The 72089-nt window shown below is 40.2% G+C and overlaps 1 protein-coding gene across 10 annotated transcripts; it reads left to right on the top strand.

Moving 5' to 3' along the window:
* The first annotated feature begins 32355 nt into the window (after positions 1-32355).
* On the top strand, positions 32356-60690 carry LOC145506693 (uncharacterized). 10 transcript variants are annotated; one of them, XR_014054186.1, is made up of 21 exons: positions 32356-32447; positions 34991-35116; positions 37344-37414; positions 37875-37899; positions 39580-39650; positions 40116-40140; positions 41952-42022; positions 42475-42499; positions 44120-44190; positions 44635-44659; positions 46313-46398; positions 46853-46877; positions 48522-48607; positions 49064-49088; positions 51480-51547; positions 52026-52050; positions 56165-56212; positions 58173-58255; positions 58709-58787; positions 60004-60096; positions 60427-60690. XR_014054186.1 is itself a non-coding variant. In XM_081491948.1 (20 exons), exons 1-19 carry the CDS (start codon positions 32420-32422, stop codon positions 58763-58765), a joined length of 1041 nt encoding a protein of 346 aa, XP_081348074.1. In that variant the 5' UTR covers positions 32356-32419; the 3' UTR covers positions 58766-58787; positions 60427-60690. The 10 variants fall into 10 exon arrangements, 8 of the variants coding, with proteins under 8 accessions (XP_081348074.1, XP_081348075.1, XP_081348072.1 ...); XR_014054185.1 differs by lacking the exon at positions 49064-49088; XM_081491948.1 differs by lacking the exon at positions 60004-60096.
* The last annotated feature ends 11399 nt before the right edge of the window (positions 60691-72089 follow it).

Below are 72089 nucleotides of genomic sequence, written 5' to 3'. Positions count from 1 at the left end.
AGATTGTTCTAAGATGACTTAAAATACTTGTGATCCTACAGACCTGTGGGTGTTTGAGAAATAATATGCTCAGTGTGGTTATTTTTACATTCCCCTTTTATTTGATTAAGAATTAGTACATCTGGAAATTAGGCTAAAGTGCCCAAAGAAATAACAACATGCAGTAAGGATACATTTCAACCACCTTCAGCCAAATGCACATTAGATCCATACAGAGAACTTTTAATAAATATTGCCATCCCTCCTTCACTCAGAGTGAATCCGGTATAATTTTTCTGGGATGGTACCTGGGCATGAGCATTCTTGCTCCCATGTTGATTCTAATAGTAGCCAGATTTGAGAACCATTGGGCTAGAACATAAACATGGCTGGGGAAGATGAGCTAGAAACTTAGTTTGAAGGCAAGGTCAAGACCAGAGTTAAAGACTTTTCAGTCTGTGCTGACGAATTTGGACATTATCTTCCAAACCAAGTAAAGCAAAAGAAGGTTCTACACAGGATCACAGGATCACGATGTGATCCAATCAGTATTTTCAGGAAAAAAACAGTAGAGAATGGTATGATATTGGAGGAAATATGTATATAGATACTTGCAATAACATAGGCATCTCATTATGATGACTGAGCCTCTTGTCTTAATTCTCCCTTCTCCCGGGGATCTTCTGGACCCAGGAATCGAACCCAGGTTTCCCTCATTTCAAGTAGATTCTTTACCATCTGAGCTACCAAGGAAGCCCCTTAATTCTCCCAGGACCTACCAAAATGTCTGGCTCATTTGCCAAGAGACTACATAATGGAGACACTTAGAAAGTTAAATATGAAGGATGTGTTGATTGGCTGGACTGTGAAGGGAGAGGGCTCAAGATTTCTACTTTGTTTTAATGTAGAGACTCGAGGTGCGTTTTATTCTGTTTTGAATTTAAATTTGTAAGTTCTTGAAAAAGTCCGCAGACAAGTCGGGCAACTAGGAGAGAAACATATCTGAGTGGTTTGAAGGAATCTACTTGCCTTTAGAGTTTCAGGATTGCCTTTGTATCCAAGATAAGGATACAAAGTAGTTTCTTACAAAATCACAAAGAGTCACAGCTTGAAACATGGATTAAATCCTACTATGGCCTGATGACAGCATCTAAAGCTTTTTTAAGAAAAGGAAGTGTGTATGTCATTTATACTTCAATGTTTAAATGCACTACAACCATCAGGAAAAGAAGGTTTGGGGAGGGTCTCAGCATAGCTCAACAAGAACTGAGGCAACAGAGAAATGGGCTGCATTTTATTTCAACAGCCTACTGGCTCATCCCACACTGGCCCTCTTGGTTGTTCCTCAAAGAGGTCCACATTCTCACTTCAGTACCCTGTTACACTCTTTGTTTTTTGTGCTCGTAACATTTTCCATCCAGAGTTTGGCACAACTTTCTCAGTCTATTTATTTCAGAGTCCTGCTCGCATACTGCCCATCAGAATCATACTTTACACATCAAACTACACACCTTCCATCAGTCATTCCACCCCCTTGCTCATCACCCCACGCAGACAACATCCATTACTACCTCAAAGAATGAATTATTTGTAGAGACAAGAGCACTGTAGGCACAGAGTGAATGATTCATGGAAGCAATGAGGGAGGAAAACGTCTTAGGCCAAAAGTCTGTCTGATGAAAAGTTTCTGCTAAGGGCCAGGCTGACGTGTGGTACTGCCAACTCATCTCCCAGCAAAATAAACATAGAAAACAAGCAAGAATAACTGGGAATTATGTGAGGATATTTGTGCTGGGATAGAAGAAAAAAAAAATAAAAATGTTGCAAGTTAAATTTTCAGAGCTTTTACTATACCAACCTCTAGATGGCTCTGATAACGTCATCAGCACATTCTCAATTTTTATTCCGTGGACATTTCATTTGTGAAGGGTGCTACTTTTCGAGTCACCGTGAGAGAGAAGCTTTAAGAGAGAAGATCATATCATATGATTTTATCCAGTTGTTCACTCTAGGATTCTTGGGAAATAGTGTGATGTGAATTCAATAAATACCTGCTGAATTCACTTATTAATAGTCTTTTTTATTTCCCTCAGAACCACCTATGTACAAAGCAGAGCACTGGACCCTGGTCATGAAGGTGAACTAAACAGGATGACTGTCCTCATCAAGTTCACACTGTAACTTTTGTTGTTGTTGTTGTTCAGTCTTTCAGTCATGTCTGACGCTTTGTGACCCCATGGACTGCAGCATTTCAGGCTTCCCTGGCCTTCACCATCTCCCAGAGCTTGCTCAAACTCAAGTCTGTTGAGTCAGTGATGCCAGACAACTATCTCATCCTCTGTCCTCCCTTTCACCTCTGGCTGTCAGTCTTTCCCAGCATCAGAGTCTTTTCTAATGAGTTAACACTTCTCAGCAGGTGGCCAAAGCATTGGAACTTCAGCTTCAGCATCGATGAATATTCTGGATTGATTTCTATCAAGATTAACTGATTTGATCCCCTTGGGACTCCTTGGAATCCCCAAGGGACTCTCAAGGGTCCTCTCCAACACCACAGTTCAAAAGCGTCAATTCTCCAAAGCTCGGCCTTATTTATGGTCCAACTCTCACATCAAAAGATGACTACTGGAAAAACCATAGCTTTGAGTAGACAGACCTTTGTCAGCGAAATAATGTCTCTGATTTTTAATACACTGTCTAGATTTTCCATAGCTTTTCTTCCAAGGAGCAAGGATCTTTTAATTTTATGGCTGAAGTCAATATCTGCAGTGATTTTGGAGCCCAAGAAAATGAAGTTTGTATTTTGCATGATGTACTCTGCATATAAGTTAAAAAAAGCACAGTGACAATATGCAACCTTGGCGTACTCCATTCCCAATTCGAAACCAGTCCATTGTTTCATGTCTTCTAACTGTTTCTACTAGACCTGCAAACAGATTTCTCAGGAGGCAGGTCAGGTGGTCTGGTATTCCCATCTCCTTCAGAATTTTCCACAGTTTGTTGTGAGCCACACCGTCAAAGGTTTTGGCATAGTCAATAAAGCAAAAGTAGATGTTTTTCTGGAACTCTCTTGCTTTCTCAATGATCCAACAGATGTGGGCAATTTGATCTCTGGTTCCTCTGCTTTTTGAAAATCCAGCTTGAACATCTGGAAGTTACTGGTTCACGTACGCTTGGAGAATTTTGAGCATTACTTTGTTAACATGTGAGATGAGTGCAATTGTGCAGTAGTTTGAACATTCTTTGGCATTGTCTTTCTTTGGGATTGGAATGAAAGCTGACCTTTTCCAGTCCTGTGGCCACTGTTGGGTTTTCCAAATTTGCTGGAATATTGATTGCATCACTTTCACAGCATCATCTTTTAGCATTTGGAATAGTTCAACTGGAATCACATCACCTCTACTAGCTTTGTTTGTAGTGATGCTTCCTAAGGCCCACTTGACTTCACACTCCACGATGTCTGGCTCTAGGTGAGTGATGATCACACCCTCATGGTTATCTGGATCATTAAGATCTTTTTTGTATACTCCTTCTGTGTATTCTTGCCCCCTCTTCTTAATATCTTCTGCTTCTGTTAGGTCCACAACATTTGTGTCCTTTATTGTGTTCATCTTTGCATGAAATGTTCCCTTGGCATCTCTAAGTTTCTAGGAGTGATCTCTAATCTTTCCCATTCTATTTTTTTCCTCTAATTCTTTGCACTCTTCACTGATGATGGCTTTCTTATCTCTCCTTGCTGTTCTTTGGAACTCTGCATTCAGATGGGTTTATCTTTCCTTTTCTCCTTTGCCTTTAGCTTCTTTTCTTTTCTCAGCTATGCTAAGGCCTCCTCAGACAACCGTTTTGCCTGTTTGCATTTCTTTTTTATTGGGAATGGTCTTGATCACTGCCTCTTGTACAATATCACAAACCTCCATCCATAGTTCTTCAGGCACTCTGTCTATCAGATCTAATGCCTTGAATCTATTTGTCACTTCCACTGTATAATCGTAAGGTATTTGACTTAGGTCATACCTGAATGGTCTAATGGTTTTCCCTACTTTCGTCAATTTAAGTCTGAATTAAGTCAATAAGGAGTTCATTTTCTGAGCCAGTCAAGTCCTGGTCTTATTTTTGCTGACTATATAGAGCTTCTCCATCTTCGGCTGCAAAGAATGTAATCAATCTGATTTTGGTATTGAAATATGTTTATACAGACACATACATTTTTTACATTCTTTTCATTATGGTTTATCACAGAATATTAAATATAATTATGTGCAATACAGCATGACCTTGTTTATCCATTGAGGATTGAGGATTTTGAATTATACCCAGGGGGTAGTCTTTGTAGTAGATACATCTTACATATATATAAAATCATCTATGGCTTCCCTGGAGCCTCAGCGGTTAGAATCTGCCTGCCAGTGCAGGACATGTGGGTTGAAACCATGGGTTACGAAGATCCCCTGGAGAATGAAATGGCAACACACTCCATTATTCTAGTTTAGGAAATCCCATGAATGGAGGAGCCTGGTGATCTACTGTACATGGAGTTACAGAGAGTCAGACGCAACTTAGTGACCAAACAAATGATATAAAGCTACATAAATAATATACAAATTCATATATTATGTATATATTACATACCACATACACATACATACATGCATATGCATAAATTAGATGTAAGCAGTTTTTCTGAGTCAAGTATTTAGATATAAGTTATATAGTGTGAATCACGGATACTGTGCTGATTCTTAGCTATGATCTCTGGTCTGCCTCCACCCTTCTGCCTTCAGCTTTGTGATACTGAGTCCAGAACTCTGCAAACCACTTTTCTGCTTTACCAGCTGTCTCCCTGGTAAACTCCACTAATAGGAGCTGCTAGAGGAAGGCTGGGAGGCTTCGGACTCCTTCCTTCCTCCTCCTTTGGGGAGGGAGACTTCTTGTCCTTGTGGAAATCATCATAGCCCCCCTTCCTCAGAGCAACTTCCCTCTCAGTGGTAAAGAATCTGTAGAGTGGTAAAGTGGCTCAGTGGTAAAGAAACTGCCTGCAATGAAGGAGACCCAGGTTTGATCTCTGGGTCAGGAAGATCCCCTGAAGAAGGAAATGGCAATCCACTCCAGTATTCTTACCTGGAGAATTCCATGGACAGAGGAGCTTGGAAGGCTCCATGGAGTCACAAAGAGTCCGACAAGACTGAAGGACTAGCACAACCTAGAGCAGCAGCAGCAGCGTTTATTTCTGTCAGCATCTGACTCCAACTTGCAATCTTTCTATTAATAACACAGCAGGACCCAATCTCAATGCAGCTCTCTCCACATGTCAACTCAGAGTTCTGAGTCCTTACCAGGGTGCCTTCCCCAAAATCAGAGATGCCAGCCCAAGCCAAGCACGGTGCCCTTCCCTGAGGGTAGCGTCTCAGCAGCCCAGGGCTCCCTCCCCAGGCTTCTAGGCTTCTAGGTTAAGGAACTCCAGCCTGGACATCTGCTTGTCCAGATGTAGATGTCATAGCTGCCTCCTGCAATTGCTCCTTCCAAAATAAGTTCACTTTTTCCCTTTTCAGTTGCCAATAATACACTGAGTTAATATGTTTAAAAATATTTCTCTGTTAAAATAAATCAAAGTAATTTCTCTCTCCACATTGGACTCTGATCCAGATGTTATACAGAAAACTCAGAAATTTCATTGCCTTATTCAGTTCAGTTCAGTCATTCAGTCGTGTCCGACTCTCTGCGACCCCATGAATTGCAGCACGCCAGGCCTCTCTGTCCATCACCAACTCCCGGAGTCTACCCAAACCCATGTTCATCGAGTCGGTGATGCCATCCAACCATCTCATCCTCTGTCGTCCCCTTCTCCTCCCGCCCCCAATCTTACCCAGCATTAGGGGCTATTCCAATGAGTCAACCCTTCGCATGAGGTGGCCAAAGTATTGGAGCTTCAGCTTCAACATCAGACCTTCCAATGAACACCCAGGATTGATCTCTTTTAGGATGGATTCATTGGATCTCCTTGCAGTCCAAGGGACTCTCAAGAGTCTTCTCCAACTTTGCCTTATTAGTTCAATCAAAAGTTGGGAAATGCAGTTCTTTTAGTGCACAAATAGGAAATAAAGCTTTGTAAAATTTCAATGGTTAAATGAGATGCTCTAGCTATTTTATTAATAAAGATAGCTACAGAATTATCAGTGAAACAGGTTTTCAGATGAGGGTGGTCTTCATTTATCCCCAAGAACTCTTTAAAAACAAACATGTGCAACACCAAGTGCAGACTTCCTGGTGATTTTGCCAAACCTCTAACTTCTGACTGAATCATCAGTTGACATCTCCATTACCAGTTTTTAAATGGGCTTCACTGGAGGTTAAGATGTAAATAGTCCACCCGCAGTGTAGGAGTTAGTTCAGCCACTCAGTCACGTCCGACTCTTTGAAACCTCATGGACTGCAGCATGCCAGGCTTCCCTGTCCATCACCAACAATCAGAGATTGCTCAAACTCATGTCCATAAAGTCAGCGATGACATCCAACCACCTCTTCCTCTGTCATCCCCTTCTCCTCCTGCCTTCAATCTTTCCCAGCATCAGGGTCTTTTCCAATGAGTTGTCTCTTCACATCAGGTGGCCACAGGAATGGAGCTTCAGCTTCAGCATCAGTCCTTACAATGAATATTCAGGACTGATTTTCTTTAGGACTGACTGGGTTGATCTCCTTGCAGCTCAAGGGACTCTCAAGAGTCTTCTCCAACACCACAGTTCAAAAACATCAATTCTTTGCTGCTCTAATGTCAAGTTTTATATGAATGTTTGAGACTAATTACTTTTGTGGTGTTTACCTCCTTGTCTTCTCTGCTGTTAGCCCATTGTATTGTCCCCATTCAGGTCACCTATTTTTCCCCTCTTACTCAAAATGCTCTTTGATTCCCTTCCCAGAACCCAGTCTCTCACTGTACACTACTCTCCATAATCTTTTGATTGTGACCTATGAAAAGTTCACTATATGATAAGCAAAATATACCTTTACTCTGTTTACAGAATGTTTACTATACCTTCTTGCCTTAAAAAAATATCAAGTCCATCCCTAATGATACCACTTCAGTTCAGTTCAGTTCAGTTCAGTCGCTCAGTCATGTCCGACTCTTTGCTACTCCATGAACTGCAGCACGCCAGGCCTCTCTGTCCATCACCAACTCCCGGAGTCTACCCAAACCCATGTCCATCGAGTCGGTGATGCCATCCAGCCATCTCATCCTCTGTCGTCCCCTTCTCCTCCCGCCCCCAATCCTACCCAGCATTAGGGTCTTTTCCAATGAGTCAACCTTTCGCATGAGGTGGCCAAAGTATTGGAGTTTCAGCTTCAACATCAGACCTTCCAATGAACACCCAGAACTGATCTCTTTTAGGATGGATTGACTGGATCTCCTTGCAGTCCAAGGGACTCTCAAGAGTCTTCTCCAACACCACAGTTCAAAAGCATCAGTTCTTCAGTGCTCAGCTTTCTTCACCGTCCAACTCTCACATCCATACATGACCACTGGAAAAACCATAGCCTTGACTAGACGGACTTTTGTTGGCAAAGTAATGTCTCTGCTTTTAAATATGCTATCTAGGTTGGCCATAACCTTCCTTCCAAGGAGTAAGCATCTTTTAAGTTCATGGCTGCAATCACCATCAGCAGTGATCTCTAAATTTGAGGGTCCTCCGTGTCCAACAACCCAGTCTAGATGCTTCCCTGTGACCCCAGTTCTAAATTAGCCAACTGTTTTGTGCTCCTAAGTGCTGTTATATGATAACTATGTATCTCACGTACCTTCAAGTGTTGGGAAGTTTTATATTTTCCTTGCTTCGGAAAGCTACTTCCAGGAAACTCCAGACTTGCAAATGCATGCATTGCAGGTAAAGCTTGTCTGGTTGGCAATGTCTTCCATGGACCTCTAGTTGATTCCTCACATCCAATCATCCACGATGCTTTTCTTGCATTGTTTCTGCCATGGTTATCGCTGCTCCAATTCATTCTTCAGTCTTTGCCGAGTTAGTATCTTTTCTTAAACTGCCTGATTCTGTGTCACTTGGGTGCTTGCAAGCCTTGAGGGGCTCTTCAGTGTAAACTCCAGCCTCTAAACTTCCATTTATCTCTCCAGCCTCATCTTTCACAAAGCCTACCTACTCGATTGATGTGGAACACTAGTTCTAAGACTACTTCTACTTCTGAAATTAAAAGAATATTTTTGGTTTACGTTTCTTAAATTCAAAGCATATTTTCCTGACTTTGAGCAATAAAAAATGCTGCTGAATGCCACTTTAAGGAATGCCCTCCTTTGATTATTTTACTAGTTATGTTTTACTTAACAGTAAGGATTGACCTTTAGTAGAACTTTCCTGTTTCCTTAATTCTGGATTAGGCAATTTTTCCATATTCCTGTATATTGTTGGGATGACTTTGTAGGATTTATCATTCTATTTTAATTAACTTTCCACAAAACTATAATACTTTTATAAGTAAGAATCTTATTGAAATGTATACTTCCAGTGTCCAGGGACCAATAAAAAGATTGATATATACTCATAACAACACAAAAAATGAAGAATGATCCAACCGATTATATAAATTGGGCTATTTCAAGCACATATCCGACAATCAGGGTGAAAAACTTTCATAGGATTTTCCTAATAACTATGAAGACTACACAATTTTTATTTATAAAAATTCTTATTCAATCGATGGCATTTATCAAGTAACTGAGGAATACTCAAAGGCAGAGTTGTTAAATGCATGAAGAACTGTTTAACCACATTTGTTTATTTAAAACACATTGAAATGTTACCTTTTATTTATTGTATTGGAAATGTTAAAATAGTTAGGTTAAATTTTGTGGACCAAAAATACGGCTAGTCAATATGTTCACACATTTCTGTTGGGAGAATAAATTGGTACAACATTTATGTTAAAAATTTTGCAATATCTATAAAAACTACAAATGTACATATTCTTTTTGCTAAGTTATTCAACTTCTAGAGATCTATTCTATAGATCAAGTTTTTCAGATATAAAATGACTAATTTACTGATATATATGACTACAGTTTACTACCAATTAGCTTACTAACATATGACAATACTGTTTCTTAAGCAAAAGGTATAGAATAAAATATATCATGGTATACCATAGAGTACAAAGCAGTTATAAAATATGATTAAGAAACTCCTTACGAATTCATAGAAAATTAGCCACATGATAGTTGATGCATTAAAAGGGAGGTGCAGAACAAGTATAAAATACGGCATTCTTTGTTTAGCTTGGACACTAAATAACTGGATTATGGTAAAGGTACCAACTGTTCGTAGTATTTTATATCTATGTAGTATGAATATTTTAACAATATTAAGTCTTCCAATCTACTGGCTGTCTTTCCACTTATTTGTATACTGTTTGATTTCTTTTAACAAAGTTTTGTAGTTTTTACTGTACAAGTTTTTCAACTCCTTGGTCAAGTTTATTCCTAAATATTTCATCTTTTCAGAAGCTTCAGTAAATTAGATCGTTTTCCTAATTTCCCTATGGATTGGTCCTGGCTGTTGTACGGGAACACACTGATGTTTGAGTGCTGTTTTGTATCCTGCAAAAATTTGATTACTAGTTCTGTTTTGTTTGTTTATTTGTTTTTTTTCCCCTGGAGTCATTAAAGTTTTCCTGGTTTTTTTTTGTTGTAACAAATAAGATTATATTACCTATGAACAGACTCATTTGAATTCTTCTTTACAAATATATATGCCATTTATTTCTTTTTTCTTGTTGAGTGTTTCTGGCTAGAACATCTAGTTCTATGTGGAAAAGAAGTGGTGCTAGTGGGTGTCCTTGCCTTGTTCCTCAACTTGGAGGAAAAGCTTTCAGTCTTTCCTCATAGAGTATGATGGCAGCTGCAAGTTTCTCACATGTGATTTTTATTATGTTCAGATTATTTCCTCCAGTTTGTTGAGTGTTTCTTTTTATAAAAGGTGAAAGAAAGGCAATGCCAAAGAATGCTCAAACTCCCGCACAATTGCACTCATCTCACACGCTAGTAAAGTAATGTTCAAAATTCTCCAATCCAGGCTTCAGCAATACGTGAAGTGTGAACTTCCAGATGTTCAAGCTGGTTTTAGAAAAGGCAGAGGAGCCAGAGATCAACTTGCCAACATGCGCAGGATCATCGAAAAAGCAAGTGAGTTCCAGAAAAACATCTATTTCTGCTTTATTGACTATGCCAAAGCCTTTGACTGTGTGGATCACAATAAACTGTGGAAAATTCTGAAAGAGATGGGAATACCAGACCATCTGACCTGCCTCTTGAGAAAGCTGTATGCAGGTCAGGAAGCAACAGTTAGAACTGGACATGGAACAACAGACTGGTTCCAAATAGGAAAAGGAGTACGTCAAGGCTGTATATTGTCACCCTGCTTATTTAACTTCTATGCAGAGTACATCATGAGAAATGCTGGGCTGGATGAAGCACAAGGTGGATTCAAGATTGCTGGGAGAAATATCAATAACCTCAGATATACAGATGACACAACCCTTATGGCAGAAAGTGAAGAGGAACTAAAGAGCCTCTTGATGAAAGTGAAAGAGGAGAGTGAAAAAGTTGGCTTAAAACTCAACATTCAGAAACTTAAGATCATGGCATCTGGTCCCATCAGTTCATAGGAAATAGATGGGGAAACAGTGGAAACGGTGTCAGACTTTATTTTTGGGGGCTCCAAAATCACTGCAGATGGGGAGTGCAGCCATGAAACTAAAAGATGCTTACTCCTTGGAAGGAAAGTTATGGCCAACCTAGACAGCATATTTAAAAGCAGAGACATTACTTTCCCAACAAAGGTCCATCTAGTCAAGGCTACGGTTTTTCCAGTAGTCAGGTATGGATGTGAGAGTTGGACAGTGAAGAAGCTGAGCACTGAAGAATTGATGCTTTTGAACTGTGGTGTTGGAGAAGACTCTTGAGAGTCCCTTGGGCTGCAAGGAGATCTAACCAGTCCATCCTAAAGGAGATCAGTTCTGGGTGTTCATTGGAAGGACTGATGTTGAAGCTGAAACTCCAATACTTTGGCCACCTGATGCGAAGAGGTGACTCATTGGAAAAGACCTTAATGCTGGGAAGGATTGGGGGCAGGAGGAGAAGGGGACGACAGAGGATGAGATGGCTGGATGGCATCACTGACTCAATGGACATGGGTTTGGGTAAACTCCGGGAGTTGGTGATAGACAGGGAGGCCTGGCTTGCTGCGATTCATGGGGTCACAAAGAGTTGGACATGACTGAGCGACTGAACTGAACTGAATTTTGTCAAAAACTTGTGCTGCATCAATTGATATGTTAATGTAGTTTTTGATCTTTCTTTTGTTATTGTCGTTTATTACATTGATTGATTTTCTTATATAGAACCATCCTTACATTAGGTATAAATCCAACCTGGTTATGATATATAATCCTTTTACTATGCTCTTAATTGTTTGCTAGTATTTGTTTATTGTTATTATTCTTATTATTTTTTGGTCAGATTCATCAAGGATATTGCTCATTTGTTTTCTTTGTCTGGTTCTTATGTAAGGGTAATGCTGACCTCATGGAATGAGTTTGGGAGTGTTTCTTCCTCTTCATTTTAAAATGTTTGATAAAATTCCCTAACGAAACTGCCTAGCATTTTCATTGTTGAAAGGCTTTCGATTAATGCTTCAATCTCTCTAGTCATACATCAGTCTAGATTTTTAATTTATTCATCATCCTTGGTAAGTTGTGTGTTTCTTTGAATTTATCTATTTATCCAACATAATCTAGTTTTTTGACATATAATGTTTCATAGAAGTTCATTTCTGTGATATCATTTTTATTTCTGTGCGATTATTTGCAATGTCTCCTCTGTCATTCCTCGCTGGTGGGGACAGAAATCATGGTCCTAGAGCACCACGTTGTGTCCATACTCAGTTCAGTTCAGTTGAGTCGCTCAGTCCTATCCGACTCTTTGTGACCCCATGGACTGCAGCATGCCAGGCGTCCCTGTCCGTAACCAACACCTGAAGCTTGCTCTAACTCATGTCCATCGAGTCAGTGATGCCATCCAACCGTCTCATCTTTTGTAGTCCCCTTCTCCCCCTACTTTCCTCAATCTTTCCCAGCATGAGGGTTTTTCCAGTGTGTCAGCCTTTCACATCAGGTGGCCAAATTATTGGAGCTTCAGCTCCAGCATCAGTCCTTCCAATGAATATTCAGTACTGATTTCCTTTAGGATTCCTGGTTTGATCTCCTTGCAGTCCAAGGGACTCTGGAGGGTCTGCTCCAAACCACAATTGAAAATCATCAAATCTTTGGCACTCAGCTCTCTTTATGGTCCAACTCTCACATCCATACATGACTACTGGAAAAACCATAGTTTAGACTGTATGAACTTTTGTTGGTAAAGTAATGTCTCTTTTTAATATGCTGTCTACGTTGGTCATAGTTTTTCTTCCAAGGAGCAAGTGTCTTTTAATTTCATTGCTGCAGTCGCCATCTGCAGTGATTTTGGATCCCAGAAAATAGAGTCTGTCATTGTTTCCATTGTTTCCCCATCTATTTTCAATGAGGTGATGGGACTGGATGCCATGATCTTCGTTTTTTGAATGTCGAGTTTTAAGCTAGCTTTTTCACTCTCCTCCTTCACTTTCATCAAGAGCCTCTTTAGTTCCTCTTCACTTTCTGCCATAAGGGTGGTGTCATCTGCATATCTAAGGTTATTGATATTTCTCCCAGTGATCTTGATTCCAGCTTGTGCTTCATCCAGCCTGGCATTTCACATGATGTACTCTGCACAGAAGTAGATGTTTTTCTGGAATTCTCTTGCTTTTTCTGTGATCTAATTTGGATGTTGGCAATTTTTATCTGTGGTTCCTCTGCCTTTTCTAAATCCAGCTTGAGCATCAGGATGTTCTCAGTTCACATATGGTGAAGCCTAGCTTGGAGAATTTTGAGCATTACTTTTCTAGAGTGTGAGATGAGTGCAGTTGTGTGATAGTTTGAACATTCTTTAGCAGTATTTTTTGGGGGACTGGAATGAAAGTTGACCTTTTCTAGTCCTAGCTGGACTTTCCACAGCTGAGTTTCCCAAATTTGCTGGCATATCAACAGCAGCACTTTAGCTGTATCATCTTTTAGAATTTGAAATACCTCAGCTGGAATCCCATCAATTCGACTAGCTTTGTTTGTAGTAATGCTTCCTAAGGCCCATTTGACTTCACACTCCAGAATGTCTGGTTCTAGGTGACTGATCACATCATCGTGGTTATCAAGCTCATTCAGATCTTTTTTGGGTGTTATTCTTCTATGTATTCTTGCCACCTCTTCTTAATATCTTCTGCTTCTGTTAGGTCCATACCTTTTCTGTCCTTTATTGTGCCCATCTTTGCACAACCATGAAATGTTTCCTTGGTATCTCTAATTTTCTTGAAGAGACCTCTAGTCTTTCCCGTTCTATTGTTTCCCTCTATTTCTTCAGAAATGTTTGTTCACTCAGAAATGCTTTCTTATCTCTCCTTGCTATCTTTGAGACTCTGCATTCAGATGGATGTATCTTTCCTTTTCTCCTTTGCGTCTGGCTTTTCTTCTTTCCTCAGGTATTTGTAAGGCCTCCTCAGAAAGCTATTTTGTCTTGTTGAATTTCTTTCTCTCTGGAATGGTTTTGATCACCACCTCCTGTTCAGTGTCACAAATCTCCATACATAGTTCTTCAGGCACTCTGTCTAACAGATCTAATCCCTTTAATCTATTTGTCACTTCCTCTGTATAATCATGAGAGATTTGATTTAGGTCATACCTGAATGGTCTAGTGGTTTTCCCTACTTTTCTCAATTTAAGTCTGAAATTTCCAATAAGGAGTTCATGATCTGAGCCACAGTCAGCTCCCGGTCTTGTTTTTGCTGACTGTATAGAATTCTGTGTTTGTATGCAAAGAATATAATCAATCTGATTTCAGTATTGACCATATGGTGATGTTCACGTGTAGAGTCATCTCTTGTGTTGTTGGAAGAGGGTGCTTGCTATGACCAGTGTTTTCTCTTGGCAAAACTCTGTTAGCCTTTGTTTGCCCTGCTTCATTCTGTGCTCCAAAGTCAAACTTGCCTGTTACTCCAGGTATCTCTTGACTTCCTACTTTCCTATTCCAGTCGCCTATGATGAAAAGGACATCTTTTTTTTTTTTGGTGGGGGGTGTTTAGTTATGGAAGGTCTTGTAGGTCTTCATAGAACTGGTTAACTTCAGCTGCTTCAGCATTAGTGGTTGGGCATAAACTAGGGTTACTGTTATATTGAATGGCTCGCCTTGGAAACAAACCAAGATCATTCTGTCACTTTTGAGACTACACCCAAGTACTGCATTTCAGACTCTTGTTGACTATGAGGGCTACTCCATTCCTTCTAAGGGATTCTTCCCCATGTGTCTGACTTTTTGTGATACTGTAGACTGTAGCCTGCCAGGCTCTTCTGTTCATGGGATGCTCCAGGCAAGAAATCTGGAGTAGGCTGTGATTCCCTTCTCCAGGGGATCTTCCCAACCAAGGGATTGAACCCAGGTTTCTCCTACATTGCAGGCAAATTCCTTACCATCTGAGCTACCAGGGAAGCCCAAGGGAACTATCATATGATTCGGCAGTTCTACTCCTGCCCATGTATCTGGAAAAAACACCATTTTGAAAAGATGTATGTACCCCAATGTTTGTAGCGATGTTATTTAAAATCACCAAAACATAGAAGCAATCTAAATGTCCATTGACAGTGAATGGATAAGGAAGAATGGTTCATATATACAATGGAATATTATAATATGCAGCCACAAAAAGAAGTGAAGTACCTGTGAAAGGACCTAGCGTCTGTCATAGAGTGAAGTAAGTCAGAAAGAGAAAAACAAATATTGCATATTAATGAACATATGTGGAATCTAAAAATATGGTATAGATGATCCTATTTACAAGGCAGGAATAGAAACACAGACATCGAAAATGGACATGTGGACACAGTGGTGGGAGTAAGAGAGGATGGGAGGAATTGAGAGATTAGGATAGACATACACACATATATATATATGTATGTGTGTATATATATATAAAACCACGTGTAAATCAGACAGCTAGTGGAAACATGCTATAAAGCACAGGGAACTCAGTTCGGTGCTCTGTAATGACCTAGACAAGTAGGATGGTAGGGGTGGGAGGGAGGTCTGACAGAGAAGGGATGTATGTATACATATAGCTGATTCACTTCTTTGTACAGCAAAAACTAATGCAGCATTGTAAATCAATTATACTCCAATAAAAATATAAAAACAAAACAACAAAAAATAGCATGATTGCCTTTCAAAGATAACACATTCAGAAATAATAGTCACAAATGAATCCAAACACTATATTTTAAATATATTAACTTAGGTAAACATGGGTGCATGCATAGTCGCCCAGTCAAGTCTGACTTTTTTCTACCCATGGACTTTAGCCTACCAGACTCCTCTGTCCATGGGATTTTTTAGGCAAGAATACTGAAGTGGGTTGCCATTTCTTCCTCCAGGGGATCTTCCCAACCGAGGGATCGAACCCACGTCTCTTGTGTCTCCTGCATTGACACTTGGATTCTTTACCACTGAGTCATCTGGGAAGCCCTTGGTAAACATACCCGCATGGTAAAAATGCATAGAAGAGTTGACTGGCTAATAAAATATTCAAGAAAGTAGGTAATGTCTTTTGGGAAAATGCAATCACTTAAGAGTGCAAGTAAGTTTCAAAAATACTGGTATTCTTCCATCTGTAAATGGGAGGGATGGGTAAAAGAGTGTTCACTTGTATTATTTGTATTATATATATATATATATATATATACATATATATATGCATATATATAAATCTGTATACTTTTTGAAGTATAGTTTATATTATTTTCAAGTGCATAACATAGTGATCCAGTATTTCTATAAATTATAATCCCTTTAAAGTTGCTATAAAATATTGTCAATATTCCCTGTGTTGTATATTGCATTCCTTGTATCTTACTTACTTGATTCACAGTAATTTATATGTCTTTTTTCCCTATCCCTATCTTGCTCCTCCCTCATATGTATGTATATATTTTTTAATGCCCATATTACATATATGTGTGTATGCTTGTATATTTAAATATTAAATTGTGTAATTAGTACATTTATTAAGAAAGCAATTTTTAGCAGGTTGACAAGATTTATTCTTTATATTCTGAGGAAATATAATTTAATGGATCTTAGTTTATTAGTTGTATGAATTTTCAGGGGCCAGTATTGCTGGACTAGTGGGCAGAGAGCATGTTTGTGTCAATGGGATGTATCACAGTCCCCAATTCTTCAGAGACTTCATTCAAATACAGGAAATGTCCCACAGAACATTTAGAAATTTTTACAATTATGATATCACAAATTTTAATAAAAGACTCAATCATACAATGAATATAATAAAAAAACTTGCTAAAATAGCATTGTAATTTAAAAGGAGATAAATAAGAAATTGGCAACAGATTGATAAAAGAATCAATAAATGTATTGGCTGAGTGTAACTCTTCTGTTCATAAATGATTTACATTGTAAAAACGAATTGGAAGAATGTACTCTGTATAGACTGGAGAAGGGAATGGCTTCCCACTCCAGTTCTCCACTCCGTGGACAGAGGAGCCTGGCAGACTACAGTCCATGGGTTCACAGGGTCGGACATGACTGAGCGACTAACACACACACACGCACACACACACTTTTGTATAGACAGAGGGAAGAACAAGAGAAATTACCCTGTCTTCTGTACTGTTACCTGGTTGCATTACCAGGAGCAGACAGTTTTGATAAAATAGTAATTTTGATTTTTGAAATACAGTCTTTGGTAACTCTCCCCTCTTTTTCATCTTGATTTCTCTTAACTATTTGAGAATAAGGATGCGCTTTAAACTTATCACTCTCTTTTAAAATATACAAATGTTGAAAATTTACATTTACCAATTGTAGCCCTGTCATATCCAAATTAAAAATGAAAATCACATGTCAGACTATAAAATCAAGATCACAAGATCAGCTGTCTTTCTGTTTGCTGGGGAGAACAATCAGGAAAGGTAAAATGTATTCATTTATAGTTGAGAAATTTTATAACAGATGCCGAGATATACGGAGTATATCAATAATATGTTAATTTCTGACATACATAGCAAACAAAATGTTTCTGAAATACAGCCTGTTGGCAACTTTTTATCTTAAGAAGTTTTAATTTGTGGTTCCAAATCTAGGCTATTTAAAAGGGATTCAAATGAACTTACATTACAAAGTAATGGAATGGGAAACTTTTTGGGTAAACATGATAAATGCACAAAATTTATTCCTAGTGAATAACTGGTTAGTGACAAAATCTGCTGCAAAAAGAAGCAAGTGTTATAGCTGACAAACCTGCAATTACAGAGGGTAAAATAAAAACCATCTTTACTGTCTAACCCTAGACGAATATGCAGAAGCCAGGAGAAATTTGTCTCCTTTCCCAGCTGAATATAACTGAAATTAAAGGAATTACAAGGCTCAGGTTACTGCTTACTAATAGACTTGCACACAGTATCAATCACATGAGAAAATGTATAATTGCTCCTACTGGGATACGAAATTATTCAACCAATACGTTCCTCTCTCAGAGATGTGAATTATGAAGAAAAACTGGAGAAGTTAAGCTAGATTTCATGGGAAGTAGAATGTTAGTCATTTAATTGAAGTTTTAAATCTAGCAGGAATCAACAAAATTCTTCCAAGTGAACTCCTTGTATTTGTAAAATGGGCTGACAAACCAGATTACCCAAATGTTTGTTCAAGATTAATTGGTTTATAAGTCAAAAGAAGCACATCATTTTCCCATAGGACCTTCATTTTACTCAATCTATTTCTTAATTTTTTATCACGCTTCTTATCTCAGGGATTTGAAGTCATTTGCTAGTTTATGCTCAGTTGCTGTTGTGTCCAGTTCTTTGCAACCCCTTTGACTGTAGCCTGCCAGACTCCTCTGTCCATGGGATTTCCCAGGCAAGAATACTGCAGTGGATTTTCATTTCCTTCTCCAGGGGATCTTCCCAACTCAGGGATCGAATCTGTGTTTCTGTCTCTTGCAATTCCTGTATTGGCAGGCAGATTCTTTACCACTGAACCACCAGGGAAGCCCCCATTTACTCAGCTATAATATATTAAATATATATTAATATATTTAATTAATATAATATATTATTAATTAATTAATACAATATATTATCTTATAATTTTATATTTTATATTATATATATTATAATATATAGTATATATTATATATATTATACATATTATATACATAATTATATACTATATATAATTTTATGTTATATATAGTATATAGTTATATATATTATATATTATTATTACATATATATTTAATTCCATATATGTATTTTATATATTATATATATTAATATATGATTAATATAATATATACATATTATACTATTAATGTTAATATTATACTGTTATGTTAATATTAATATAGTATTAATAGAATATCAATATTAATATAATTGATGTAATTAATATTATAATAATATTTATACATTTATATTTATACATTTATAATTATAAATAATATATCATATTAATATTTTATTATTGTTACATTAATATTAATATAATCAACAATAATATATTACATAACATAATGTATATTATATAATATACATTACAATATATATTATATTATATTTATAATACAATATATACTTTATATTATATTATAATATGAATATAATTATCTATAATTAATATTTTATTATATATAATATATGTTGTGTATAATATCATATATAAATATTATATTTCTATATTTATATATGCATTTATGCATTTATATATTTATATATATTTCCATTTTTATATTTATTTGTATATATTCATATATACTTATTGGTTGATATATATATTTATTGATATATATTTTTTATTTATATATATTCATATATACTTATATGTGTTTATATAGATTATATATAATTTAGATATATATATTAATTATATATGTAATTATATTTTCTAATATATGTAATTATATATTATATTATAATATAAATTAATAAATATAAATATAATATGATATATAGTATGTATATTATATTATATTATATATTAATATAGTTATTTCTATTACACTTATTATATATTACACTATTATATATTAATACATATTGTTATATTAATATAAAATATTACAGATATTAATATAGTTATTTAATGCAGTAACTAATTATAATATAATTAATGAATCCACATGAAACATATTGTTGTGAAAATATTGGAGTGAATGTTTCAAGTCACCTGGATTGACCTATTTATTTTAATTGGACTCTAAGTTTGCGTTGTAGCTTCATGGCACTAGAGGGTGGACACCTTAAATGCAGAACTAATGTAACATTCTTTTCATTACCACCTGAATAGAACTGAAAATATCTGAATTAACAAATCCAATTAAAATCAAAATAAGTCATGATATATTTTATTTTATAATAAAAAATTTTAAACATAATACTTGTTGAACAAGTACTGGGTATGTTTGTGTCACACATTCAATAATGAACAAAAATAGATTGCTTTTTTTCCAGGAACTTATAGCTTGGTGAGTGAGTCAAGAAAATAAGCAATTTCAATACATTTAAACTGTTGTAAGACATGTCAAGTTCATATGTTACATAAAAATATAAAACAGAACCTAACCAAGAGGGGGCAACCTAGAAAATAAAAATTCTTGGCACATTTTATGTGATCAATAAGTAAAGATTAACCAAGTTATAAACAACATTCTGATTAGACAGACTAATATATTAATTTGCAGAAGCATTCCTTTCCAGAAGCTTATTTTATTTTATTTACAGAAATACTGTTTTGCATAAATTGTCTGCTCCTGGTATTACAGCCAGGTAAGAGTATAAAAGGATTCAGTAATTTCTCTTGATCTTCCTTCTGTCTATAATGCAAAGTTCATTCTTCCAATTCCAGTGTTTATAATATAAGTCATAGTAGTCATGTATGGATGTGAGAGTTGGACTATAAAGAAAGCTGAGTGCTGAAGAATTGATGCTTTTGCACTGTGGTGTCAGAGAAGACTCTTGAGATTCCTTTGGACTGCAAGGAGATCCAACCACTCCATCCTAAAGGAGATTAGTCCTGGGTGTTCATTGGAAGGACTGATTTTGAAGCTGACACTCCAATACTTTGGCCACCTGGTGCAAAGAGCTGACTTATTTGAAAAGACCCTGATGCTGGGAAAGTTTGAAGGCAGGAGGAGAAAGGGATGACAGAGAATGAGATGGTTGGATGGCATCACTGACTCAATGGACATGAGTCTGGGTAAACTCTGGGTGTTGTTGACGGACAGGGAGGACTGGCGTGCTGCGGTTCATGGGGTCGCAAAGAGTCGGACACGACTGAGTGACTGAACTGAACTGATAGAATTGTTGCATGCATAGCCAGTACTTATGGATTATTTTATCAATTTGTTGCCACTTTTTATTTATCGCTTTTGGTGATAGTGGTTTAGTTGCTATGTCTTGTCCAACTCTTTACGAATCCATGGACTATAGCCAGCCAGGCTCCCCTGTTCATGGGATTTTTCTAGGCAAGAACACTGCAGTGGGTTGCCATTCTCTTCTCCAGTTATCTCCTTTTAAACTAACTCAGATCACAATACTATTTCTTTCTTTTTTTTTTTTTGCCACGTGACATGTGAGATCTTAGTCCCCAGACCAGGGAGGGAACCCACACACCCTTCATTGGAAGCGTGAAGTCTTAACCAGTGGACCAATAGGAAAGTCCCACAGAAGCTTATTTTACGAGTGTTTCTGCACACAAAAAATGACAACATGTTTTCCCACTTCATAAATCCTGTAAAATTAAATTATTTTAATTAACTAGAACCTCCTTTCTCTATTGAATTCATAATAGCAATAAGACCTAGGAACATAGTGAAGGTAGCTCTCATTCAAGAAATAGATACACGCTCAGTTTATAAAGCACTGAAAATGTTTAAGTAAAATGATTTTGATAGTTTATTAAATCACCTAAACTGAATACATGTTTATACTCCTGCCTCACATTAATTATATGCATTTCTTCATCAACCCAGCTCAATCCTATTTTCCTCTAATATTGATACAGATAAGTATGTCTTTGTTTGAACATGAGATGAGGCTATTGGATGGAGTTTACGGCTATATTTAATAGAAAATGGCTTTTCTGAAAGAAAAGATCAGTCTCAGTAATGCGTGAAGTTCATTCTGTGAAAGCTGTGGACAAACTAGGACACTGGAAAGAAGTGCTGTTGTGTCTTCCACCGCACGCTCACTCTGAGGGAGAGTTGTCCTGAGTAGAAGCAGGAGGAATTGTAGTCCCTTCTTGCTATTTAAATCTCTCTCTTTCTCCTTTTCCCTCCTTCTCTTTTTCTTTCTCTCTTCCCTTCTTGTACTGCCCCTCTGTGCATGTGTGGCATGGTAGTTTTTATTGCTGAATAACAAACATCCACACACTTGGTAATTTATAGCAACTCCCAGGTGCTGTTTCAGGGCTGTGCAGATCAGAAGTTGAGACAGTCCATTACTGGATTCTCTGCTTGGTGTCTCCGAAGTCCAAAATCAAAGTGTCAGCCCAGCACCATTTTGCTGTGGAACTTGAAGACCTCTTCTAAGCACCTGTGGTTGTGGCAGAAGTCAACTTCTTGCAGATTTTTTTAAAAACATTAATCTATCAAGTTACACTTGAATGCTCTGCAAGCATAAACATTTTGAAACAAATTTCTGCATTCCACTGCTTCCCATTAGTATTATTTCCTTGATGAAACTCAACATTCTTTCACCTGTTTATAAATGCCAAATATAAATGGTTACTTAATGATTTGTAAAAGTCAGATACAATGTTGGATGTTTGAAGGTTGGTGGGAATGGGAGGGGAGGGGATAAGTCTGAAAGCTAAAGAAGCCACAGCATCTGCTAATAGGAATGTAAAGACACTATGAGGTAGAAACACATAGATGAAGTTAAGAGTGCTGATACAAAATTGGGGTTTAATACTTTTTGATAAATTTGTAAACAAATGAATTCACTGTTAACAATCACAGAGGTATAAAGGAAAGAAGAGATCTTGTCTAAGGTGAAGATAAGAGATACAAACCATAATTTATGACAGTGTCAGATGAGATAGATACCTTTTTGTCTTCAAATGGCAAGGGAAGAGTTGAAAGGTGGAAAAGAGGAGCATCCCATGAAGAGGATGGATCCAGGCAAATGTCATCGCAGTTAAGCCACAGCTAGGCTGATTTAGAATGTACACTGACATAGACCAAGGCACTATCAATGGAAGGAGAAGAACAGTGGCCTGAGTCACTGGCAAAACACAGAGTCAACATAATATTGATTTTCTGTTCTTATGAAATCTTATGTTGCAACAAAATTAGGCATCCTCAACAGACAGCACAGAAAGAATAAAGCTGTCCCTTCTCAGGACTTCCTTGGTGGTCCAGTAACTAAACTCCATGCTCCAATGCAGGGGGCCTGGGGTTCCATCCTTGGTCAGGGAACTAGATCCCACATGCTGCAACTAAGATCCAGCACAGCCAAGTAACTAAATTAATTTTAAAACACACGCACATCTAAAGCTGCCATGAATCAAATGTATTTTTTTCTAGATTTTTTTTTAATTTGGAGGATAACTGCTTTACAACCTTGTGTTGGTTTCTGTCATCCATCAACATGAATCAGCCACAAGTGTACACATGTCCTCTCCCTCCTGAAGCCCCCTCCCATCTCCCTCCCCACCCCACCCCTCTAGGTTGTCAGTGAGCACTGGATTGAGCTCCCTTTGTCACTTGCTATCTATTTTGCATATGGTAATATATATATTTCCATGCTATTCTGCCAGTTAGTCCCACGCTCTCTTTCCCCAGCTGTGTCCACAAGTCTGTTCTCTATGTGTGTATCTCCACTGCTGCTCTGCAAATAGTTTCATCAGTACTATCTTTCTAGATTCCATGTTGTTGCTCAGTCACCCAGTTGTATCTCACTCTTTGCGACCCCATGCACTGCAGCACTCCAGGTCTCTCTGTCCCTCACCTGAAACTCCTGAAGTTTGCCCAAGTTCATGTCCATTGCATCGGTGATACAACCCAGCTATCTCATCCTCTGACATCCTCTTCTCCGTCTATCTTCAATCTTTCCCAGCATCAGGGACTTTTCCAGTGAGTTGTCTGTTTGCATCAGATGACCAAAAAAATACTGGAGCTTCAGCTTCAGCATCAGTCCTTTCAAATGAGTATTCAGAATTGATTTCCTTTAAGGTTGATTGGTTTGATCTCTTTGCTGTTCAAGGGACTTTCGGGAGTTCGAAGGCATTAATTCTTTGGCTTTCTGCCTTCTTTATGGTCCAGTTCTCACAACCATATGGGACTACTGGGAAGATCATAGCATTGACTGTATGGACCTTTGTTGGCAGAGTAATGTTTCTGCTTTTCAATACACTGTCTAGGTTTGTCATAGCTTTCCTGCCAAGAGGCAATCATTTTCTGATTTCATGGCTGTGTTTACCATCCACAGTGATTTTAGAACCCATGAAGAGGAAACCTGTCACTTACTTCCACCTTTTCCCCTTCTATTTGCCATGAAGTAATGGGGCTGGATGCCATGATCTTAGTTGTGTTTTTTTTTTTTTATATTTATTTTTAAGCCATCTCTTCCACTCTTCTTCACCCTCATCAAGAGGCTCTTTAGTTTCTCTTCACTTTGTGCCCTTAGAGAGGTATCATCTGCATATCTGAGGTTGTTGGGTATTTCTCCTGCCTATCTTGATTCCAGCTTGTAACTCCTCCAGCCTGGCATTTCTCAGGATGTGCTCAGGGTATAGATTAAAAAAACAGAGTGACAGTGGACAGACCAATTGTACACCTTCCTCAATCTTGAACCAATCAGTCGTTCCATACAGGGTTCTAACTGTTGCTTCCAGATTCCATACGCATGTGTTAATATGCAATATTTGTCTTTCTCTTTCTGACTTCCTTCACTCTGTATAATAGGCTCTAGATTCATCTACCTCATTAGGACTGACTCAAATGCATTCTCTTTTATAGCTGAGTAATATTCCATTGTGTGATTTTGAATGTCAGAAATTTTGTGAATGCAGTTGGGAATTGAAGCCAGGGAGTTAATACTTGTAAAAAGAATATCACACACTTCATTAGAACTTGGAAATTCCAGCCATTATTCATGTGTGTATTATGAAGTACAGTATCCACATCTGCTTGCCTAATCCCCTAAAATGCATATGATTACACCTTACCCCATGGGATGCATCTCCATAAATGCATGACAAATGCTTCTCCTGAGGCTGTGGACTGCTACTATGTAACATGATTTATTTCAACCAATTCAATATTCTTCAATGACAATTGTTAACCTAAAGGTGTAATTTATGGTGAAGTTCAATATAAGGTGCTAGAATGTTTCAAAAATACCTGGTAACATTATGAAGGAGGACATTACTTTTCATCATATTTGAAGCATTTTCAATGCATTAATGCGAAAGTGCATAAGAAAAGAGTCAGAGTAGATTCCTGTTTTATATTCCTGAAAAACTTTATCATTTCATTAAGGACATTACAACTGAGTCTGACTAAAGTAGTTAAGGAATGCAATCTATTAAAAATGTAGAGTGGAATATTACTGCAGCAAAACTTATAAAAAGTATGTGTCATTAATGTAAAATTCTATAAAAGTAAAAGTGATCCAGTTTAGACTTCACTTATTTCACTGTGTTGGGTTTTATATTTGAATAGTTGAATCCTAAAACATGATTATTTTCCTTAGCAGAATATTTCCCTGATGACCTAATTGGCAATAATTATGAAAGGAAATTATCTATATTTTGTTGGAAGACTTGATAATATTTTAACTTGAGGATAAGACAGTATGGCATTTTAAAAATGAACTATTATTTCAATCAAATTAGACTTGGCAATGATATTAGAATTAAAAAAAAATAAAAAATCTTTGAACATTGGAGCACACAATCCTGAGAATCTCTTAAAATGCTGAGGGGTACGAAATGTAGAGACCACCATCCATGACAAGCATTTTAACATGCTCTACAATATAAGTGAATGTTAGTTAAACACCCTATTCCAAATGAGTGAAACTCACCTTATTAGAGGCAACCGATATTCATAGAATTAAAAGTCACAATATTCATGATGAATGATGAATTTTTTGCTCTAAGAAAGTATTTTTTACATGCAGCAGTAAGAATCATATGATTTTTAAGCCATAGAACTCATAAAATAAGTTCTGATTATAAGCAATTATTGATGCAAGAGAGGAAAGAGGCAGCTTTCTTAAAGAACCATGATTATTCTTTTAGTAAGGAGTCTCAAAACTACTCTGAAAACTTATACTTTGATATGCCTTTACTTGGCTTCTAATACTATGAGTCTAACCATGAATGCACATTGCCTCTGAAACAGCAATGTTAGGGACTGAAATAAAGGTCCATAATAACGATCCTGAAGGCTACAAAGGAAGAGGGAGCTTAGTATGGAAGGCAGGCACACTTGACAACTGAGGGAGGCATTCCTGAAAACGTGCTGATGTTAGAAAAGCTTTTCAAAAGCAATTTTCCATATGAAATACTGGCAAAAGATGTCATTGCCTTGTTTTCAAGATGCCTAACACTGTATTGATTAGTTGCCAGTCTCTGGGCTGCAGTGAAGGGCTGCTGGGTGTCCCCACATCTGCCTCCTGCCCAGGGAAGAACTGGTGCTCTAAGCAGAGAGGACCCGCTCACAAACCATCCCTGGGTTCCTTCCATACTCACTCTATCTACAGAATAGTAGGGACGGAAAGCAATTTCAGTGAATGGCTTTCATGTACCAAATGAAACAGTGAACCAACCGATGCTGTGCTGGCAGGAGGTAAGGGCACAGTGCAAGTGATCAGAAAGTCAGAGTCAGCTTCCACCAGCGCTGATGACTATGAAGAGTTCTTCCAGGCAGGAGACGGAGTGGTCTTGTAGGCGGTGCAGCTGCTTCTTACCAGCCACTGGTGGTGACGAGTTGTCATCCCTCAATGAATCTTAATACCCATCTTTTGCGAGGCAGCCTCTGATTGCATTGTTTGAGACAGTGTTATTTAAGCGATGTGTAGCAGTGCTATTAGCAGGGATCTAGCAATGAACAAAGGGGTTAAATCTTGTTTTCAAAAGAATTGCAGGAAATACTGACAAGCAGATAAGCAAACGAACATGCATTATAAAATGACTGAATTCTTCATAGGGACTATGAAGAAAAATAAACCACATTAAGGGGTCAAAATGTGATGGCAATTACTGCATTAGATACAGGTGTTATGGTAACCCCATAAAGAGTACTTTTATGGATGATGTAGTATGCATAAATGTAAAAGAGTCAAAATGCAGGGGTCACGGTGAGGGGAGGATGGAGTGATTATGCTTAGTGTCTAGGTTGCTTAGAGAAGAAATCATCTTCCAAGAAATCTCTCTCAAATCCATCGATATTCCTCCAGAATGGTAATCTAATGCCATCTCCCGCTTGAAGCACATTTTAATGGTGGTCCCTCCTCCTTTCATAAGGCACACCCATGACTTTCACAAAATTTTGTCTTTTAACTTTGTGCCTCAACTTGCAGAGTTCCCTCTGCCTGAACTACTTTATCCATCTGTCTTTCCCCTTACATTTCAAAGATTAACTACTAGGGTCTCTTTAAACCTCACATATCTGAGCATTTTTATTCTTTACAAAGTCATCCTTAACACTAAAATGATTCCAACCAACAGATTAAGATTTTGTCTGCCCAATTCCTTCTCCCATTGCCTCCTTGTGTTTAAATACCTATTTCCCATTTGTGAACTGTACCTCTATTACCCTCTTGATTCTGGTGGAATCTTTAATAAAGTGATTCCCCTCGACCAAAAGGAGAAGGAAACAGCAGAGGATGAGATGGTTGGATGGCATCCCCGACTCAATGGACATGAATCTGAGCAAACTCCGGGAAATAGTGAAGGACAGGGAAGTCGGGCATATTGCAGTCCATAGGGTTGCAAAAAGCTGGATATGACTTAGCTACTGAATAATAACATTGTCACACAGTGACTACTCTGTTTTAGATTTCAAAGTAAGATCAAGACTTTTTAAATTACACTCTCACATCTAGCAAACTCTATTATATAAGAGATATTTTCAACGAGAAATAAGTGATGCCAGGTACTCACAAATGGATTTAATTATGATACAAATACCATAAACTGTGAAGGACTAGGAAACCTGGCGTGCTGCAGTCCATGGAGTCGCAAAGAGTCAGACATGACTTAGTGACTGAATTACAACCATAAACTGTATTTTAATAAGTTTCTTCAACTTTATCCTGGCTAATATGCTTGCAAATAGGAATAAGCATGTATCTGTATGTGTTCAGGGGTCTGGGTGTCTCAGCGGGATCCCAAGCTGATAGAAGTCTGGCAAGACTCCATGTTATATCTAGCCCCTCACATTGTTACCACTACAAGAATAGTCATTATGATATATACTGGAATTATCATAGAGCAAAACATACAGAAGTTTCGATTTGTTGTCATTATCATATTTGTTCCTCATTACAATGTAGAATTGTGAAGTATGTATTAATGAAAAAGTATTAAGGAGAATGCTGAGGGATAATTTTTATTGCTTCATTAATTCAGAAGTTTTTCATGAATAAACCACAATGTAAAATGATTAGCAGTGCATGTCTAGATCAACAAATTTTATTTTGTTTATTTTTGCCTTGCTGTCAAGTATTAATAAACAAGAACTAGGACTTTACCAAAAAGGCCTTAACAGTCCCCACAGCATGTCTAAACTTCAGACATTTTTAAAAACTAACTTGTCTTGGAGTCTAGTTGCTTTACAATGTTGTGTTAGTTTCTGCTGCACAGCAAAGTGAATCAGTTACATATATACACTCATTTTAGACTCTTTTTATATATGTATCAATTATAGAGTATTGACAGAGGAGCCTGATGGACTACAGCCTGTGGGGTCACAAAGAGCTGGACAACACTGAGAGACTAAGCACAGCATATAGAGTTTTGAATAGAGTTCTCTGCGTTATATGCTGCTGCTGCTAAGTCTCTTCAGTCATGTCCCACTCTGTGCAACCCCATAGACGGCAGCCCACCAGGCTCCCCCTCCCTGGGATTCTCCAGGCAAGAACACTGGAGTGGGTTGCCATTTCCTTCTCCAGTGCATGAAAGGGAAAAGTGAAAGTGAAGTCGCTCAGTCGTGTTCGACTCTTTGCGACCCCATGGAGTGCAGCCTACCAGGCTCCTCCGTCCATGGGATTTTCCAGGCAAGAGCACTGGAGTGGGGTGCCATTGCCTTCTCCGCTGTGTTATATAGGTGATCCTTATTAATTATCAACTTTGTATATAACAGTGTGGAAATATCAACCGCAATCTCCCAATTTATACCAGACACTTTTTCTTGATCTCCTTATTCTTTAACCATCTACTTTGGAAGGTGTGCCAATTCCTCTCTACCATGATGATATGTGAACGTTTTTCTTGAGAACCTGCCAGCCCACCTTCCTAAAAGTGATAATCTGAAAAATGGGTCCCTTTATCCCAGTCTGTGTGGAAAGGTGGAAGCTTCATTTCCACAAGTGTCGATGACTAAGCACAAATGAAAACCTTGAGGCTGAACCTGTATTATCTTCTCATCAGCTCCCTCAGTGTTTACAAATCCCCCTCCCCCCAGCCACTTGTTTCAGGGGAGTTGAGTGCAATCTTTCTCCTTGCAATAGTCTAGACCTTTATCACAATGTCTTGAATAAAGCTGTTCTTACCCATTTACTCTGTCCACTGCAATGATTTTGGGAGGATCTGTGGCTCCTTTCTATTAACTCAATAGCTAAAGAAAAATCTTACTCTCAAAATCCATAATGATAGGTGCTTCAGTCAGTTAGAGGTGCAGTAACAGAACACCTTGGATGAGGGTGCTTATACAAGAATTATTTGTTTCTCATAGTCTAAAGGTTGAGAGTCAAGGTCAGGAGGCAGCAAGGTCAGGCTCTGGTGAATGTGTTCTTACGTAGATTTTGCCACCTTCTCATTTATCTTCTTGTGGCAGAAAGAGAGAAAGGACTAGCTCTATTCCTCTTTTTAGAAAGATGGTAATGTCATGGGATTCCACCCTCATGACCTAATTACCTCCCAAAGGCCCCACCTCCTGGGACCCTCCCACTGGAGGTTAAGGTTTCAACGTATGAATTTATGTGGGGACACAAAGATTCAGTCCATAACAATAATAGCTCACACTACTTATAGTCAGCAGAATTTAGTTAGGATGTTCGAGGTACTATGTACTTAACAGAGTGATATTCTCTAAGTTGGTCTCCTTCTTTTACATAATTTATCCCGTTTAATTATTAGAAATATTCACCAACATTTATAAATGGTTCTTGAATCAACTATAGGAAAATTTTCAAAAAGTCCAACATGTTGTTTGGTCAAAGAAATACAAATCTACTTGGCAAATTGGAGGTATATTAAAACTCAGCGAATTCTCCACCACTGAAATCATTAATAGGACATAACAAATTTAATCATAAATTCCTTTAAAGTTCTTTAACTAACGTTAATTGAATGTGCCCCTCTTTTCTCAGAAAACAACTGCAAGTTCATTATCTGATGAATAGACACATTGTAAATGAAATCTGTTAAAATGACTTAATCATTGATGTACAATCATCATCACTTCCAAAATGTTCTAAGCTTTTTGAGACATAAATTACCACATGTGCTTTACAAACTACTCAGTTCCATTTATGACTGTATCAGGATATTTCTACTCTATATCACTTCTGGGGGAAAATGTCTATCATTATCCTAAAGAATTAATTAGTCCATTTTGACAAACATCTTTAGAAATATTCAGAATTGTTTAATAGAAAAGTTTGTCTTGAAACACCTGCTTTTATTTTCCTATTTATTAAAATATTTTAAAGGAATACTTAGCCCTTAATAAGAATGTTAGTCATATAACATCCTTCTCCTTTTCCTTCTCACAGCCAAAATAACAAAAATATTTAAGTTACTGATGTTTTGGAAAATAAATGTCTTCATGATATAAGTAAAAGTAATCATAATAAAAAGACAGTGATGGGACTTCCTTTGTGGCCCAGTGGTTAAGAATCTGCCTGCCAATGCAGGGCACATGGGTCTGATTCCTGGTCTGGGAAGATCCCACATGCCGCTGAGAACTAAGCCTGTGCACCACAGCCACTGCCCCAGGGCTCTAGAGCCTGCGAGTTACAGCTACTGAAGCCTGTGAGCCTAGAGCCTGTGCTCCCCAACAAGAGACCAGCCCCCACTCAGGACAGCTAGAGAGAAGACACACGACAAGGAAGACCCAGCACAGACAGAGACAAATAAACAAAAATAAAAACTAAAGATAATGATAAATTGAAAACATGCTTGCAACACAAGACAAAAACATTCATTTTTGCCAGAAGAATTTACAGGGCTCCAAATAAAGAGTACAACTGGATACATTAGACAAGAAAAACTTAACTTTGTTTATAAGGTTAAATCTTACTCTTTATTTCCTCTAGGGAAGGCTGGGGACTCAGGAAGAGCAGAAATGGGTGGAGACTGTACTGAGGTGGGGTGGGCACACAGTCAATATTGTAAGACCTTTAGCGGGACCCTTAGACTAGGGTTAGAGCTCATGCTCCACCAATGGGCAACCAGTCAGCAGTCCTCACCCGAGTGTGGCGAGTGTGGGACAGAGGCCTTCTCCATGTGCTATCCAGGCCCTCAGGCCTCCGGGCAGGTGGGTGAGATGGGGGCCCAGGACAGTTTGTGGACTGTGTCCCACAGAGCCCCAGAGCCCTCGCCATGGGTGCCCACAGGCCAGATCCAGGCCACAAAGAAGAGGAAGTGAAAGTGAAAGTCGCTCAGTCGTGTCCGACTCTTTGCGACCCCGTGGACTATACAGTCCGTGGCACTCTCCAGGCCAGAATACGGGAGTGGGTAGCCTTTCCTTTCTCCAGGGGATCTTCCCAACACAAAGCAGCGAACCTCTCCCCAGTCCCCGCCTCCATGAACTATAACCTGCAGAGGTCGATACAGGCACGGTCCCCAGAGTCCTGGGCAGCTGGAGGATATGACCCTGGCTGTTAAGCTAAGAGTTCACCAGCTTCTGTCTCTCCATTCACGTTTCCACACTTGGTCCAGTGTTGATCGGTTGTCCACCCCCAGGAGGTGGCAGAAGGTTAGGGTTGGTGTGCAAGGATCTTACACATCATTAGTTCAGGTTTGCCTCTGTTGTTGGGACCTCTCTCAAAGAGGGTAATTGTTGTGAACTGGGGATTAACCCGATTGGTATTTGCTACAAGTGCGTCTCTCCAGTTTAAATGAAAAGCCTGAGGCCTGGCTGGGTCCTGGGTGCCAGGGTCCCTCAGGGATGAAGGTTGGGTGGGGTTTGGGACCTGGATCTGAGGCTGCTGCCAGCTGAGACCTGCCCCCTCAGCCAGGGCTAGGCACGGGTGGGAGGACCCAGAATGGGTGCTGGGTGGGTGTCCTCCTGAAACCCGACAGGATAACCTGCCCTCCCAGGACCCCCTCCTCCTGGCCTGGGCCTGGACCCAGAAGTCGAGTGTGGTGCCCGGGACATGACACTTTCTTGTCAGAACTGATAGTAGCATTTGGTTTACAGGAACATCCTGACCTGACCATGACCTGACCTCAAGAACAAAGACTCTGACCCTAGAAGTAACCAGGCCACTCCCTCAGCTTTCCCAGAAAAGGGCTTTGCTGAAAGCTTTCTGGGAGCTCAGGGTTTTTTGTTTTTTTGTTTGTCTTTTTTCCTTGTGTGGCCCTGAAGCAAGGCTTTCTCTGTTCCAGGCTTCTGATGCTTTGGTATTGTTTGGCCTCACTGTGTGTTAAGAACACAAACTTGTGATCAGTAACAAGTCGATATTGATATTCTAATCAAGAATAGAATCCCTTTTTATTGTCAGTGTGTTAGCTTTGTCCCTCCTCATCCTGAGATGTTCACTATCAACTACATTTGGTTTCTCATATAAATTATTTTCTTAATCAGAGAGAAATGTGTGAGCCTGAGATTCAACTTTTGAAATAAAATGTTTACTCTGAAAAGCCAAACTTGTCCATAGAAACACACTTTCTGGACAGTAGCAGTTGGACTCATCCTGTGCAGAGTCCAGTTCACTCTGAAAGTTCTGTGATGTACTGTCGCCACAGTAATGTGATAATACACATTCTGCATTCTGTGCCAAGTGCCAGTTTTTGAACTGAGAGGTTCATGTATGGTGGAAGGGAAAAGGGCTCACCTTCAACCCTGAGAGTTTTAAAATGGGTAATCTGAGCTGTTGTTTTGGAGGTAGGTTCCTATTGATCTTCTGAAGGCTGTTCCTTCAAATGTGCTGGTTAACTTTTACTGATGTATCTTCCTCATTTTTTTTTTTCATTTCCATCACTCTAATTTAGCTACAGAGTTACAAATCATTTCATAGCTTGTTTTATTCCTTAAATTTTATTTTTGATTCTTCTGTCAAAATTTGGGTGTCTTAAATATCTTTCTAAATTTAGAAAAAGGTACAGTTTCCTAGTGCCCGTTTTGTACACACTCTGCCAGAGGATGGGCTTCCTTTGTAGCTCATTCGGTAAGGAGTCTGCCTACAACGCAGGAGACCTGGGTTCGATTCCTGGGTTGGGAAAATCGCCTGGAGAAGGAAATGGCAACCCACTCCAGTATTGTTGCCGGGAGAATCCCATGGACAGAGGGGCCTGGAAGGTTAGTCTACTGAGTCTCAAGAGTTCGACGTGACTGAGTGACTAAGCACGCAAGAACAAGCACACCAGAGAACAGATGGAAAGAACTGAACCAGGAGAACCATGATATCTCCCCAACAACAGACATTGCAGGAAAAGGGAATTACAGCTCAACTCTTCTAAATGCAGCTGCCCAAATCTACAAGTACTAGCAGTGTAAATCCAGAGACTTTTAAAAAGGAAAGACACTGGGATTTACTGGTGGGATTTCCATGGGTTGATGTGAGCAGGATCACTGTTTGGCTGTTGCCAGGGAGTTTGGTAAGACAGGGCAGTGCTGTTGGGTTAGTAGGATAAACATTTGGTCACTGAAGGAAGGACAGTCTGTTTGTTGATCCTCAAGGAGACTCTTGGGGTGTGGTCTCCAGGCTTTGAGTATGGCGATGATTTTCAAAGGGAATATGAGGCTCGGTTGTTTTCACTACAGGGTCTAGAGCATTATGAGGAGTTGATAGAGTCAGAATTTTAGTGAGGGAAGACTCCAGCTCCTGCCCATTCTTAGTTAGCACTTGGACCAGGCTGCTCAAATCAGTGTTCAGATCAGCTCTGAGACTTTCAGCGTCACAGACTTAATTAAGCCACCAAAGCCCAGCACAGAGGGCCACCTCCATTAACTGCTCATCCAGACTTGGTCAAATTAAAGGGAAGCTAATTCTTGGTAGAGCCATCATGTGGCCTTTGGTTTAGAAGGTTCTGAGCTCTGAGCCAACTTGGTGGCCAAACAGACCACTGATCACTCAGCAAGGGGACGGCTGTCTGTGAGATGGTTGAGTGTGTGAAGAGGCTTGGGAGGATGGACAGGGTTGGAACCCTGTGGTCTTCCTGGGGGCTTTGCTCAGAAGAAACATGTATTTTGGATCAGGAACTGAAATATAAAGACGAGTGGTAGGAGGAGGATTTGAGCTCTTTTGGGGCTCAGACATCTTCTCCAGGGCATCACTCATCCACAGAAAACTAGGGGAGGGGAATTTGAGTTGGGGGCCAGCTCATTCAGGGGTTCAGCATAGGTCTCAGGGGTGCAGGCATCTGTGTCCTCAGGGAACCAACTACAGTCCTGTCCCAGATCTACTATTTATCACTGTGTGACTCTTGGAAAGTCACTTGATCTCTCTAAATTTCAACACCTTCTAATGTAACATATGGGTTAGAGCCCCTACTTTGTCCCCCCTTTCTCCCCAACAGCGCTGGGTATCAGAGGGACGATAATAGATACTCTCCATGAGCTATAAAGCCTTGTCTCTGTGAAAAAGCTGAAGAGTAAGCTTCCATCCGCACTTACTGGAGCCATCAAAATGCCCTCTCTGCTTTCAGCCACTACTGAAGGTGCACCTTATTCTTGCCATCATTCAAGGTTGAACACTTACAGAGCACTTATGAAGCACAGTGCTTTACTTTTCTATTTATTTATTTGTCTATCTATTTATTTACTTGGCTGCATTGGGTCTTAGTTGTGGCACATGGGATCTTTGTCGCATCATGCAGATCTTTCGTTGCAGGGCACTGACTCTCTAATTGAGGTGCTTGGGCTCAGTAGTGGCAACATGTGGGCTGAGTTGCTCCGAGACATGTGGGACCAGAGTTTGCTGACCAGAAACCAAACCCCTGTCCCCTGAATTGCAAGGCAGATTCTTAACCACTGGATTGCCAGGGAAGTCCCTCCTTTATTTTTCTAATATTTTACCTGTATTTAATCATTCTTGGCCTAATAATACTAAAAAAAGGCCATATTAACATTTCTCCAACTCAGAACAGGGAGCTGTGGCAAAGAGGGATCCATATATCTTTCCCAACTACCTGCTTCTCCTAAACAGGATTTGAATCCGGTCCATCAGGCATGGTCACCATGCTCTGCTGAGCTTCTAGGTCTCAGTTAAATAGAGATGTTTGTCTGCACAGCCAGTCTGTTGGGTGTTTTCAGTGCACATCAAACCACGGATCTTCCTAAGTCCGCCTTGGATTCAGGAGGCCCTGCTAGGCCTCTGGTGAGGAAGGGGAGCGAGGATGGAACTGGGGGTCAATGATCATTAGTTCCCGTGTGCTCTTCTGCCAGCAAGATGTCAACAGCTCTCACCATGATAATGCATTTCACAGGATGTCTCATCCGGAAGGCGAGAAGAAACATCCCTGAGAGGCCAAGGACATCAGCTTCCAGCTGGGTGAAGAGAGTTCATTTTTGGCCACAAAATAGGGTGCACCCTATAACTGACCCAGTTGAAGGTACTGTGGAAATTTCTCATTAAGTTCACTCAAGAATAATTATTGTAGTATGTTCAGTGCCTCACATTTAAGAAAAAACTGAAATATTCAACAATGTTCTTCTTTAATTTCATGTGTTCAAATTGAAACTTATTATATCAGTTGGTACTGTTTTAACTGTGGAAGGAAATATGCATTTTAAATTCAACATCTGGTTCATGTTTAAGAGTGAAGATGTTCTCTAGCTGTGGTTTGGACATTAGCTAAATTTTTAACGTTAGTAGTGATATGTTCCTCCCTAAAGCCATGTTTCAAAATTTCTTTAAATCATTAGACTTTATTTAGAACAGGATTACATTGACAAAAAAGTTGTACAGATAATATAGAAAATTCCTATATCCCATCACTTCAGTTTCAGCTAGCAAATGTTACTCACAGATAACATATGTGTGGTACATTTATTACAATTAGTGAGATAATATATTTTTAGTAATTAAAAATCCATAGTTCACCTAAGATTCACACTTTGCTGCTGCTGCTGCTAAGTTGCTTCAGTCGTGTCCGATTCTGTGCGACCCTATAGACGGCAGCCCACCAGGCTCCACCGTCCCTAGGATTTTCCAGGCAAGAACACTGGAGTGGGTTGCCATTTCCTTCTCCAATGCATGAAAGAGAAAAGTGAAAGGGAAGTCGCTCAGTCGTCTCCGACTCCCAGCGACCCCATGGACTGCAGCCTACCAGGCTCCTCCATCCATGGGATTCTCCAGGCAAGAATACTGGAGTGGGCTGCCATTGTACTTTGTGTTGTTACAATTAATGATATTTTAAAGATGCACAATATTATTTATCATCATTATCGTACCATACAGAAATCTGTACTCTAATGTTCACAGTATGCTATTAGTACTCAAATGATAGAAACGACCCGAAGACCATCATGAGAATAATGGATAAATAAAATATGATATATAGTCAGAATGAAATACTATTCAGCCATAAAAATGAGTTAAGGATTGAAATATGCTACCAAATGGATGGCCCAAATAATACAAAAAATTTTTATAGTTAGTGAAATAAGGCGGGCACAAAAAGACAAATATTGTATGATTCTACTGGCTTAAAGTACATAGAATAGGGTAACTCACAGAAACTGGAAATAGAAATTACCAAAGCCAGGAGGCAAGAGGGAAAGTGGATAACGACTTAATGCATACAGAGGTTATACTGGATCTGATTAAAAAGATTTATATGTAGATGGTATTGATAGATACACAGCATTGTGAATATAGAAAATTATACGGAACTTTTTAATTCATAAAAATTACGAAAAGAATAAATACAATGTATCTTTGATCACAATGCTCAACTGCTAAATTGTGTCTGACTGTTTGTGAGCCCATGGGCAGCAGCACACCAGGCTTCCCTGTCCTTCTCCATCTCCTGGAGTTTGCTCAAATTCGTGCCCACTGAGTCGATGATGCTATCCAGACAGCTCATCCTCTGTGTCCCCCAACCCTTTCCTCCTGCCCTCAATCTTTCCCAGCATCAGGGGCTTTTCCAGTGAGTCTGCCCTTCACATCAGGTGGCCAAAGTATTGAAGCTTCAGCATCAGTCCTTCCAATGAATATTCAATGTTGATTTCCTTTAGGATTAACTGGCTTGATCTCCTTGCTTTCCAAGGAACTCTCAAGAGTCTCTTCAGCACCACTGTTCTAAAGCATCAATTCTTTGGCACTCAGCCTTCTTTATGTTCCAAGTCTCTCAACTGTACATGACTACTGAAGCATAGTGTGATTTTTAGTGTTTCCCTTTGTTAGACTGACAATTTCAAATTGAAAACTGTTGCTTCATGACTTTATTTTTTAGCTGAACTCAAATGAAGGTTCAAAATATTCAAGACAGCTGATGTATATAGTTTTTAATTTGATGGATGAATGTTGAGTCTTTCCCAGCAGATAAATAATTCAAAAGGGCATTTAAAAAAAAATGACAATGTAAATTACAAAATGTAGTCAGAAGCAGTTTCCTCAGCAGGTTCCCCTTAGGGAGAAAGTTAAAGGCTCTCTGACTCATTTCTGAAACGTTCATCTCCTTTGCCTTCCTCCACCCATGAGGAAGCTTGTCCAACACATCTCAGCCCACACTTATTAACCACCCACGTCCACACAGTTCCCCTGTGTATCCACATTAACAAGGTCTTCCCGATCAGCATCACAGATGTCCTGATAATTCCTCTATGTCCTTCTAGAGCTCCCTGAGGACCAGGCGGAGGAGGTGTCTAATTCAAAGTTGGAGGAAGAGGCTTTGCCCACCTCTTTGGTAAGTACCCCTTATTTGTCTGAGATAAAAGTGTTGCTTCATGACTTTACTTTTTTAGCTGAATTCAAATAAAAGTTGAAAATATTCAAGACAGCTGATATATGCAATTTTTAATTTGATGGATGAATGTTGAGTCTTTCCCAGAAGATAAATAACTCAAAAGGGCATTGAAAAAAAATGGCAACATAAATTAAAAACTGTAGTCAGGAGCAGTTTCCTCAGCAGAAAATATTCTTTATTGAAATAAAATTTTTTAATTGCTAGTCAAAAGGGCTTGAGAGATTGTCCAGGAAAAGCTTCAACCTTTCCTACAGAAGTCCTCTATGTTTTGTTTTGGGGCTATGGACTCAACAACACTTTCCCATTTGGTTTTCTGAGGACAAAAAGAGAACAAAAGACCTGAATGCACAGTACTCAAGATGTTGACACCCTCACACTCTTTTCTTCTCTCTAATCACAGGCATGTGAAGCAGCTGATGAACATGGTAAGTATTCAGGGATCTTCCTTCTACTGAGGAACAATGTAGTTGATGAAGGTGGGGCTCTCTTTCTGGCTCTGGTTTGAGAGGCCCCCTGATGCTGTATTCCTACAGGGGTGAGGGCTGGGGGTGCAGAGAAGAGACTGATATACCAGGGTGCCTGTGTTCTATGGTCCCTGGAAAAAACTGCATCATTTAGATGCTGTGGGTTTGTGTGAATCAGGGTTGTGGGCCCATATGTGTGCCCATGTGTTGTGATTCTGAAGCTCTGTGTGTGTGTGTGTGTGTGTGTGTTTCCTCACGAGATGTTTCCCTCTTACACAACACAAGTCAACTGGGAACTTTCTAAGCACTTCTCATCGCCACTGCACACTGGCTATACATTACTTGGTTCTTTCCTCAACTCAGCCATTCCTCAAGTTTGGTTAATATTCATTCTCCCCAAATGGAGGTGGTGCTGGGAAAAATGGCCCAAGCTCTTGACCTCCTAAGTGGACAAGCCAAACTGAGAACCTGGGGGTGGTCCCAGTGTGACTGCTCTGGACCCCTGACCTGCACTGATCACTCAGCCATGGGATCCTAGTCATGGAGCAAGGGGGTCCCTACATCTATGTTTCTGCCTGGAGGTACTAGCACCTCCAGAGTTCCAGACCATGCCCATCCGTCATTATAAGGTGAGCTTAGCGGTCATGAAACCCAAGGCAAGGAAAGGTGGATTAACACCAACTTTGGCACAGTCATTAGTGTGAAAGGCACCTCAGGACTCACATTCTCCTGGTCAGCTCACAGATTCTGAGGGTTGTGTGGCCTTGTGTAGACAATGTAGGTCATATCTGTTGGTGCTACTGTCATTGCTTCAACAAGGACAAAAGCAGATTATAATCAGGGAGACATTTTATTGTATTGAGTGACATTACCATAAGCCTTACATTGATTAAACCCTATAGCACACACTCAAAGGAAGGTGTCAAAGAGATCTCACAGTGGAATTTGATAGTTTATCCTAGTGACCATGACTTTTGTTGTAAATCTCCTGCACAGCTGGGCCAGAGACAGTCAGCATTCACCTCATGGTTTCTCTCCATAATGAACTGTACCAAAAGTGTAGGAATTCTTTCTGTGAGTGTGGACAGTCACTGATTCAGTGGACATGCAAAAACTATTTCAAAAATGAAGATTGAAAAAAGTATCACATGATTGATTATAGCTATTTGGAAAGTTAAGATTAAAATCAGTCCACTAACAGAGTTTGCTCTTAATGAAGAACAAAGTCTCATAGAACACTTGATAAGTACAATAGTGTAACTGTGGATCCTGGGGAGGCAGTGATCTAGGAAGAAATCCAGAAGAGAGGAGCGATTTAGCAGAAGCTCTAAGCAGGCAGGAGGGTCACAGGTCTCTGTCATTGAAAACTGGCATGCATTTTAGTGTTTCTTTTATCCCCTTTGGTTAGGTTATCACTAGTTAAATGCAGAAGCTCGGTTTCTTTTTTTTTTTTTTTCCTGCTCCTCTCTTATACTTTCCTTCATCCAGGAAAGAGGATTATTTAGCAGCAGCTCAGTCCATAGTTACTAGCCTCCCTTATGCATACACTGCACCACATGTCCCCATTTAAACAAAAAAAAATGCTGAGTTATTGGTGAACAGGCTCACCAGTGTCCTGATAGCTACTCTGTGACCCTCCAGATACCCAGGAGGACCTGATTGAGGAACTGAGCCAGGCCTGGGCTGAGGAACAGTCTCTGAGTACCCTGAAGGTAAGCTCACCTACCTATATCTGGGACATGACTGTTGCTTAACTTCTTTATAGTTTATTCAGCTGGATATTGTTATAGTAATTTGACAATGTCCATTATCACTGATGCATGCAATTCTTTGAATGGTGAAATATTGAGGATAGACCTATTATCAACATAGATCTTACTCAAAAGGACATTAAAAAAAGACAGCATCAGTTACTGCATCAGACAGCATCAGGTACTTTGTTCAGCAGAAATTTTTCCTTCTTGAAAAATAATTTTGTAATTGGTGGTCAAATTACAACTGAAAGATCTTACATGAAGCAGCCTAACCTTTTCAACAGGGGACCTCTCTGTTTTGTTATGGGGTCATTGACTAAATAGTTTTAGTTATCTGAGGACAAAAATCAGATAACAGAAGACCTAGTTCAGAGAACCCAAGATGTTGATATACTCCCACTGTTTTCTTCTCTCCAATCACAGGCATACGGAGCAGTCTATGAACACGGTAAATATTCAGGGATCATCCCTCTGCTGAGGAACAATCTAGCTGATGAAGGTGGGGCTCTCTTGCCAGCTCTGGTTAGAGAGTTGCCCTAATGCTGGATTCCTGCAGGGGTGAGGGCTAGGGGTGCAGAGAAGAGACTGATCTCTCAGGAAAGAACAATGTATGTGTTTTACAGTCTCTGGAAACACTACATCATTTAGATGCTGAGGGTTTGTGTGAATCAGGGTTTGGGGCCCATGTGGTGTGATTTTGAAGCTGTGTATGTGTGTGTGTTTCCTCACAAGATGTTTCCCTCTTACACAGCATAAGTCAACTGTGAACTTTCTAAAGACTTCTCATCACCACTGCACATTGATCATACATTACCTGATTCTTTCCTTAGCTCAGTCATTCCTCAAGTTTGGTTAATACTTATTTTCCTCAAATGATGATGTTGCTGAGAAAAAAGGCCCAAGGTTTAACCTCCACAACAGAGAATGAGATGGTTGGATGGCATCACTGACTCGATGGACTTGGGTTTGGGTAGATTCCAGGAGTTGGTGATGGACAGAGAGGCCCGGCGTGCTGCAATTCATGGGGTCGCAAAGAGTTGGACACGACTGAGCGACTGAACTGAACTGAACTGAACTGATTGAAAAGCCAAACTGAGAACCTAGGTGTAGTCCCAGTGTGACAGCTCTGAACTCCTGACCTGCACTTGTCACTCAGCCATGCGATCCTCATTCATGGAGCAATGCGATCCCTCATCTCTGTCCATGCCTGGAGGTTCTAGAACCTCCAGAAGTTCAGACCATGCCCATCATTATAAGATGGGCTTAGTGGTCACAGAACCCAGGACAACCATAGGTGGCTTAACGCCGACTTTGGCACAGTCATTATTGTGAAAGGCACCCCGGGACTTGCATCCTCCTGATCAACTCACAGATTCGGAGAATTGTGTGGCCTTGTGGAGACAATGTAGCTCATACCTGTTGGTCCTCTGTCGTTGCTTAAACAGGGCAAGAACAGATTATCATTGGGAGATATTTCACTGTACTGGGTGACATTATCATAAGACTTACATTGATTAAACCTGGTAGCACACACTCAAGGGAAGGTGTCAAATAGATTCACAGTGGGACTTGGTAGTTAGCCTAGTGAGCATGACACTGGTTGTAAATCTCTGCACACCTGGGTCTGAGAAGTTCCCCCATGCTTCCTCTTCACAATAAACTGTCCCACTAAATGTATGACTTCTGTGAGTATGAACAGCCACTAACTATGTGGACATACAAATATTTTTCGGACAATGAAGATTGGGGAAAAGGAATACTGGGAAAAAGACTTGGGATTGATAATAGCTATTTGGCAAGGTAGAATTGAATCCAGTCCTCTAGCAGAGCTTGCTTTTAATCAAGAACAAAGTCTCATAGAAAACTTAGTAAGTACAATAGCTATAACCTGAATCTTGGGGAGGCAGTGATCTAGGAAGAAATCCAGAAGACAAGGATGATTTAGCAGAAGCTCTGAATAGGCAGGAGGTTCATGAGTCTCTGTCATTGAAAACTGGGATTCATTTTAGTGTTTCTTTTTTTCTGAGCTGTTAGGTTATCACTAGTTAAAATACAGAAGTTCTATTTCATTATTTCCTGCTCCTTTGCTTTGCTCTCCTTCATCCAGCAACGAGGGTGATTCAACAGCAGCTCAATTCATAGTTATTAAGGTCTTATGCATACACTCCACCACCTGTCCCCATCAAAAAAAAAAAGAAAAACTGAGTGATGGGTGAGCAGTCTCACCTGTGATCTAATAGATACTCTGTGTTCCTCTAGATCCACAGAAGGACCTAGTGGTAGAACTGCCCCAGGGCTGGACTGAGGGAAAGCCTCTGAATACCCTGAAGGTAAGCTCACCTTTCTTAAAATGGGATGAGACTGTTGCTTCACTTCTTTACTTTTTATTCAGTTTATTGCAGTTATAGTAATCTGACAAGGTACATTGGCACTGATGTATATAATTCCTTGGTTGGTGAAACATTGAGGATAAATCCATTATCAACACAGACCTGATTCAAAAAGACATTAAGAAAAGACAGCATCAGTTACTATTGTAGGTCTTTGCTCAGCAGAAAGGTTTCCTTCTTGAAAAATAATTTTGTAATTGTTGGTCAAATTGAAACTGAGAGATCTTACATGAAACAGACGAGTCTTTTCAACAAGGACCTCTCTGTTTTATTTTGGGGCCACTGACATAGAGTTTTAGTTATCTGAGGTCAAAAATTAGATAAAAGAAAACTTACTGCAGAGAACACAAGATGCTGACACTTTCACACTGTTTTCTTCTCTCAAATCACAGGCATCCGCAGCTGCCTGTGAACACGGTAAATATTCAGGGATCATCACTCTGCTGAGGAACAATCTAACTAATGAAGGTGGGGTTCTCTTGCTAGCTCTGGTTGGAGAGGCACCCTGATGCTGGATTCCTACAGGAGTGAGTGCTGGGGTGCGGAGAAGAGACTGATCTCCCAGGAAAGAACAATGTCTGTGTTCTATAATATCTGGAAAAAACTACATCATTTAGATGCTGTGGGTTTGTGTGAATCAGGTTTGGGGTCTCAAGTACGTGCCCATGTGGTGTGATTCTGAAGCTCTGTGTGTGTGTGTGTTTCCTCAGGACATGTTTCCGTCTTAGACAGCACAAGTCAACTGTGAACATTCTAAACACTTCTCATCACACTGCACACTGGCTATACATTAGCTGATTCTTTCCTCAACTCAACCACTCCTCAAGTTGGGTTAATATTCATTTTCCTCAAATGGAGATGGTGATGAGAAAATAGCCCAAGTTCTTGACCTCCTAAGTGGAAAAGCCAAACTGAGAACCTAGGGGTGGTCCCAATGGCATCCTCAGTCATTTACCAAGGGGTCCCTGCATCTATGTTTACACCTAGAGGTACGAGAAGCTCCAGAGGTCCAGATCGTGCCTATCATTATAAGATGGGCTCAGTGGTCAAAAACCCAGGACAACCATAGGTGGCTTAACAGCCAACTTTGGCAGAGTCATTAGTATGAAAGGCACCTTGGGACTCAACATTTTCCTGGTCAACTCACAAATTCTGAGGGTTGTGTGGCCTTGTGTAGACAATGTAGGTCATATCTGTTGGTGCTACTGTCATTGCTTCAACAAGGACAAAAGCAGATTATAATCAGGGAGATATTTTATTGTACTGAGTGACATTACCATAAGCCTTACATTGATTAAACCCTATAGCACACACTCAAGGGAAGGTGTCAAGTAGATCTCACAGTGGGATTTGATAGTTAGCCTAGTGACCATGACTTTTGTTGTAAATCTCCTGCACCGCTCGGTTAGAGACAGTCAGTACTCACCTCATGGTTTCTCTCCATAATGAACTGTCCCAAAAAACTAAGGCTTCTGTGAGTGCAGACAGCCGCTTAGTGGACATGCAAATATTGTTTGTAAAATGAAGACTGAAAAAAAAATCATGTGATTGATAATAGCTTTTTGGAAAGGTAAGATTGAATACAGTCCTCTAACAAAGTTTGCTTTTAATGAAGAACAGAGTCTCATAGAAAACTTAGTAAGTACAATGGTGTAACTGTGGATCCTGGGGAGGCAGTGATCTAGGAAGAAATCCAGAAGACAGGGGAGATTTAGCAGAAACTCTAACCAGGCAGGAGAGTCATGGGCCTCTGTCATTGAAAACTAGCATGCATTTTAGTGTTTCTTTTTTCCTCATTGGTTAGGTTATCACTAGATAAAAGACATAAGCTCCATTTCATTTCTTTCCTGTTCCTCTCCTTTGCTCTCCTTCCTTCAGCAAAGGGATGATTCACCAGCAGCTCAGCCTATAGTTACTAATCTCCCTCATGCATACACCGCACTCCATGTCCCCATCAAACCTAACACAAACAAAAAACCCTGAGCGGTTGGTGAGCAGCCTCACCTGTGTCCTGATGGCTGTTCTGTGTCCCTCTAGCTTTCCCGGAGGAACTGGTGGTGGATGTGCACCAGGCCTGGGCTGAGGAAGAGCCTCTGAGGACCCTGAAGGTAAACTCAACTGTCTTTATCTCAGAGAAGCCTGCTTCTTCACTTCTTTATTTTTTATTCAGTGGAATACAGTTATAGTAATTTGACAATGTACATTATCACTGATGTATACAATTCCTTGGCTGGAGAAATATTGAGATAAATCTTTTATAAAAACAGATGTGATTTAGAAGGGCACTTAAAAAAAGACAGCATCAGTTACTGCTGTCTGTAGAAATGTTTCCTCCTTGAAAAACAGTTTTGTAATTCTTGGTCACATTGAAACTGAGAGCTCTTTCTTGGAACAGTCCAGTCTTTTCAACGTGAGTCCTCTCTGTTTTCTTTTGGAGCCATCAACTTAAAGAGTTTTAGTTATTGGAGGACAAAAATCAGATAACAGAAGACTTACTGCAGAGAACACATGACACTGACACCCTCACACTGTTTTCTTCTCTCTAATCACAGGCACATGGAGCAGTCTATGAACATGGTAAGTATTCAAGGATTATGCCTTTGCTGAGGAACAGTCTAGTTATGAAGGTGGGACTTTATTGCTGGATCTGGTTAGAGAGGTGCCCTAAGGCTGGATTCCTACAGGGGGTGAGGGCTTGGGTGCAGAGAAGAGACTGATCTCAAGGAAAGAGCAATGTCTGTGTTCTGTGGTCCCTGGAAACAGTTATATCATTTGGATGCTGTGGGTTTGTGTGAATCAGGTTTGCGGGCCCAGGTGTGGGCCCATGTGGTGTGATTTTGAAGCTGTGTGTGTGTGTTTCCTCAGGAGATGTTTCCCTCTTAGACAGCACAAGTCAGCTGTGAACTTTCTAAACACTTCTCATCAGCCCTACACACTGGTTATACATCACCTGATTCTTTTTCAACTCAGTCATTCCTCAAGTTTGGTTAATACACATTTTCCTCAGATGGAGATGGTGCTGCGAAAAATGGCCCAAGCTCTTGACCTCCTATGTTCAAAAGACAAACTGAGAACCTGGGGGTGGTCCCAGTGTGACTGCTCTGGACCCCTGACCTGCACTTATCACTCTCATGGGATCCTAGTCATGGAGCAAGGGGGTCCCTGCATCTATGTTTATGCCTGGAGGTACTAGAGCTCCACAGATCCAGACCATGTCCATCATTTTAAGATGGGCTCAGTGGTCATGGAACCCAGGGCAAACATAGGTGTATTAAGAGCCAACTTTGGCACAGTCATTAGTGTGAAAGGCACTTCAATACTAACATCCTTCTGGTCAACTCACAGATTCTGAGAGTTGTGTGGCCTTGTGTAGACAATGTAGGTCATGTTTGTTGGTGCTAGTGTCATTGCTTAAACAAGCAAAAACGTAGATTATCATCAGGAAGATATTTTTTTGTTGGGTGACATTAACATAACCCTTACATTGATTAAACCCTGTAGGACACACTCAAGGGAATGTGTCAAATAGATCTCACAGTGGAACTTGATAGTTAAGCTAGTGACCATGACTTGTGTTGTAAATCTCCTGCACAGCCTAGTCACAGACAGTGAGCATTCACCTCATGGTATCTCTCCATGATAAGCTGTTCCCAAAATGTATCACTGTTGTGAGTGTGGACAGCCACAGTGTCCATGACTCAGTGGACAGGCAAACATTGTCCGGAAAATGAAGACTGAAAAAATAATCACATGATTGATTATAGCTATTTGGAAAAGTAGGATAGAATTCAGTCATCTAAAAGAATTTGCTTTTAATCAAGAAGAAATTCTGATGGAAGACTTGGTAAAGTATAATAGCTGTAACTGTGGATTCTGGGGAGGCAGTGATCTAGGAAGAAATCCAGGAGACAAGGGCAGTTTAGCAGAAGCTCTAAACAGTCAGGAGGGTCATGGGTCTCTTTCATTGAAAGCTGGCATGCACTTTAGTGGGTTTTTTTTCCCTCAGCTGTTAGGTTATCACTAGAAAAAAGGAATAATTTGTTTCATTTCTTTCCTAAACATCTTTTTTGCTCTTCTTCCTTCTGCAAAGAAGATGATTCAACAGCAGTTCATTATAGTCACTAACCTCCTTCCTGCAACACACCACCACCTGTCCCCACCCAAAAACAACACTGCGTGGTTGGTGAGCAGGCTCACCTCTGTCCTGACGGCTATTCTGTGCCCCTCTAGCTCCCCAGGAGGACCCGGTGGAGGAGCTGCTCCAGGGCTTGGATGAGGCTGCACCAGAGGCTGTTGAGCCTCCAAGGACCCTGAAGGTGAGCTCACCTGTCTTTATCTGGGATAAGATGGTTGCTTCACTTCTTTATTTTATATTCATTTGAATACAGTTATAGTAATCCGACAATGTACATTATCACTGAGGTATGCAGTTCCTTGGCTGGAGAAATATTGAGAATAAACTTATTATCAACAGACTTGATTCAAAAGGACATTTAAAAAGGACAGCATCAGTTATCACTCTAGGTATTTTCCTCATTAGAAATCTTTCCTGTTTCAAAAATAATTGCTGTAATTGTTGGTCAAATTGAAAGTGAGAGCTCTTGTGTGAAACAGTCCAGCCTTTTCCACAAGGGTCCTCTCTGTTTTCTTTTGGAGCCATTGACTTAAAGAGTATTAGTCATCTGAGGACAAAAATTAGTAACAGCAGGCTTACTACAGAGAACAGATGATGCTGACACCCTCACACTGTTATCTTCTCTCTAATCACAGGCCTATGGAGAAGCCAAAGAACAAGGTAAATATTCAGGGCTTGTGCCTTTGCTGAGGAACAATCTAGTTGATGAAGGTGGGGCTTGCTCGCTGGCTCTGTTTGGAGAGTCACCCTAATACTGGATTGCTAGAGGGGATGAGGCCTGGGGCTGCAGGGAAGAGACTGATATCAAGGAAAGAACAATGTCTGTGTTCTACAGTTTCTGGAAACAACTCCATCGTTTAGATGCTGTGGGTTTGTGTGAATCAGGTTTGGGGGCCTGTGTGTGGGCCCGTGTGGTGTGATTCCGAAGCTCTATGTAGGTGTGTTTCCTCAGGAGATGTTTCCCTCTTACACAGCACGAGTCAACTGGGAACTTTCTAAACACTTCTCATCACCACTGGGCATTGTCTATATATTACCTGACTCTTTCCTCAACTCAGCCAGTCCTCAAGTCTGGTTAGTATACATTTTCCTCAGATGGAGATGGTGCTGAGAAAAATGGCCCAAGCTCTTGATCTCCTATGTTTAAAAGACAAACTGAGAACCTGGGGGTGGTCCCAGTGTGACTGCTCTGGACCCCTGACCTGCACTGATCACTCAGCCATGGGATCCTAGTCATGGAGCAAGGGGGTCCCTGCATCTATGTCCATGGCTGGAGGTACTGGCAGCTCCAGAGGTCCAGACTCATTGTAAGGTGGGCTCAGTGGTCATGAAACCCAGGGCAACCAAAGGTGGATTAACAGACAACTTTGGCACAGTCATTAGGGTAAAAGGCACCATGGGGTCGTATCCTCCTGGTCAGCTCTCAGATCTTGAGAGTTGTGTGGCCTTATGTAGACAATGCTTGTCATATGTGTTGATGCTAGTGTCATTGCTTAAACAAGAACAAGAGCAGGTTATATCAAGGAAACATTTCATTGTACTGGGTGACGTTACCATAAACCTTACATTGACCAGACCTTGTAGCACACAGTCAATGGAAGGTGTCAAACAGATCTCACAGTGGAACTTGGTAGTTAGTCTAATGACCATTACCTTTGTTGTAATCTCCTGAACAGCTGGTTCAGACAAAGTCAGCATTCACCCTATGTTTCCTGTCTATAATGAACTGTCCCACTAACTATATGACTTCTGTGAGTGTGAACAACCACTGACTCAGTGGACAGGCAAACATGGTTTGGAAAATGAAGACTGGGAAAGAATATCACATGATTAATGATAGCTATTTGGAAAGGCAGGATTGAATTCAGCCCTCTAACAGAGTTTGCTTTTATCAAGAACAAAGTCTACGAGAAAATATAGTAATTTCAATAGCTACAAATGTGGATCCTGAGGAGGCAATGATCTGGGAAAAAATCCAGAAGACAGGGGCCATTTAACTGATCCTCTAAACAGGCAGGATGGTCATGGGTCTCTTTCATTGAAAGCTGGCATGCACTTTAGTGGGTTTTTTTTCCCTCAACTGTTAGGTTATCACTAGAAAAAAGGAATAATTTGTTTCATTTCTTTCCTAAACATCTTTTTTGCTCTTCTTCCTTCTGCAAAGAAGATGATTCAACAGCAGTTCATTATAGTCACTAACCTCCTTCCTGCAACACACCACCACCTGTCCCCACCCAAAAACAACACTGCGTGGTTGGTGAGCAGGCTCACCTCTGTCCTGATGGCTATTCTGTGCCCCTCTAGCTCCCCAGGAGGACCCGGTGGAGGAGCTGCTCCAGGGCTCGGATGAGGCTGCACCAGAGGCTGTTGAGCCTCCAAGGACTCTGAAGGTGAGCTCACCCGTCTTTATCTGGGATAAGACGGTTGCTTCACTTCTTTATTTTATATTCATTTGAATACAGTTATAGTAATCTGACAATGTACATTATCACTGAGGTATGCAGTTCCTTGGCTGGAGAAATATTGAGAATAAACTTATTATCAACACAGACTTGATTCAAAAGGACATTTAAAAAGGACAGCATCAGTTACCACTCTAGGTATTTTCCTCATTAGAAATCTTTCCTGTTTCAAAAATAATTGCTGTAATTGTTGGTCAAATTGAAAGTGAGAGCTCTTGTGTGAAACAGTCCAGCCTTTTCCACAAGGGTCCTCTCTGTTTTCTTTTGGAGCCATTGACTTAAAGAGTATTAGTCATCTGAGGACAAAAATTAGTAACAGCAGGCTTACTACAGAGAACAGATGATGCTGACACCCTCACACTGTTACCTTCTCTCTAATCACAGGCCTATGGAGAAGCCAAAGAACAAGGTAAATATTCAGGGCTTGTGCCTTTGCTGAGGAACAATCTAGTTGATGAAGGTGGGGCTTGCTCGCTGGCTCTGTTTGGAGAGTCACCCTAATACTGGATTGCTAGAGGGGATGAGGCCTGGGGCTGCAGGGAAGAGACTGATATCAAGGAAAGAACAATGTCCGTGTTCTACAGTTTCTGGAAACAACTCCATCGTTTAGATGCTGTGGGTTTGTGTGAATCAGGTTTGGGGGCCTGTGTGTGGGCCCGTGTGGTGTGATTCCGAAGCTCTATGTAGGTGTGTTTCCTCAGGAGATGTTTCCCTCTTACACAGCACGAGTCAACTGGGAACTTTCTAAACACTTCTCATCACCACTGGGCATTGTCTATATATTACCTGACTCTTTCCTCAACTCAGCCAGTCCTCAAGTCTGGTTAGTATACATTTTCCTCAGATGGAGATGGTGCTGAGAAAAATGGCCCAAGCTCTTGATCTCCTATGTTTAAAAGACAAACTGAGAACCTGGGGGTGGTCCCAGTGTGACTGCTCTGGACCCCTGACCTGCACTGATCACTCAGCCATGGGATCCTAGTCATGGAGCAAGGGGGTCCCTGCATCTATGTCCATGGCTGGAGGTACTGGCAGCTCCAGAGGTCCAGACTCATTGTAAGGTGGGCTCAGTGGTCATGAAACCCAGGGCAACCAAAGGTGGATTAACAGACAACTTTGGCACAGTCATTAGGGTAAAAGGCACCATGGGGTCGTATCCTCCTGGTCAGCTCTCAGATCTTGAGAGTTGTGTGGCCTTATGTAGACAATGCTTGTCATATGTGTTGATGCTAGTGTCATTGCTTAAACAAGAACAAGAGCAGGTTATATCAAGGAAACATTTCATTGTACTGGGTGACGTTACCATAAACCTTACATTGACCAGACCTTGTAGCACACAGTCAATGGAAGGTGTCAAACAGATCTCACAGTGGAACTTGGTAGTTAGTCTAATGACCATTACTTTTGTTGTAATCTCCTGAACAGCTGGTTCAGACAAAGTCAGCATCACCCTGTTTCCTGTCTATAATGAACTGTCCCACTAACTATATGACTTCTGTGAGTGTGAACAACCACTGACTCAGTGGACAGGCAAACATGGTTTGGAAAATGAAGACTGGGAAAGAATATCACATGATTAATGATAGCTATTTGGAAAGGCAGGATTGAATTCAGCCCTCTAACAGAGTTTGCTTTTATCAAGAACAAAGTCTACGAGAAAATATAGTAATTTCAATAGCTACAAATGTGGATCCTGAGGAGGCAATGATCAGGGAAAAAATCCAGAAGACAGGGGCCATTTAACTGATCCTCTAAACAGGCAGGAGGGTCATGGGTCTCTGTCATTGAAAGTTGGCATGCATTTTAGTGTTTCTTTTTTCCTCATCATTTAGGTTATCCCTAGTCAAAATGCAGAAACACTGTTTCATTTCTTTCCTGCTCCTCTCCTTTGCTCTCCTTCATCCAGCCAAGAGGATGATTCAACAGCAGCTCAGTCCATAGCTACTAACCTCCCTCATGCATACACTCAACCCTATGTCCCCATGAAATAATAGAAAAAAAAAGAAAGAAAGAAACACTGAGTGATTGATAAGCATCCTCACCCGTGTCCTGACAGCAGCTCTGTGTCCCTCTAGCTCCCCTGGAAGACTGGTGGAGGAACTGTGCTTCCTATAATCAACATTCCCACTATACATATTGCCCTTGTGAAGGTGGACATGAACTGATTCAGTAGACATGCACACATTCTATAGAAAACAAATATTGATAGAAAAATACTATATCATTGATAGTGGCTCTTATTAAATGGCAGGAATTCAGTATTGCCAAATCTTGTATATTTGATTTTATTTAAGAGAGTTGATTAGTGAATTAATAGAATAGCATACTTTGCCCAATATTGGATTCAGTTCTCTAACAGAGATCACTTTTAATCAAGTACAAAGTCTCATAAAAAACATGATGAGTAGAATATCGGCAACTGTAGATCCTGGAGAAGAGTGATCTGGGAAAAATCAAGGGACAGTGGTAATTTATCAGGAGCTCACAATAAGCAGGAGGAGTCACGGGACTGTTTCATTAAACAATACACACGTTTTAGAGCTTTCCTTTTTTTAGATTGAATATTTCATGTTGATTAGGTTCCTCTAGCTAGAAAGCCAAAGTTGTATTTTCATTTCCTTCTTCCTCTCCTTTACTTTCCTTCCTCCTCCAAAGAGGGTGGATGAACACAAGTTCACCTCATGCTTATTAACCCTGCACATCCGTACACAGCACCCCATGTCCACACAAAGAGAAAACCCCCTGAATGATTCCTGAGCAGCCTCACCAGTGTTGTAACAGCTACTCTGTGTCCCTCTAGGCTTCACTGAGGACCTGTCAGTCAACCCACCATGTGACAAGACAGAAGAGACTCAGTGTTTCTCCAAGGCAAGCTGGTTTTTCTGTTTGTTTGTTTGTTTTTTCTGGTCTGAGATAGAAATATTGTTTCATTTCTCTTTCAGTAGAATTAAGTTGAGAGTCTGAGGGATTTCCCTTCAGATAGAGACAATTCCCTTGGTTGGGATAATGTAGATGAGAGTCTTATTACCAACTCATGATTCCTCAGTCCACAAGATACTAAAATTGTTGGCATCCATTACACTCTGTAGAGTACAGAGTTCTCTCTCCTGCAGCAACATTTCTTCTAGGAAAAGAATTCTGCAATTTCCAACCTAAATGGACTTAGAAATTCCATCCTCCGGGCAAAGGTCTTGCCTTTCATCCTGACTATGTGTGCTCTGATCTTGCTGGGTTCCCTGGACTCCACCACTGCTCCTCATCAGGTTTTCTACTGTCACCAAATAAACCAAAGACTGTGCATCTATGTGATCTTACCCTCTTAGTGTCTTCTCTTCTGTACTTGCAGGTGGCCCTTTCAGGATGTGAAAATGGTATGTATTATAGAATCATTTACTTTGGGAGAAAAAAAACTTTGTAGATGAGAAAGTTGGGGCTTTCTCGCTGGTTTTAGTGTAGAGGGCAAACTGATTCCAAATTCCTGCTGAGAATGAGTATGGGGCCCTGGTGTTAGAAAGTAATTTACAAGAGGCCAATGTGGATGATTACGGTAGTTCCAAGAAGAAGCTGTATTATGGTTAATAGTGTAGGTTTGTGTCCATGGGACTGGGTGTGTCTCTATGTATAATGAATAGCGTGATTCTTTGTGTGTGTGATTTTGTTGTGTTTTCCTCAGTATCTGTCACCCTAAATATCACTGTTACTGGTGTCAATCCAAAAAAATTTCCCATAAAAATGCACCACGAATGTTCATGTATCTAAAAATTAAACAAAGTATATACATTCACTGTATCCATTGATTTTATACCAAGTGAACATCTTTTTCCCAGGAAGACAAATCCCATCACTACCCAGGAAGATGTTTACAGGATTCTTTTTAATTTTTATTAAATTTTTTATTGGCTGTTCTTGGTCTTCGTTGCTGCCCAGGCTTTTTTCTACTTACGGAGTGCAAGGGCACCTCTCTCGTTGTGGTGCATAGGCCTCTCACGTTGGTGGCTTCTTTGTGGCAGAGCATGGCTTCCAGGGCTCTCGGGCTTCCATCATTTTGGCACGTGGGCTCAGTAGTTGTGGTGCATGGTTTAGTTGCTCCACAGCAGATGGAATCTTCCCAGACCAGGGGTTGAACTTCTATCTCCTGCATTGGCAGGTAGATTCTTAACCACTGAGCCACCAGGGAAGCCCTACGAGATTCTTAATGAGCAAAACTGTGTTTCAGAATCCCCCTTTCTGGGTCAATCACACCTTCATTCAATAGAAAATCTCATCACTTAGTAGGTCTTATAGCATTTTGATTCCTCACGATTCATCACTCTGCCACTTCCCTCATTCAAACTCTTTCTATTAGAGCCTCAGAGTGAATCTTCCCCCCTCATCCAAGGCCCCCAGTACTGGGGAGGCTCCTTCCTTCTGCAGGGAGCCTCTGGTGGTACCCACAAGCAACACCCAGTTTTAGAGGAATCTGAGAAAGGAGGAGGCTCCAGGCATAAACGGAGGAAGTTCAGTGCAGCTTTGCCTCTTAACCTTTGAAGTGTCCAGTCTGTCCTGTTAACTCAATGCACCATGTTGTTTAGCACATCTCTAGAACTTTTCCATCTTGCCACTAAAATTCTGTAACCATTGAACAGACGCTCCCTGTGTCAAGCTCTTCCCAGCTCTTGGATCCACACTTTTATTCTCTGCTTCCCTGAACTTTCCTTTCGATACCTCAGGTATATGGAATTGTTCAGTATTTGTCCTCCTGTGACTAGCTTATTTCACTCTTACCAATAGCCTCCCACTTCATTCATTGCTTCAAATGACAGGATTGCCTTCATTTTTAAAGCCTGAATCACATTCCAGTATATGTATGCACTACATTTTCTGTCTTGATTTATCTGCCCTTGGACACAGCAGTTTTTCTATCTTGATGGTTGTGTACAATGCAGCAATGGATATGAGATTATAGATATCTCCTGGAGCATTCTACTTTTATCTCCATTGGACATAAACTCAAATAAATGATTGCTGGATCTTATGATAATTTTCTTAATAATTTTTGAGGGACTTCCAAACTGTTCCATAATGACTATGTCATTTATCATTCCTACCAACAGGCAAAGAAGTTCCACCTCTCTACATCCTTGCCAACATCTGTTATTTTCTTTGTATAATACACATCCTGAAAGGTGATATCTCCTTTTGACTTGGTTTCCATTTCCACTAAGTACTTCACTTGCTACTTGGTGATGCTGAGCACATTTCCTATGTGTATTGATCTATGTATTGATCTGTGTATTGATTCTATGTCTTCTATGAAGAAATGTCTATTGAAGCTTTTTGCACATTTTTTAAAGTCAGTTATTTGCCTGCTATTATTTTGAAGTTGAGTTTTAGCAGTTGCTTATATGTTCTGGATATTAGCCCTTTATTCAGATACAAAGTTTGCTGATACTTCTTTGATGCTATAGATTGCCTTTCTATTGATTTTTGAGGAGACGATCCTTTCTTCACTTGACAATGTTAGATCCTTGGCAAATATCATTTGGCCACACATGTCACTTTATTCAAGATTCCCTCCTTACGATTCATTGGTTTCTCTGCCTATTTTATTGCAGGTAGAACACAGTTTTGACTGTTGTGGCATTCTTACTGTTTTGAATTCAGGAAGCCCGAAGGGCCCCATTGTTGTTCTTTGCTCTCAAGACTGTTTTGTTTTGTGTTTTTTTGAGAAAAAATGTGCTATTTATTCTTCAGAGACCTTTATTTTTCAGTGTTGGGTTCTTGATGTCTGTCTGTGCAGGTGTGACTGAATAGATAGGCAAAGCATGACTGACCATCCTTTTCTTGTAGAACGTATCATAGCCTCCTTTGCTATGGGCTGCAGCCACTACTTGCCTCTTAGCAGCATTTGCTCAAAAAGAGCCACACTGTTTCCGTTTGCGGCACAGCACACCAGTCTGTTAGCTGTTGTTGGTTCTTAGCAGTCAACAGTTTTGCCACATGTTTTTGTCTTTGTAATTCAGTGCTCAAGACTGCTTTTGCTCTTTGGGTTTCTTTTGGATTCCGTAAGTTTTAGTTTGGGGGATTTTTTTTCCATTTTATTAAAATGACACGGGGTTTTGTAAGTGGTTTCAATATATACGTACATCACTTTTAGGAGTATAGGAAGGTCAACAACACTAAATATTCCAGTCTATGAATATGATATGATATTCTGATTACTTGTCTCTTCTTTCTTTCAATAGTGTTCTATGGTTTTCAGTGCACAAATCTTTCACTTCCTAACATGCCTTGCTTGGGTCCTCTAGAGTCAGGGATGGGAAAGATGGGCTCACGAACAGAGTGAATGTTCCTCCCTTCCCTCCGTACCTACATTCTGGTTACTTGTAATACATGAGTGCTGGGCCATGCCCTTTATCTCTGCCTACAAATGAGCTCCCTCCTGAGAATTTTCTTTGAATCTGAGTGTTCACCTTACTAGAGCGTCACTGATAGCTCAGTTGTTAAACAATCTGCCTGCAATGCAGGAGATCCTGGTTTGATTCCTGAGTCAGGGCTATCTACTAGAGAAGGGATAGTCTACCCACTCTAGTATTCTTGGGCTTCACTTGTGGCTCAGCTGGTAAAGAATCCACCTGAAATGCAGGGGACCTGGGTTGAATTCCTGGGCTGGGAAAATCCCCTGGAGAAGAGAACGGCTATCAACTCCAGTACTATTGGGATGTTCACAAGCACTCTTCCAATGCCTGGACTGGGTTCAAGAGCCCCAGATATACCTACATATGAATGATCTTATCAGGCCATCATATCATCTGGAATAAAGAAAAACCAGAACAGGCAATTAGTTGCCTTTTCCTTGTCTGTGGAGCTCTTAGAGCTGAACTTTCCGGTGTAGTAGCCACTAGCTAGAGCTGCCTATCTATAATTAACATATTTCAATAATAATTAACTTTTTATATTAGTGTTAGTCGCTCAGTCATGCCTGACTCTTTGTGACCCCGTGGACTGCAGCCCACCAGGCTCCTGTGTCCATGAGATTTTCCAGGCAAGGATACTGGAGTGGGTCAGCCATTTCCTTCTCCAGGGGATCTTCCCAACCCAGGGATCGAACCCGGGTCACCTGTACTGCAGGCAGATTCTTTACCGACTGAGCTACAAGGGAAGCCCATCAATCACAAAAACCATACATTGCTTGGTCACACTAGCCATATTTCAAAAGTGTCCATAAGCGTTGGAATTTCAGATTTGTAAGCTTGAATGCAAGAGCTATATTGAGCCTGTAGAAGTGTAAGGTTAAAAGGTAATTCTCTCAGCATCTCTTTCTCATGTGAATATGTTCAACTGTGATCACCATCTTGTTGAAGGGCTCTGACTTCACAAAGCACAGTGGAGGTCTGTGAACCTGGAGGGAAGACCAGGGAGATGCTGTGTGAGCCAAGTGGAGGAGAGATGGGTGGGTCAACTGGTACAATAACTGTATTATTGCTCATGGTTGTCTTTCTACAGACTGCTTCCTGGAAAGTGTTAGCAGCAGTGATGTGGAAGAGAATGCAGGTAGGGAACAACTCTCAGGTGGGATTTAGAGGGAGAGGGTTCCTGGACCATTTGAGTTACACCTGCTTCTTTGGAGATGAATATAAACTGAGGAAGAAGAAGGAAATATGTCTAGAGTTGTGGTTTGTTCTTTTCATGGTTTAATAATATAGTAGAGCTATGTGTCCACGTGGTTTATTCTGTTGTGCTTATAGTCATCTCTTCTTGCTTTTCCACTTAGAAATATCCTTTCTCACAAGACTCCTTGTTCCTTGTCCTTTCACTGCCAAATAGGAAAGCTGGGCTTCTGGTTAGTACCTACAGGGTAGTATGCACGAGGGACTTTGGCTTCATGTTTAAATTCTCCTATGATGGCCATATCCTAGTGGGCACACAAGTCTCATAGTCACTTGACAGTGGAGACCAAGTTCTTGCAGTGAGTGTCAGGTGGTGGGTGAGACATGAACTCTCTCCCTCTGCATTTTCAGGACTTGTGCTGTCCGCTCATGTTTGTCCTCACTGTTTGTTCCTTGTATGAAGGGTGCTCTCAGGGTTGGATGAGTCACAGCACATGTGCTCTGGCGTCCCTGCCTGGGCTGAGTCTCCTGGAGCTCACCTCAGCACCACACCTCCCCAAGGATGCTGTGCTGAAGGTGCTTCTTCGTGAGAGCAGTCCATGTCCAGCTGCCACTAGAGACCAATATGTCCACAAATACTAGAGACTGTGAAAGGGCTGCTGGCTTTCTTTACACATTTGCTCTCGATGCCCTGCTGACCTCGTCTCCTGGGACTGACCAGACCTAGGTCAGAGACTCAGGACTCAGAGTCATTGCTCCTCTTAGAACCCAGTGCTCCCTCCAGACAGAAGCTCTAGGTGGTTTTGATCACCATCTTTGCACACTCCTCAACTCATTTATTTACCTTTTATTTTTTAATTTGTTTTGCACTTGAGTTGTGGTATTTTATTTAATTTGAGTATGATCTCCTTATCTGATACATTGTTTGTAATGTTTTCTGTAGGTTATCTTTTCATCCTACTGATTGTTGAAGAGACTACCCTTTCACTATTTTCTTGTCTTAGAAACTTGGTGAATTTCATTTGACCATGTATCCATGAGTTTACTTGGGGCTCTTTATTCTGGTCTTTAGGGCTATGCATGTGTTTCTATGTCACTATCTTACAGCTTTGATCCCTATATCTTTGTAATGTATTTTGAAATCAGGAGGTGAGAAACTATGATATTAGTTCTCCAGATTACTGTGTCTATTTGGAGTCCTTAGGGGTTCCATATATATTTTTGGATTTCTTTTTTCCATTTCTGGCTAAATGAAATTGAAAATGTTTACCTCTATCCTCTCTAAGAGTCTGGTAAACTTAGGGTGTTGCCGAGAGCATTAAGTATCTCCCAGGTCACTGAGGTCACCTCAGGCAATGGGAGAGTCTCTGTTACATGAACTTTTTGTCCTTCCCTCCTCCAGGGCTCAAAAGACTCTCATGTCCTTGCCAGGCCCTTCCTGGGAGGGATGGATTGTTTAATTAAATAATGGACTGCTTAGAGACGGTGGCCATACACCCATGGTCCTTCTTCCAATGTGTCCATGTTTGAGAACTCTAGGGTTGGTGAAGGCTCAAGGAGGAAGGAAAGGAACAGTGACTAGAGGAGAGAAATGATGAAGGAAGTAGAGGGGAAACAGCTGGAGAAGGAGGCAAGCAAGGTCTGGGGCAGAGATGCATGGAGACAGTGACCGCCTGGAGGAGAAACAGCTGGTAATGGTGTCATTCCTCGTCACTCATAGACAAGCTGAGGGTGGCAACAGATGTTGGAGATCATAAACCCACTTTTTCACTGCAGAAGTGAAACAATGAGGCCCTGGGAGGTCCCTGGAGAAAAGGTCACCAGGGGTCCCCGGCCAGGTTGTGAGGAGCACAGGGTCCCCTGGTCACATCCTGACTCTAAATCTCCCCTTTGCTTTCCCACAGCCTCTCCAGATGACTGCTGCCCTCAGACACCAGAAAACTGCAAGGCAGATAATAAAGATTTGGAGGAGAGCAAGACTATCGAGGTCATTTATTTCTTCTTTCATATCTTTTAAAAATGTTCCCTCTTATTCTGATCAATAGAATCTTCTTTGTAACCCTTCCTTTTCTCCACTTTCCATCTTTTTATGATTATCCTTCTGCAGGACCTGGTCTCTTGTAGGCACTTGGGGACTTGGGAGCTTATATAAAATCTATGAAATCTCTCTGCAGCCCTCTTCCCCCACTTTCTTAGCATAACCCTGGCTCCAGACCTCATGTCTGCACCCTTGAACCTGGCTTTGTTACCATGAGTGGCCTGAGCAGGAGTTGAGGCTGGAGTCAGCAGGTCTGGACCCACATGGCTGAAGGGGCCCCATGAAGTTTGCACTGCCCTGAGATACCCCATATGGTTGTTTTCCTGCCCTGGGAGGGACTGGACCTGCCTGACTGATCTCTTCCTTCCAAATACCAAAAAAATCTTGGTCATCTTTTTGAAGATTGCTTCTGGAGATGTCAACAGTGCTGATGAAGAAGACCTGGAAGAGAAAGTGTGAACGTGGGACCTGGGGTGAAAAGGTGAGGCAGACGAGGGCCCATGTCTCCATCATGATCCCCACTCGCTTGTTGGTGCTTCAGAATCACCAGCAAAAACACTGGGGTCTGCTGCTGAGTGTGACAACAAAAGTGGAGACAAGTGGGTGGTAACAATCTGTGCAGACGAGTGGAGGATGCCCTGAGCTCGTCTCCCCAGGGCACAGGTCCCGTCCCCAGATGCCCCCGAGGTTGCTGGGCTGGCTCCTCTGGCAGCTCTTACATTTGCAGGGAGGCTGGAGGCACTGTGGGGCCACCGTGTGCAAGAGTCCAGCAGCTGCTGTTGCAGCGTGTTGTCGTGAAGATCCCCCCTGGGGGCTTCCTCATCTCCTTCTGCAGGACCCAGCTCTGCCCTCCAACCCCCCTAGAGGCAGCAGGGGCACCCCTAGTCCATCACCAGCTGCAGAGAGAGGTTGGGGTGGCCTCGCCCTCCCCAGTCCTGGGCTCTGGGAACAGAGTGAAGGAGACACAGGAGCCCAGAGCTCGCGCAGACAGGGGGTCACCTGGCAGCTCTGCCTCCCTGTGGGTGCTCCCTGGTCCTGAGGGTCCCAGCCAGCCTGGGGGGTGCCCGAGTCTGGGGTCCCTCAGGATCTGGAACCCTGGGGTCCTGGGTCATCTCAGGGCAGCATCTCTCAACCAGGAGTTGGAGGTTCTGTGGATTCTTCTGTGTCTGTGTCCAACTGAAGAATCACCAGAAAGCAATTCAGTGCCGTGTGCACTTGGGAGGGTGGTGCTCGTGGTAAAGAGCCCACCTGCCGATGCAGGAGACACAAGACACTTGGGTTCAATTTCTGGGTAGGGCAGATCCCCTGGAGAAGGTAATGGCAACGCACTGCAGTGTTTCCGCCTGAAGAATCCCAGTGACTGAGGAGCCTGGTGGGCTATCAGCCACAGGGTTGCACAGACTCGGACATGACTCAAGAGACTGAGCAGCACACCTGGGATGAGTGTCAGGAACAAGTTGCTCATGTTCCTTTTGTTTCCAAGTCTGTCATTAATAACATATCTTGTTTTATTACAGGTTGAAAAAAATGCCTTCTCTCAGATTTTAATGTTGTAATATGCTAAACAGATAAAATGTACTTTTTTATAATATAATAACAGTTTAAAATCATAAACCTCAGGAGGGTTTGGTTGGGGGTTAGAAATGATTATTCAGGAAAACAGAGACTCCAGGTGTCTGTCCATTTCCAACACTCAGGTCTCAGGAGCAGTTGTACTGAGTGTAGGATAGGTGGGCATGTTCTCCTACCCACTGTGTCATCTGACCTCCTGCTCTTCCCAGGGCCTAGAGGTAAGGGGAGACCCAAGCTTTTAGTCCTGGATCCCAGAGTCCCCTGTTCCTCTGCCTGAGTCTCATTGTCCAAGGGACCCATCAATTGAGGTTTGCCGGCCAGATGCCCAGGTGTACTTGCTCCTATGGAACATTTCTAAACACTTCCCACTAACAGACAATGCCCTCAGCAAAGAGCAGCAAACAGACCCAGTGTCCTGCAGATCTGAGCCCCAGAGCCAAGTCTAGATCCTGGGAAGTCTTCTGGGTCCTGCACACCCTCCCCAGGGAGCCCTCCTCTGTCCGACTCTGCACCTCCCAGGGACTCCATCACCTGTGTTGGTGTTGCAGGCTCTGCTCTGTATCCCTGAAGACCTGGACCTGAATGTCATCCTGGACCCCAGAGGGGATGGAGACCCCACAGCACTAGGAGCCTCATCTGGACCAGATCAAGGGAGGCCTCATTGCTTCTCTCCTGAAGGCCCTCATTTAGTACAGCTTCAGTTGTTTTGCTGTGTCGATTTAGTATTTTATCTACAGTTTTATCTTTATGTTCTGTGTATATCTATATGTTCCATATTTATATGTAAGTTTTTTCATTAAAACGTTTTTATCTATTTGTTACTTTCAAAATAACTTTTTGTAAAAACGCACATGTATAGAGTAACCCCCTCAACAGAGGTAGAACTTAATAATTGTTGTAAGCCAGTTACCTTAGCGTCCACCACCAGGATCATTCCCCCTTTCACACAACTCAGTCAGTCTTTGCTGTTTAAGGAACTGCAAATTTAGTTCTTACATCTATCCTTCTGTCATTATCTTTAAGGATTCTGTTTTCTCACATCTGCTCATTCCATTAGTCATAGGAGATCAATATTACACTAGATCTTTCAAGACTTGCATGTCAGGATTTTTCAAAACTCAGTCTACCTTCAGGGTAAAAACTTCATGATCCATCATTGATCTCCATTTGTAGCTTAAGTGTGTTTCTCTCTTTTCTTCTAACACAGAGAATTTCTCTCCGAAAAGGCTCTTAAAATTCGAGTTTTCATTCCCTTATATTTCTCCTGCTCTTTTATTCCAGCTGCCGAAAGGACTATTCTCATTGACTATATTCTCATGGTGTACATTTTGGCTCCCAAACTCACTTATTTTATAAAGGAAGTTTGTAAGTCTTAATCTCTCTCACCCAGCTCTCTCATCACCACATCCCTCTCCTCTCTGGCAAGGACTTCTTTGTGCTCTGTGTCAATGACTACATTACTGTTTGGTTATTTTGGTTCACTGGTTTTGATTTTCAGTTTCCACATTCAAGTGACATCATACTGTATTTGTCACTGTGTCTGACTTATTTTCCTTAGCATAAAACCCTCTAGGTCCGTCTATTTTCTCACAAATGACAAGATTTCATTCTTCTTTTTGGCTGAGTAATAATCCATGCATACCATGTCTTATCCATTCATCTCTTGATACACACTTTGAAAACATACCAATAAACGGAATTGCTCAATCATATGGTATGTATTTAATTCTTGGCAAAACCCCATACTTAGAGTATATAACTTAAGGTATTACCCAATAACGCACCGTAATATCTAAGGTTGGTATTTTCTGTAACTGAATTATTTAGAGTGACAATTCAGTTCAATTCAGTTTGGTCGCTCAGTCGTGTCCAATTCTTTGTGATCCCATGGACTGCAATACGCCAGGCCTCCCTCTCCGTCACCAACTCCCAGAGTTTACTCAAACTCGTGTCCATTGACTCGGTGATGCCATCCACCCATCTCATTCTATGTCATCTCCTTGTCCTCCTGCCTTCAATCTTTCCCAGAATCAGGGTCTTTTCAAATGAGTCACTTCTTCCCATCAGGTGGCCAAAATATTGTAGTTTCAGCTTCAACAGCAGTCCTTCCAGTGAATATTCAGGCTGATTTCCTTTAGGATGGACTGGTTGGATCTCCTTGCAGTCCAAGGGACCCTCAAGACTCTTCTCCAACACCACAGTTCAAAAGCATCAATTCCTCGGAGCTCAGCTTTCTTTATACTCCAACTCTCACATCTATACATAACCACTGGAAAAATCATACCTTTTACTAGACAGACCTTTTTTGGCAAAGTAATATCTCCGCTTTTTAATATACTGTCTAGTTGGATCATAACTTTTCTTCCAAGTAGCAAGTGTCTTTTAAATTCATGACTGCAGTCACCATCTGCAGTGATTTTGGAGCCCCCAAAATTAAAGTCTGTCAGTGTTTCCATTGTTTTCCCATCTATTTACCATAAAGTGATTGCACCAGATGTCATGATCTTAGTTTTCTGAATGTTGAGGTTTAAGCCATTTTTTTCACTCTTCTCTTTCACTTCCACAAGAGGCTCTTTAGTTATTCTTTGCTTTCTGCCATAAAGGTGGTGTTATCTGCATATCTGAGGTTATTTATATTTCTCCAGGCAATCTTTAAGTTTAGTATCTAAAAATAGGTACATTCCATCATCAAAAACTCATTAATATATACTCCATGCTATGCTAAACATCCTACATGGTTTAGCTCTCATAAGTAACATGAAACATATATACAAGTTCATTTAAGTGTGAAAAGTGAAAGTGAAGTCGCTCAGTAGTGTCCGACTCTTTGCAACCCCATGGACTGTAGCCTAATAGGCTCCTCCATCCATGGGATTTTCCAGGCAAGAATACTGGAGTGGGTTGCCATTTCCTTCTCCAGAAGATCTTCCCAACCCAGGGATTGAACCCGGGTCTCCTGCATTGTAGGCAGACGCTTTACCATCTGAGCCACCAGCGAAGTCCTAATTCATACACACGCATGATGTTTATAACTGCTCTCCTGTTTGCTGGTTTGGCAAGGTACTTAAGTTGCCTAAATTACTCATTACAGAAGCTAGAGAACATCATATATAGTGATATATGACAGATGCCATATGATTTTGTGCATGTTTTGATTGTTGATTTAGCTGTGTGTTTTACTGTGTTACAACAGACTTATTCTAATCAAAGATTTGGTATGAATGGACATGGGCCCAGAGTTGCAAGAGATTTTATCCTAAGTGGAGAAGAAACAAAAGATGGTTAAAACATGTCTAGAGAGCGATAGGAAAAAAATGTACTTGGACTAACTGAAACTGTACTCTTACCTCTTTCCAATGAACTATCTTTGAAATATTTATAATGAAGTATAGCCAGGTGAATACTCTTGGTTTTAAATAGAATTCTATTGAAATACTAACATAAATATTTGATTGGTATACACTTCTCCCTCATTTCTTGTCTGGTCATAACAAAGATTTGGAAAGATGGGCCACTTGTATCTCAAAGAGGCAGCACTTAATTAAGCAGGTAGCAGGCCACATTCCTAATGACAAACTAGTTCATCACTCAATTACAGCTCAAGAGGGAAATAGGCAATGGAAAGAAGGTAGCCAGCTCCCCAGACCAGGGTGGGCTGACCCTTGGCTTCCTTTTTTATACATTCTGTCTCTTTCCCCTAGAGACTGATTGGTTACATCCTATGCAAAATAGGGGATGACACCTGACTGACTATGCCCAGAACCAATCAGGGAAGGGAGTGTGTCTTTCCCAGGTTACACCCTATGCAAATAGGGGATTTGCCTGATTGGTTATGCCCAGGACCACAGGTTCTCATTCTGGTCCTCCACTTCCCTTCCCCCCCCTGCCCCCAGCCTCTGCATGGTTCTGCAGTCTTGGACTACTTTTTCTATTCTAACTACCTAGCACATTCATTTCACATTGTCTACTGCTGTTTTTGTTTTTACACTACAAAGGCAGTGTTGAGTAGTTCCTGAAGAAACCGTGAGAACCCTGAAATGAGAGATATTTACTCTATGGACCTATATAGAAAAAGGTTGAGAACTCATAACTCAGATTTAAGGAGACAAAATTTATTTTATATTTAGAATTGTAGGGAAAATCATGTTTTATGGTGAATTAGAATGGGTACACATATCTGCTTTACATTACTGATGGACAAGTAACATTCATTGAGGTTCACAGACAAGCTCAGTCTTCAAAATTAATAGGAAAAATTCAATATCTGAAAGTTTATGTGAAATAGAGGATAAAACTAAGGCTTCAAAACACATATTCTCAAAAAGGAAACAGAACACCACAGGTACTAAGAGAAATAAAAAAACTTTGACTTATGGTCATATAAGTCATTTTCAGTATTATCTCTTTTGGCATATAAATAACTTTAACTTCCTAAACTGGTTCTGAAACTTCTCTAAATCATGTGGGTTACAGGCCTTCAATCCACACACTTGAAATCATACAATGTTTAAAGTGAGCTTAATATGAATATTCAGGTTTTCATTTTATTTTCTCAGTGGCTCTAAGTCTTTTCAGAAAAACTAGTAACCACAGTTTGTTTCTTTTATGTTTTCTGTGGTTAAAGAGTAGACAGATTTAATTACAAGAGGACTTCCTGGGACAATAGACAAATTTTGCAAATAAACCCTATCTATATCAATGCAAAATTAATTAGCATCTGGGGAAAGAGAAAAATTATATAAAATCCATTACATTACAAAATAAGATCAAGATTCAAAATGCAAAGTGAAAGTCATGCAGTAGTGTTCGACTCTTTGGGACCTGAAATTCTGCAGACCAGAATACTGGAATGGGTAGCCTTTCTCTTCTCCAGGGGACCTTCCCAAGCCAGAGATCCAATCCAGGTCTCCCACATTGCAGGCAGATTCTTTACCAGCCGAGCCACAAGGGAAGCCCTTGAAAATGCAAAATTTGTTATAAATTGATGATTAATTTAATAATAAATTATGAATTTTATATTTTGGTGCAATACTACTATGATTTCCCTGCAGGGTTGCCAGGTAAAATATAGGCTAGCTAAATAATAAATTTCAGATGATATCTTCTTTTAGTGCAAATATGTCCCCAAAGCATCACAGGACATACTGTTACTAAAATTTAAAAAAAAAAAAAGTTGTTAATCTGAAATTCAAATTTCACTGGGCATTCTTTATATTTATTCCTATATCTGGCAGATCAGTTTGCCTTGCCCAGTTCTGCTTATGCATTTACACTGAAGAAGCTCAGTTAAGGAGTAGCTTTTTCTATTATGAAAACTCAGAGTCACTTCTACCATATATAATTCAGCCTGATCCTATTTGCCTTCCCTTTTCTAAATCTTTATGATAATTTGATTCAATTTTCCTCTCTGCTATATCTTACTTTTAATTAATTAATTAAATTTTTTGGCTAGGTCATCCCACATAGCATCTGGGATCTTTGTTTCCTGACCGGGGACCAAACCCACACTCCCCCATTTGCAATTTTAACCATTGATCCACCGTGCAAGTCCTTCTGCTATATCTTTCTGAGCAATGGTAAACTACTTTTTTCCAAGGCAGAGTGTCTACCTTTGACCTTCATATTTGGACTTTGCTCTTTTTCTAAAGATGTATGTGATCCAAATTAATTATCTTAAAATTGTAATGCTATTACTTTTTTCCTATTCTAAAAGTCAGTGTGGCTTTTTTTCTTTTAAGTTTTCTTATTGAGTTGGATCATGACCACATATGAATGTGGAAAGAGTGAGAAGAAAAACTAATATAGAGTTTCAATTCAGATTGTTTTAAGTATTTTCATATATTAAATGTTAATATGTGCCAGGAAATGTGATGTATTTTACATGCATAATCATGGTTCAGGTTGGCGAAGTAGGTATTATTTCCATTTTAGAGATGAAAGCTTGAAGCATTAGACACATTGGTAATACTATTTTTGATATTTGAAGTTAAGTCCTCTAACTGTATGGCTCATGTTTTATTTTTTCCCACCGTACTGAATATGCTGTAATCTTGACTTATTTATGGATAAGCACATCTGGAAAATGAGAGCATTAATTATAATAAATAAAGTATTTCAATGTTGAAAATTTTAATTTAGACTTCAACAGTCTGCCCTGACTTTATTTTCAGAACAAAAGTTTAAATCACTAACTAACTTCCTTAGTGTAATATCAGAAACTTTGTGGTTGGAGACTGTACACGTTTCTATAGTTGAAAAGATATATCACATTAGAAGAAAACATAATGATACGGCAGTGGCACCAAAGACGCAGAAATCCTATGAAGGCCATCCCTGGTGGTCCAGCAGTTGAGACTTTGCCTTTCCATATAGGGAGTGTGATGCCTTGTCAGGGAGCTAAGTTCACACATGCCTCATGGACAAAAACAAATTAGAAGCAATATTTTAACAAATTAAACACATGTACACCCGTGGCAGATTCATGTCAATGCATGGCAAAACCAATAAAATATTGTAAAGTAATTAGCCTCCAATTAAAATAAATAAATTTATATTAAAAGAACAAATTAAATAAAGACTTTAAAAAAATGATACCTATCCAAAAAAAATTTTTTAATAAAATAAAGAAATCCTGTGATAATTATTTGAAGTACTGAGGCAATCTCCTCCTTAATGATTTCCTTTAATATGCATCACTAGTATAGAGTTTCACACTCAAGAAGTATAAAATTTAAATACTTTGGTGTTACCAGCTTTCTTCTGTGAATTAAAGAGTGGAAACACATCATACCAATTAAATGTTTTGAATATAAATGAATTTTTTAGCATAAAAGAAGAAGCCATCTATTATAATCATAAATCTAGAAGTATGGTTGGACATCATCAAATTAAAACCCTTTTCAGCTTTTCAAATTCTATTTAGTGACATATCTGCTTTGGTTTACTATTCATCTTTGTTAATTTGCCCCAGTGGAGAAAGCATCTGCCTGCAATGCAGGAGACATAGGAGATACAAGTTCTATCCCTGGGTCAGAAGATCCCTTGGAGGAGGAAATGACAACCCTCTCCAGTATTCTTGACTGGAAAGTTCCATGGACAGAGGATCCTGGTGTGTTACAGTCCATGAGGTCACAAAGAATTGGACACGACAAGCATGCATATATTAATTTAAATAATAAAGGCAAATATTAACAACCCAACAGATGTATTCTGGAATAGTACAACATTTCTGCCAACTGGTTGTCCCACCCTTGCTTGAAGTTATCTAGCAGTAGTCACTTAGCTATTTCATGAAAGCAGCCCAAATTATTTTATAAGCATTATTAATTTTCCCTACTCACCACTTTTAGAATAACCTTCCTGAACATTAAACTTCAATATAAATCATCATAAGTATAATTTGGGATAAAGTAACACAATTTCTTCAACTTAAAGAAAATTGAGAGTCAGAAAATTAGATCTCTAAGTTTATGTAACTCATACATAAAAGAAATGGAAATGAAGTCCCCTTAAATGATTTGTCAAATATAGCAGATGCCTACACAGAATGATCTTGACATTACAAAACATACAAATAAATACAGAAATAGAAGTGTATATTTATTAACATTCTAGTTATCCACACTGAAACTAACAATGTAATATTTCCATTATGCTTTCTTATATAACATTTTGCTACCCCCATTTTGACATTTAACTATATATTATTGTAATATTTTTGCACACTGTAGTATTTCTAATACTATTTTTAATTTCCATGTGTCTTGTCACTTAAACCAATTATACCTTTATTTAGAATAGACTCATGTATTTTTTATTGCTCATAATTCACAAAATTATGCAAGACAATCTCTGAAATTAAAAGGTAGCTGACCTAGGAAAATCTTAGCTATAATGACAGAGTGGTGGTAGGAAAGATATTGTAATGAAATAAAGTTTTCTGGATTTTTCAAAGTTTCTGCTGAAAGCTCTAGCGTTCTGGGGCATGGAAACGTATGTGCTATAAAGCTGGAGACTGATTGATATCACTTTCTCTTAAAATATCTTGATATACCATGAGAATTAGATCTGTTGTGCTTCCTTGGTAGCTCAAATGGTAAAGAATCCACTAGCATCCTGGAGATGGTGGTTTGTTCTCTGGGTTGGGAAGATCCTCTGGAGAAAGGAATGGCTACCCACTTCAGTATTCTTGCCTGGAAAAATCCCATGGGCAGAGGAGCCTGGCGAGTGACAGTCCATGGGCTCGAAAAGAGTCAGACACATCTGAGTGACTTTCTTCAACTTCACTTCAGCCATTATCCAGTTAATTGATCTCATCCAAAAGGATAAGATGTTGTTTTTTCCGAAAATTGTTAGTGATGGATGACTCACAAACTGGAATCAACATTACTGGGAGAAATATCAACAATCTCAGATATGCAGATGATACCAACTTAATGGTAGAAAGTGAAGAGGAATTAAAGGTCTTCTTGATGATGGTGAAAGAGGAGAGTGAACAAGTTGCCTTGAAACTCAACATTCGAAAAATAAAAATCATGGCATCTGGTCCCAGGACAAATAGAAGGAGGGAAACTGGAAGTAATGACAGATTTTCTTGGGCTCCAAAATCACAGCAGATGGTGACTACAACCATGAAATTAATATGTTTGCTTCTTGCAAGGAAAGCTATGACAAGCCTAGACAGAGATATCACTTTGCTGGCAAAGATCCTTACAGTCAAAGTTATGGTTTTTCCAGTAGTCATGTATGGTTGTTCAAGTTGGACCATAAAGAAGGCTGAGTGCCAAAAAGTTGATGCTTTCAAATTGAGGTGCTGCAGAAGACTCTTGAGAGTCCCTTGGACAGCAGGGAGATCAAATCAGTCAATCCTAAAGAGAAACAAACCCTGAATATTCATTAGAAGGACTGATGCTGAAGCTGAAGTTCCGATACTTTGGCCACCTAATGCAAAGAGTCAACTCACTGGAAAAGACCCTGATGGTGGGAAACCATGGTGGGAAATCTGATGGTGGAAGGCAAAAGAAGAAGTTAGTGGCAGAGGCTGAGATGATTAGATAGCCTCACTGACTCAATGGATGTGAATCTGAGCAAACTCCAGGATATAGTGGAGGACAGAGGAGCCTGGTGTTCTACCATCCATGGGGTCTCAAAGAGTGGACACGACTTAGTGCCAGAACAACAACAATAAGGAAAGTGCCAAAGGCTTACAGCCTGCTTCTACAAGGTTCTTAGGTACCAGAAAGACTGGAAAACTCTCTAAGTATCTTTCTAAGGGAAGGAATCCCAGAATTGAGAGACATCAGTCAGTTTTAAAACCTAGAGAAATCTGGGGTTATCTGACTCCTGGAGACACTTCGCTCATATAGCAAAAGGCTGAAGATAGAATTCAGGGCGGTAAGTTTCCAAAGAGGTTTCTTTAAGAAAGGAATGAAACACACCTCCTCTTTTCTCTTTATAAGCAGAGAAGAATTGTTTATCTTCATCTCTTGCCAGTTTCTTGTGTAGGATAACTGTCTTGACTCTCATCATGTCTCCCTGTGGATAAGGACTAGGGCAAAGGTGATCTGACACGTGTACCATTTACCGTGAAGTGTTTCACATAGAATTCATCTTTGGTCTAGAACACCACATGAGTACATTCATGATTAATTTAATACAGCTGAATATTAAAAACCCAACAGATACATCAGAAAAAAAATGCAAGGAGGACATTATGAACAGAACTTAACATATGGGACCTTACTGTTTCAAAAATAGGGTAAATATCTGGAATTTACTGTATCGTTGTTCAAAATTTACATATTTTGGATGTTTTTACATTTTTTGATTTCCTTTTACAATTTCATTATGTCACATTATTAGAGAGCTATGGAAGATCATAGAAATACAAGACAATATGATAATTAAATAATGCCTTAATTAAGAACACTGAAATAACTTCTTTTTTTTTTGAAATAACTTCTTATACACAAGAAAATTGAATACAATACAATTAAGGAAAAAGTGGCAAATAAAAATTAAGTATCAAATTAATTAAATTAAAATTAATCTAAATTAATTTAGTCACAATTTAGCTCTGCATTCCTAAATAACACTAGTAAAGAATAAAAAGTTCAATTGTTAAGATTTATTTTATTCACAATTTAAAAAGCATACTGGATCCTCAAAAGAGGCACATTTCCCCCCCAAACCAAACCAATAGTAGGAAGGAAACTAGATAGAAGAGAGCATACAGTGTTTATCTCTTCTCTCTCTTCTTTGTGTTTAAAATTTGAGTGTTTTCTTCCTGCCGTGAGAGACTTAGAATAAAAAATTGAAAATGTGCAAAAAAAGCACACATCAATAAGTAAGAGGATTTTAGATATTAACACTTTCTCTGAAGAACATAAAATTGAACAGTGGGATAGAGAATGACTGCCGAGGTGTCTATTGACAAGCACCTGAAGGTGCCTCTCGTTTAGACAGAAAATGTGTATAGACACTGGGAACTCAAGAGAATTCCTGAGAGCCTGGAGAACTGGGCTCAGAAAACCAGAGCACACTCAGAGTGAGGACGTGGAATGAGTGCCCTCATCACGTGGCTCTCCCTAGCCCTGCTGGTGCCTCGGGCCAAGAAAACCTGAAGTTGCTGCTGCTACTCCTCTCAGAATGTGTTTTCATGTTGTCCTGGGCGTTGCTAAATCAGTTGATTCAAAGTGAGTGAATTCAATTAGCTAAAATTAGATCAATGCAGACTGCAAGAAAAAGGAAAGAAATATCTGATTTTCACTATACTCGGAAGCGGGCTTCCCAGGTGGCTCAGAGGGAAGGAAATGGCATGCCAGTGCAGAAGACACAGGTTCAATCCCTGGGTTGGGAAGATCTCCTTGAGAGGAAATGGCAATCCACATTAATATTCTTGCCTGGGAAATCCGTGGACAGAGGAGCCTGGCAGGCTCTAGTCCATGGGGTCGCAAAAGCATTGGAAACAACTTACTGACTAAACAACAACAAAAGCCTTAAGAAGCAGGCTCTCCCTTCAATCAGGATAGGGGAACTTCAAAAGTCACTAAGCAATTTCAGATGTTATTAAGATCAAAATTTGGGATGGAATGCCTGGATAAGAAAAGGGTAGGGAGAAGAAGAAAGGGAAAGGAGAGGGAAAAGGAAGGAAATGTCCCCTGTTATGTAGAAATTACTGACTGAGTAGAGCTGAGATGACACGGAAACAGTGATCATCAAATAATAAAGGCTTTGCAGGAATCCTGAAGGGCAAATACAAATAACCTGAGGTGGGAAGAAGATTCAGGTGTTTCATTTCAGTTCAGTCACTCAGTTCTGTCTGACTCTTTGTGACCCCATGGACTGCAGCACACAGGCTTCCCTGTCCATCACCAACTCCCAGGGCTTACTCAAACTCATGTCCATCAGGTCGGTGATGTCATCCAACCATCTCGTGATCCATTGTCCCTTTCTCCAACCAACTTCAATTTTTCCCAGCATCAGGTTCTTTTCAAATGAGTCAGTTCTTCCAATCAAGTGGCCAAAGTATTGGAGTTTCAGCTTCAACATCAGTCCTTCCAATGAATATTCAGGACTTATTTCCTTTAGGATGGACTGGTTGGATCTCCTTGCAGTCCAAGGGACTCTCAAGAGTCTTCTCCAACACCACAGTTTAAAAGCGTCCATTATTCCACACTCAGCTTTCTTCATAGTCCAACTCTTACATCCATACACGACTACTGGAAAAACCATAGCTTTGCCTAGGCAAACCTTTGTTGGTAAAGTGATGTCTCTGCTTTTTAATATGCTGTCTAGGTTGGTCGTGGCTTTTCTTCCAGGGAAGAAGCATCTTTCAATTTCATGGCTTCGGTCACCATCTGCAGTGATTTTGGAGCCTCCCTAAAAAGTTTCTCATTGTTTCCATTGTTTCCCCATCTATTTGCCTTGAAGTGATGGGACCAGATGTCATGATCTTAGTTTTATGAATGTTGGGTTTTAAGCTAACTTTTCACTCTTCTCTTTCACTTTCATCAAGAGGCTCTTTAGTTCTCCATTTTCTGCCATTAGGGTGGTGTCATCTGCATATCTGAGGTTACTGATATTTCTCCCAGAACTCTTGATTCCAGCTTATGCTTCATCTAGTGCAGCATTTCTCATGATGTACTCTGCATAGAAGTTAAATATGCAGGGTGACAATATACAGCCTTGACGTTCTCCTTTCTCAATTCTG

This window comes from Giraffa tippelskirchi, chromosome 5 (assembly GCF_054371585.1).
Source record: "Giraffa tippelskirchi isolate mGirTip1 chromosome 5, T2T-mGirTip1v1.2.pri, whole genome shotgun sequence".
NCBI classification, from domain to species: Eukaryota; Metazoa; Chordata; class Mammalia; order Artiodactyla; family Giraffidae; genus Giraffa; species Giraffa tippelskirchi.
Note: the sequence above shows the minus strand (reverse complement) of the source record. Positions and strands in the feature narration are given on the sequence as shown.

Bases quoted from the DNA above. Each gene is read 5' to 3' on its own strand.
- LOC145506693 (XM_081491946.1), top strand. From the start codon at position 32,420: ATGGGTAATCTGAGCTGTTGTTTTGGAG. The intron at 37,900-39,579 runs GTAAGTATTCAG...GTGACCCTCCAG, and splicing joins TGAAGCAGCTGATGAACATG to ATACCCAGGAGGACCTGATT. The intron at 58,788-60,426 runs GTGAGGCAGACG...TTGGTGTTGCAG, and splicing joins GTGGGACCTGGGGTGAAAAG to GCTCTGCTCTGTATCCCTGA.